The sequence below is a fragment of the Papaver somniferum genome, chromosome 1 (genome assembly GCF_003573695.1).
Source record: "Papaver somniferum cultivar HN1 chromosome 1, ASM357369v1, whole genome shotgun sequence".
NCBI lineage: Eukaryota > Viridiplantae > Streptophyta > Magnoliopsida > Ranunculales > Papaveraceae > Papaver > Papaver somniferum.
Window position 1 is genome coordinate 165,461,672 of NC_039358.1, and position 72,089 is coordinate 165,533,760.

The 72,089-nt window shown below is 36.5% G+C and overlaps 1 protein-coding gene across 2 annotated transcripts; it reads right to left on the reverse strand.

The window, feature by feature from the left end:
- Window positions 1-14,052: 14,052 nt before the first annotated feature.
- LOC113306868 (probable ubiquitin-conjugating enzyme E2 24) lies at window positions 14,053-20,825 on the reverse strand. Of its 2 annotated transcripts, none has more exons than XM_026555791.1 (8): window positions 20,453-20,825; window positions 18,364-19,447; window positions 16,634-18,054; window positions 15,822-16,427; window positions 15,675-15,738; window positions 15,410-15,549; window positions 14,753-15,064; window positions 14,053-14,662 (listed from the first exon to the last, which is right to left on the reverse strand). In XM_026555791.1, the coding sequence occupies exons 3-8, from the start codon at window positions 18,041-18,043 to the stop codon at window positions 14,411-14,413; spliced, it is 2,784 nt and encodes a 927-aa protein (XP_026411576.1). In that variant the 5' UTR covers window positions 18,044-18,054; window positions 18,364-19,447; window positions 20,453-20,825; the 3' UTR covers window positions 14,053-14,410. The 2 variants fall into 2 exon arrangements, with proteins under 2 accessions (XP_026411576.1, XP_026411584.1); XM_026555799.1 differs by lacking the exon at window positions 20,453-20,825 and adding an exon at window positions 19,643-19,777.
- Between the last annotated feature and the right edge of the window lie 51,264 nt (window positions 20,826-72,089).

The window sequence follows — 72,089 nt, forward strand, 5'->3', positions numbered from 1 at the left end:
GAATTTATAATGTTAGCAATTAATTCAATATGTTTTCCATTAATTTGTATTCATTGCTTGGGCTATAAAATCAGTTTTTGGAGCAGAAACAAAAACAAGTTTTAACACCATTTTTTTTCTGAGAATCAATAGACCAGTTTTCTAAGCAAGATTAGAAAGAGTGAAAGTGATCAATCTCTCATTATGTGCGTGGGAGATTGAAGAGAGTTTGTCTTGGCAGTTTTATCCTGGGGACGTTGTGACGAAGAAATAACTGCTTGCACAAAACTCAAGGCAGAGCAACAAAACGTCTTAAAGAGAGCGACATGGTCGTGTGACTCGACCACTTTTTTTTTTTTTTTTTTTAACCTTTGTTTTGCAGGTGTAAAATCTGGAAATTGTTCTAACAACTTTGCATCACAGCAAATATAACCATCAACTAAACCATAGACGTTGAATTTCTATAGTAAAGGAAATAAAGACCTTTCCGAGTCTAGTAATTATAATCTTGAAGCTTGAAAAAAATGATGTTACGAATCATATTGAAAGGAACATGAAAGATGTTTGAATCAAATTGTAAATTAATAGAAGAAAATCTTGTAGTTAAAAAGTTTTAATACCGCACAATATTGAGGCCAAATTTGTGCGTTCCTCCTGGAATGACGAGCGTACCAAGTACACCACAATCTTGTTGACATCAACCTATGTGACAGATACCTTCAGTGACCTAATATAGAAGAGATTGTCAAGAAGATAACAACCACAAGCTATACACTTGGTATATAAAATATGTATCAAAACCGAAGCTAACTATAGGGATCAACCCAAATGTTTTTATTAACGTACAAAGAGTATTTACTTTAATTATAAAGACAAGATAAATAATGTGGAAGTAAAGTAAATAACAAAATACAAGATTTTGTTAACCAGGAAACAACAAATGCAGAAAAACCCTCTGACCTAGTACATTTTTGAATACTCTCATAATTAAGCCGTTATACAAAGATTACTATCAACTTTGTAGTTGAGACCAAGTAAATTACTCCTAGTTACCTAGTTTCCTTAGTATCCCTGCGCGTCCAACCAATATAGCCAGCGCACGTGATTCCTAAGATAGAGTACACTATCTTAAGTTTTTTCACCGGTCGTGAAGACTTCTTGCACTCAACTCCTTTGAATCGTATTCTGAAGCAGTAAACGACTAATATATTTTCGGTAACTGCTCTCTCAATCTCAAGAAGTAAATCATAGATTCAGCTGAGTCAAACAAAGGCTCTTCCGTTTAATCTAATAAACTCCTTTGTTTGGATTAGAACAACCAAGATCTAGATTGTCAAGATTCGGATCCTGAAGAAGACCACCAAATGAATATTGTCAATCTATATGACTAGTAATAAGATGTCTATCAAAAGATAAACAAAGCTAAATCCGTTCCCATAATATGAAGTATGTGCATGAAGTAAATCACAAGGATCAAAAACCAATAAGAAATCTTCTTGTCTTCAAATCACCAATGTCTTCAAAGTACCTGCACAAATAAACTTGATTCCACTTATGATCGATCATGCACAAAATGGAGTCTGTTAGAAATGTATGATCACAAGTCTATTTTCAGGTCTAAAAAAAGATCTGAACTTGATCTAGTTTGAGTGACTTATGTCAGAAGAGAAGACTCTCAAGAATAATAAAACTACGTGCAATCAAGATTTAGCAACTGTTAGTCAATCAAATTAATAATCGAAAGCTGAAAACAGTGCAAATTCTAGTTTCCGACCAACGAAACTATCTAGACTCTTTTTGATCCCATATAAGTCATTTAAACTAGCGGACATAACATATTTCTCCTAATTAGGTTACTCTCCTCTCCAAGATAGTACTATAAGTAATATTATTAGTCGATTTCCACAGTGACTACAAAATAAAGTGTTTGTGTTAGGATAGGTTTGTAAGAAGAAAAAACTTCATTATTTGTAGACCAAGTTAGACTGGACATCAAGGAATTTACATAACCTAAATTATTCTAACGATATGCAATAAACATGAATTTTTGATTTTGTCTAATTCCAACTAATATCTAACTAACCCGAAATCCCTCATGAATGACAACTCAATATTAGCTAGCGTACAAGTATAATTTACTAATATATCTTCCAGAGTTACGTTTTACTTGCTGGAAAAATAAAACATATACATTCGAAAATCTCAATAAATTTTTTTCAAACATTTCGGCTTGGGATCTCACCTTGAGTATCAAGGAATATCTTTGAACAATAAAAGATAAGATTTCAGCACATGTTCAAATTATTCACAATATCGACATCTTGAACTTTCCTTAATAACAACTCATATTTTGATATTTACAAAACCCTAAAGTATATGTAAAACCGAAAATAGGGTCTGGTCCTGCAAGAGATCCCCAATAGGGATCAGTCCTGCTATATATCCCCAAGTATGGATCGGTCTTGCTATAGATCCCCAATAGGAATAGGACCACCAATCCCATTGATTTTTTTCAACTACGAAACAAGTTTCGGAAGTCTGCTTCCTTAAACTCATGTAGTTAGACATAGTTTTCTAGGTATAGAATCAATCTAAAGTTCATTACACAATCTAGTAACAAGTTACAAAGATTATGTCTATGTCGCAATTATGAAGTTCAAAATATAGACGTTATACTTATTAATTCAATATACATAAATGGTGATATAACTTGTATATTCTTCCTTGACACTTTGATCATAATATAATGATCAAGTCTCTAATACTAAAGTTTCATATATATAACTTCGCATGTTATGATTTCAATCTAAACGGCTTGAAAGTAACGTAGATAGAATTGGAAACAAGTCAAGTCTTGTATTATTAAACTCAAACAGAAGGAAATTGTGTTCGTTGAAGTCAATATGTCTTCAGATTATCCAGGTCTTCAGAGTAATACTTGTATGTCTTAATATTTCAAGACATCCTAGTCTAACCTAACAAAGTTGACTCTAGTAATCTAATCAAATGACCTTGAGTTTTGGAACTAAAATATGACAACCAATCTTGACATACCAATGCTTGGCGGGTTCGACCGAGCAATGCTCTAACACCTCTGAAACTTGGGTGCATGTTCCGGTCATCCCTATTGGATAATATTTTTTAGAAAACCAGTTTTAGTTTTCCTATTTTATTTCTAAATTACAAATATTACCTTTAACACCCAAATTTTCATACATCAAATAAATTTCTCTCTTCTTTTAATTATGTTATTCTCAAAATAATAAGTACATCTTCATCATGGTTGAATTCATTAACTTTGATTCTTCAATAATAGTGAGTTTCAGTCACATCAGAATCAGTTTCGATCAAATTGATCATAATCAAGTTTGATTTTGATTCACAAATTTGCAGATTCTTCCCAAAACACGAACCACTAAACCAATCAACAAACACATACAAAATACTCTCCCAACCTTGAATTTGAGTTCTTCTAAATCTAAAACGTATGAAGGAAAATCAGTCTCTCTTCCTTTCTTGACTTCCTAGTCTTTCTCTCTGCAAGGCCTTAGGTTAAAAATAAAAAAAATTGCGTTTCAATTTAATGCATAAATCAAACATTGTATTTTATTATACGCAATCACACATCAAAATCATAAACCATTTTCAAATCAAAAACCCTAGACCTTAATAAAATCCTATCGATGATATTGGGAATTGATGAAATTTTTTATTCTGGTATTGTATGATTTGAATTTGGTATGGTGTTTGAGAAAGAAGAAGACTCTAGTTCTTCTGAAACAAAAAAATCTTGATTAATATTTATAAGAGATGAAATTTTGCGTTATGAAAAATCAAAATTCAAATAATCTTCATCTTTAGTGAAGATTATGTTATTTAAGGAAAATAAACAATCTTAAAATAATAGTTTCCAAGTAACAAATTTATTAAAATAAATATATCAGGGAATACCAGGAATCTAAAACCAGCTAAGGTTTTTAGGCCAACAAAAACGGCTGGAACCTGCAGTCAGGCTTTGAAAGCCTACACAAATATGGACTCCAAAGTCCAAAGTATCGAGCCTTTAAAAAGGTAATGATTATGTGTACTTAAACAAACAAGAGTTTTCACTTAAAACTAAGTTATACAAGAGAAAAAACCTAAAAAGTTCAAAACTAATGCAAAAATTTAAAATTCTTAACAAACGGATGAAAAGAGACTGCACTCTCACATTTCTTGAAGAACCCTGATTTTGGGCATACCAAAATCTTTCTAGGCATACAAAACAATAGTCCTATCTTGGGTGACCTTATAAGGGGTACCCTATGGATAGTTCAATTACATATATACCCTTAATACAAAAATCTAAAATCAGTTTTCTAAAAAATCAAAATCAGTTTCCCTTACCATCTCTTCTTCCTCCTCCTCCTCTAGCCGAACTTTTCCCCCTCCTGCGAAAAAAAAATTCATCATCGTGATTAATTGTCTATTCGTAAAAATTTGATCGTCGATTAGACTCAACCACATAATGATTCGTACAAAGAAAAGCAGGGACTAGGAAAACCAAATCGTCTTCTAATCCATCAATTGAAGAAGAAGAACCAATTGAAGATGAAGGTGTAGAAACTGAAAATCAACCACCAATTGAACCAGAAATTGAACCAACTGCATCTCCAACTCCGGAAATGAGGATAAGAAGGCAAGTTTTATAAACTCAATCTCCTATTTGCTGTTTTTCATCGATTAAATGACGGTTACAGTGTTGGGTTCGGCTCAAAATTGAGTTGCGTTTTTAGCCGAACTGTTCTTCACAAAAGCTTCCTGTAAGTGTATATGAACAGTTCGGCATGAAATTTCAAGCCGAACTTAGTCACAGATAAAGATGCATAGGGGTTCGACGTATTCGATAATCATAATATGTGCCGAACCTAGCACATTAACGAGGTTCGGCTATTACGATATTCTCAATATGTGCCGAACCAATAACAATATTTTAACCCAAAAAATAACAAATTGATGTTCGGCTCATACGATTTTCGAAATATAAGCCGAACCGGTAATTTTTTTTTCCGAGCTATTCAGGATGTTGTTCGGCTTACTATGAAACTTTCATATAAGCCGAACTAGTGTCTAGCAAACAGTTCGGCACATGCAGTAAACAGATTCAGTAAGCCGAACCGTTCATCAATTGGTAGATTCGGCTCATAGATGTGAGCCGAACCTCAACCTGTTTCGCCGAACCATGATTCAAAAAACCTAACTTTTGATAATTGAGAGCTATAGAAGTGAGATTAAGTATAGGATATAAGTGTATCTGTGTATTAGAAGCATTGGGTTCCTCATCAATGTCTTCATCATCAGGATTTGGCTCATAAAAATCATCATCTTGAGTTTGTGTAAACAACTCATCCTCAAATTTTTCATCTAAACAACTCTTATAATTCTGAAAATTATTTTAATCACTAAACAAAATATTTAATCACTAATCAAGGTTATTAATACTAATACGTAAAGGGCAGATTTTCCATTAAAAAAATTTTGGGTTAAGGGGTTATCTGATTCTAGGAATTACTGGTTAATCCAGTTTTAGAAGAACCGCTTAGTGTGTGGTCCAGTACTAAAATAAATTTAATCGCTGGTCCAAAAACATGTTTTTGGACCAGATTCTTTACTCGGTCGTCCATAAAACGTGCGAGACGTTATGCTTCCTTTTCTTAAATGCCGAAAATCACCCTTTGTGCATAATACCGATAGAGATGATATACTTCAGTTCTATACAAACAGAGTTCTCGATCTCTTCTCTGATGATGATGATTTCTCGATCTATTCTGTGTTGATGGCGATTTTCGTTAGGTTTTTCAAATCGTTATTATGGTAAGTTAGGTTTTATCTCATCAAATCTGATTTTTTTGTTCTTAATTTCTATTTTATTTATGAGTTTTAATCGAATTGGATCTGTTTTTTTTCTATCTTTTTGTGATTCATAGATTCATACCATGTTTTAATTGAATTGGATCTACTTGTTTTGAATGAATTTGATACTGAAATCGATAAAAGGTTCTTCCATGGGAGTGATTGTAATGGACTCATTGGGTTCTCTAGGTTAGAAGGACTTGCCGGTAAGCAAAAGAGTTTTGCTGATATCTTTCAGGTGACCTGCTTTTACTATCTTTAATAGTTTTGCTTTTTTAAGTTTTTTGGTTTGTGTTATGTATTATAATTTGGATCAGTTTACATGACCAGGCTCAATATTTGATTTTTATACCATCACTAGACTAGTTTGCTCTGCCTCTTGCGAGGATTGAGTGGAATACCGAAGTAAATTGGAAGTATCATCATATTAGAATACAAGTGGATTCCTTTTTGAGATTTTAATGCGTTCAATAGCCTTTTCCTGTTCGTTTGATGTTTCTTGCAGTGGTATTGTATACCTTAGATATTACCAAGCTCAAAATTTTAATTGTGCGTTGCTTTTAAGGCTAAAGGGTTGAATATGACTTATACCTTAGACATTCGTGTGTATGTTACTCATTACAAGTCTCATATGGTGAATTTGTTATTAGTTTGTTTGGAAAATCACTAGTTAACTCGAGTTAACTTTAATCAACATGTTAGATTAGTGGTGCAAGCCATGGTTTTAAAAAGTCGCCTCGCGCTTTAATACCTATTTTTTGTGTTTTTATGCAGTACATATCGATACGTACTAGGTTTTCACTTAGTACATATTAATGTCTGCTAGATTTTTATGCAGTACATATCAATGCCTATTAGGTTTTTACACAATACATATCAATGCGTTGATTTTCCGGTTTTCAGAACTGAGGCTTCTTTGGAAGACGAATCGAATGGGTTAATGAAGATACGGAACTCAGATGATTTTAATCTTAGTTTCAGCATCTCTTCAGTTGGATGAACCCTTGTAGCTTTGGATTTAAGATGCTAAAAATATGAAACTTTTTTTGCTAGTAAGTATCTAATCGCTACATATCAACATGTATTAGGTTTTCACTCTGTACATGTGAATATGTACTAGGGTTTTCACTTTGTACATGTGAATATGTGGTTATCCAACAATACGGGGGATATTTACTAAGTTTTTAATCGCTACATATCAATATGTACTAGGTTTTCACTCTGTACATGTGAATATGTTCTAGGGTTTCACTATGTACAAATCAATATGTACTGCTGCAAAGGAAACCCGAGACTCGCAAGAGGTACAAATTGATCTTGACATTTTGTATTGTAGGGTAGATTTTTCCGTTTTAAGAGCATCTGAAATTGAGTTTCATAGCATTTTCGTTAATACATATTCGTATTTTTTCACTACAAATTTTGTCATTGAATATGTAACCCCAAACTAGTAGTATTGAAGCATACTTTTGGGAATTATCAGGTCTTTTGGATCAAATAATACATTGATCAATCTACTAGGGTTTGACTCAGTACATATCGGTATATACTTGGTTTCACTTGGTACATATCAATATGTAATGTAGTTGGTTGAGTTACGTTTTTAGTGGGTTTTCACTTGGTACATATAAATATGTATTGTAGTTGGCTGAGTTTCGTTTTAGTACATATCGGTATGTACTGTGGGATCAATCATACACTTTATCCTTCAGTACATATCAATATGTACTGCTGAATCATACATAACTAGATTTGTGGTGCGTATCCAAGAGTAAATATATAATTAAGACTTCTTAACGGGGGTCGAGGGGGCAGCGCCCCCTCGTAAACAAGAAATTTATTTAACTGAATGGATCAAGATCCTATTGGTTACTCAACTACTGGTATAATATGAAGGAAAATCATATTTGCAGCTTTTAGTATGACGGAATATTCATCTCTGTCTCATGTTTGCAGCTTTTAGTATTAAGGAAAATTAGTTTGGTTGAGTTTTATCCTTCGTAATTCTTGAACAACGATGGCTAAATCATAAATTTTATGGTAATGCAGTAGCGCACTCAAGCATATGTACCAAGTTAAAATGAACTTTGTGTACATTCATTCCAATTACGTGAGTACTGTCCACCGTAAGTCAGTTATTTGAACCCTTTGTTTATATTTAACGTATTAGTACTATGTTTACAAGAGCTTCCTGTCAAATCTATTACAGAAATGGATGCGCTCAGTGGTGCAAGCTTGCTAGACTAATTTTAGTCAAAATATTTTTTCACTAGGAATAGTTGAGATACATAATAAAGTACTGAGCGAATTTTCATTTTTCCATTATCCAACAGTACATATGTGATATATAATGAAAGTAATATGTTTGTTGTGCATATACAATAGTATCCATTTTTGTCTAAGATCTCTAAGTTTATAAATCTAATATGCCGTTTTTGTTTTCTCAATTGAGTACATATTTTGATGTATCGGAATGGAAATGAACTATGCGTTTGATGGACTGCAGGGAAATGACTAACAAATATGCATAAGAAGGGGCAAGCATGGAGATAAAGGCACTATCTTTGCAAGGTTTTGGAAGTACATCTCCATATATAGAGTACATATTATGTTTTGACAATTCAGTATATTTTTGTTCACAGTACATATGTATATGTACTCTGATAACTAGTAGGTTTTAGCTAAATATATATCGGTATTTTATAGGTTTTTACTTAATACATATCAATATGTCTTAGTACATATTAATATGTACTAGGCTTTCAGTTCTTATTTTCTTCACATGTATCTATGTACTGCAATTTTCTGTTTCTATTTGAATTTTATGACAAGTTTATTTCAACTAAATCTTCATCAGATTAGGTACTTTGTTGACGACAACATATCACACTCCGGGTTTGCGCAGAGAAAATCACACGACGGGCTTGACAGCTTGCTTACCCGACATACTATTCATATGACACGTGTCATCTTATGGAGAAAGAGGTGTTGCGTGGCGGTGAATTGTGCAACCACATTTTAAGATATAACTCTAGAATATGCTAAACCATAACCTCACACTCCAAAAAAAGGCTCATCCAACGGAATTTCTTATTTTTAATAGAATTAATAATAGACTTGAACTTGTAGTACTTGATAAGTTTCCAGGGACGATGTATATTGTTAGTAAAATCGTCATTTTTGTTTATTTTCTTCCTATTAGTCGTTGTTAAAGGAGATCTTTTGCAGGGTCTGGCTAAGACCTCGTATAAGGGATAATTTTATGCCTTTTTCTCCTCTTCCATGCTGCAGATTATCTGCATTATCTTTTGATTTTGTTAATGAAAAACTGCTGATCATTTTTAATAATACCTAGTTTATGATATTTTTTTGTAGTCCTTTCTGTTCTAAAAAAATTCTGAGTATAAAGTTCCAATTTTCTTATGTGTGTCATTTTTTACATTACATGCAAATATGTATTGTAGGTATTTAATGCTTCTTACTTATTTTTCAGTCTTCATAATGACAGTATAGAACGACAATATAACACTGCAAATAATGGTTAAGAAAAAAAAACACTGCAAATAAAAAGCATGACATTTGCATTGAATCCGAAGAGCGATTACAAGTTTTTTTTTTTTTAAAAAAAATAGATTCTGATAGATGAACATACTTCATCATTTACATTATAAGATTTTAAAATTCCGAACTTATAAGTAATGCCAACTAAAATCTACTTTAGGGAAAGTTTTCATAAAATGGATTCAAATTTTTTCTGGTGACAAAAACAGTGTTGTTGGCATTGTAAGCACACCATAATATTCGATGACTCTGCAGAAAAGTGCTTGATGAGGGGCAATTGCTCTTTTCCTGCAGTGAGTTAGCATAATCCCCCAAGTTAGCAATTCCGAGCGCCTAGTACAAAATCACCAGCTGCAAGATCAATAGGTCTTGGAAGATAAACCTGTGGACTAAACTATGAGTACCTATAGCATCCCACATACGACATGTTTTATCATCTGATGACATGTGCGAAAAAGAGAAACAACGACATATAAATTACAAAGCAATGTAAAATCAAACAAAATACGCACTGCTATTTCATATTATCGTAAACAAAACGGTCGATCTATATAGATAACTAGTTATGCAGTACATGGGAAATATGGCTGACTGCTTTCATGTAGTACATATCATATCTACTGCTTTCAACCAGTACATATCAGTATCTACTGTGGTATCATAATAATGGTACATATTTGTTCATACTAGGGTTTATACAGTATACATTGACATGTAGTGCACAAATTGATGCAATACATATATGTATCTACTGCTCCCATCAAGTACATATCAGCTTATATAGGGGTTTATACAGTACATAATGATATGTATTGTGTCAATCAACAAAAATGATGTGAGTAATAATGATAAACCAGCACGAATTTTCAGGCAATGAATCATAAGAATTAAAAAGAAATATGTACTGCAGTTTTTACCAGTACATATGGATTTTTCTTTCATATTAGTTGTATAATCAACAAGGTTATAACATAAGAAAACGAAGTAACAAGAACATGGTGATATGTACTGACGAATACGTACTTTCAACAATATATATGTAATCTATTTGAGAACACTGCATATTGATTTGCACTAATACATATTCGTATTAATATGTCCTCAAGCTTTTAACTCTAGTACACAGTAACCTATATTTATCAGATATAACATGAACTTAAAATTTAAGAATAAACTACTGCATAAATCATTAAAATCATATGAGTAATAATGATAAACCATCACAAATTTTCAGGCAATGAATCATCAAAATTACGAAGAATCACTGAGAGGAACAAAACAGATTCAATATAAGGATCGAGAGGATGCATTATATACACAACACAACTTAACAACAGGATGCATTACAATTTAAAGTGAAAAAACGTACCACGTTTCAATATTGACCATGTTTCTCATTTCTTTCCATGTGTTGGTCCTCTAGACATAAAATCCACAACTTCTGAACCTAGAAAACAATTGGTAAAGCTTCACATTTTCATTTTCATAAAAGTATCCTTTTCATTTTCATAAACACATATAACATGTTTTTTGTTGGTATATAAGCATCTAGGTACAAGGGTTTATCCAGTACATATAGATATGTAAGCATAAACTAGAATTTTTGCATACATGATGGTATGTACTGCATCTAAAAATTACTCTTTCCCTAAGTACATATCATGATAAACTGGTGCATCTAAAAATCACACTTTTTCAAGCATGAACTAAGGGTTCATATAGTACGTATCAGTACATAATTAAGCTCAAGCATTAAGCATTAAGCATTAAGAAATCACTGCATATTGATATGTATAAACATTAAGAATTAAGAATATATATAAGAGTAATATTGATATGTAATTCAAGTAACACAACAGTGATATGACAGATTTTCTTATACCAATGGTCTGATGCGTAACAAAGATCGTATAGTTATGCCATCAATATGTACTGTTTGATTTAATGGTTCTACTAAAAATCAAAAATCATACATTACACATGTTGGATTGCATTACCTTGTTTTAGCAGAAACACCAGGTTTCTTTGATTTCGCCTTCTTAACAAATTCGTTGTTCTTCCTTGATTTGGTTTCACAAGTAGATTTCTTCTTCTGATTCTTTGACCCTGGTTGAGAATCAGGAGTACTTGTTTCTTTCAATCTTTTTTAACCATTTACTTCGAGAATTTCAGATCACAATACTTCGAGAATTTCAGTAGGAAAACGAATTTATGAGTAACAGGAAAACGAATCATAAAATCAGATCCAAAATGAATCTCCATCAGAACAACTATGTCAATCTTATACGATTTTTCGTTTAGACCTGATTTTTTTCAGTTGATTTTGTGATGGTTTGAACGGATTTTTATAATGATTTCATCAAATCTAGGGTTTTGTCGTTGATTTTTCTTTTGTTTGTTGATGACCGATTAAGAAGATCACTTGAATACGATGAGGTAGAAAAAAAATGAGAGGAAGTAATAGGGAAAAGTTGTTTAATGGAAGAATTGCAGAGAGAGGTTGGTTCTTTAGTATTCACACGTATAATAAAAAGGGTACTCGGGTCTTTTTGCAAAGACCGGAACTTTTTTGGACCTCCTATTAAATGTTTTTTCTGTATGGACTACAGACTAACCCGGGTCGTAGGCTGTCAACGGATAAATATCCGCCGGATATTGGACAATCCGATAAGGTTAAGGTTAAGAATTATCGGATATCCGATATCCGTTAACATCCGGCGGATATCAAAAATACAAACCGATATCGTTAACGTTAATCTATCGGATAACGGATATTTATCCGTTAAAATCCGATAACGCCAAGTGTGTGTTTTAACCAAGTGGCGGAGATTTATCAGAATCGATCAATTTGTTCTTCAATTGTTTTCAAACTACAAAAAGAGATGAAAAAAATCTCTGTCAATTTTGTAAATTTGATCAAACTGAAACTTTTATACTTCAACCCATTGATCTGTATTCTGTAGCTTGAAACATGATTAAAGTCGATCAATTTCAGAAGCAGAGAATGAAATTGCAGAGTTAGAATAGCAGAGAATCCTGCAAAGAAGATGATATTTTCAAACGAGGTATATATCCACAGATTACGTAATGATCAATTTCTTCTTACTGTTGATAAAAAAACCCTCAAACTAACTAGACCGATATTCCAATTCTTTCAAAATCAAAACCTTCATCTCTTCAAGCAATGATCAATTTGTTCTTACTGTTGATAAAAAAAAACCGTTTGTTTTGAAGGAGAATTTGAGAAGAAATTTTTAAACGGGTTTGATAAGGAAGTGAATGGAGGTTGTTATTTTATGACTCAGAATGATTCGAACAGAGGCTTATCAGAGGGAATAGAGAGAGAAGATAAACGAATGAGCAGATGAGGCGAAAAGGTTTAAGATTTTAACGAGATTGGTTATCGTTAAAACACACTATCGGATATTAACCTAACGGAAAGGCCTATTCCAATATCGTTATCGTTAAGAGAAAATATCCGATAAAATATCCGATTCCGATATCCGATATCCGATATGTCGGATAAAATCCTATAGGATGTCGGATTTCGGAAATGGATATCGGATATCGGTTATCCGTTGCCAGCCCTACCGGGTCGGGTTTTATGGACTAAACAGGAAATTTCTCTATCTGATTTTGCTATTTCACAACCTTTTTTATCTTCGTTCAGTATGCCTTGGAAGATTTTGGTATGCCCAAAATTATAGTTCTTCTTGAAATGGTGGGGCTCAAAAGTGGCCCTGCTAATCTCATGAGAGCGAGTTCACTCACACGTGATGAGGCGATTTTTACTCAGTTTTTCTTAGTGGACTGCAAAAATAACGGAAAATAGGAAAAACAATTGTTAACGGACTTGATGGAGATATAACCGACACCTGTCCTGATTAACAAAATAATATCAATCACACTTTTCTTACGCAGCTATCACGACTCAAGGTACACCACTATAAATTAGTAATACCTAGCAAAGCATTCGTTTCGAAAGAATGAAAAACATTAAAATGCTGGGATTAACTGTTATATGATGCATTATGGAACTCTAATCTCCGTCTGGCATTGCTAGGTAAAAATGCAAGTTGTTTCCTTCACCTATGAAGGGTATGACCTATCTTGGATTATTTTAGTTTTTCTTGTACAAAGAGAGTTGCAAAGAAATTAAAGTAAACTCGTCACTCGTCAAAAGACTGGGGAACGGTGAACCCGGAGAAAAAGAACGAAGAAAAGAAAGCTGGCAGTTACAATGTCAGCGTCTAAGAACGTCAGAAGATTCCTTATAATTTTGTAGAAGACCCGAAATGGGCGCCGTTTTCTCCGTTTCACATGGAAATTTGACTGTAGCCCCTAAAGTGTATCACATAAGGAAACTTCCATGCAAGAGCAAGCTGCATGTCGATATCTTGCCACTGTCTGTCAACTACTACTTTGACAATTCAAGGGACTACATATTTAGGTCGTGTAGGAAAGGCCCGAGTTTGGTTGCAAAATAAGAGAAAATCTGACATGAAAATTTCAAAACTATCTAGGGCACACAGCTCAAAATATGGGAATGTGCTCGCAAGTGCTTCCAAACTAGCTCGAACCCAAGTGAGAGTGGTGATCCAATAAGTAGAAGAGAACAAGTATGAATAACAAACCAAACTTTATTTATAGACAATAATAGTGTTATTATACAAGACAGGTACACAACCTGTATTTCACAAAGGAAACAGTGCTCCTTAACAATCAAAGCAGTATGTGATTATCTCAAGCAAGCATAATTATTTTACAAATCCAAACAGAATAAACACATAAATCTAATAGTCATTTTGGGATAATAGTTGAAAATAGATCAAAAACCAGGAAAACCAACCTCTGGTGAAAATCATACAAATTATATTACATATTAATACTTTTTACAGAATATGTTTAAGTTCTTTGGATATGCGGTACCATACTGTATGCTGTAGTGTTTGGTAACTTACTTGTATGTTGTTGCTATTCATTTCTCAGGCTCGAGAAAATGACTGCAATTGATTCCCTTGTCGACAAAGCCTGACACAAGCTTGGGGAATAATTTGGCAAGCATAATCTTGAAACCCATTGAACTGCACCTCTGAGTTTCTTCTTGATCGAATCTCCTTCCGTGGCCAAATGCACAACCAACTGGAGTTCCGCACATGTATTCCTTGCAAGCCTGGAGAATCGAATGGGAGCAACGGCGGAAGTGTTCATCCACAAATGCTTCAAAATGCTGCACCAATATTCAGATAAATTATGTCAGGTAGTTGCATCATCAAATAACATCCTTTAGGATGTTTTAGAAGGTCTCGTGATATCATACCTTGGGTGGATTTCGGAGTATGTATAGCATGGACTTGCAAGAAAGAAGAAAAACGTTCTCGTTATAAGTAATGGAGTTCTTCTCTCCATCAGTCATACCAATCTGTGAATCGTATCCTGCTTCATTAAAATATGGCCTTTCATTCAGCACAAGTGCCTGCAGAGATAGTAGAACTTGAAGAACGGTGGAGCTTCCCGGGTTCCATACTTCACTGCCTGTGCCAGTCCATGTCTTTAAGAGACTGAGACAAACCTTTCCTGACTCATACAGGTTTGGGTTGACACGAAGCCCCCCGGAGTTGTAATACACCAACTGCATAAAGATTGCCACAATCAAGACCTCTTAACCCAAGTATCACAAATACAGGATAAGCAATGTTCCAGTAAAGCAACTTGGACATCAACTCATCAAGTGTGCTAAGATAACGAAATGGGTTGTGATAGTGGTTAAGTTGCTGGACTAGATGGGTTAAGCATGTCTATTCTATGTCATGTGAATATCCACTGCCATGTCCTTCGGCTATTACTTTACTTCTCTGGACCCACATGAAGATGAGCCATGGGTTTATCCTTAAAAGAATCAGCCATGGATCTTCCAGTGAACCCCACATTTTAGACTGTGATGCAAAAATAAATAGAACTGGAAAAGTATACTTACAGGTGGTTCATTAGGATAATCCGGAGGAAGGTAAAAATCAAAGAAGAAGAGACCATCATGATATGGGGTTCCAGGTGCACCGACAATGGCTGCTCTAAGTAAATCAATCCTTCCCTCATAAACACGAACATAGATTGTATCTGTTCATGTGTACAATGTTTGTCATTGTTATTCTTCAAGAAATTTTAGGCACCAGATCTAATGATTAAGATTGGTATCAAAGTATCATCAAGAAAAAAGGTAAAAGTATACGAAAGACATTTACCTGGAAGACCTTTCTCAAGAATGCTCCATTCCTTTTGTACTTTCTTCAACCAACCTCGGTTTACCTAGAGAAACAGAAAAAAATAATGATTATGACTGAACAAACACATAAACATGTCTGGTTAAGAAAGAAGTTACGAATTTATACCGGTGGCGATGTATGAACCTTGCCAGAACCATGAAGAAAATGATGATCGGTGCAGTCATCAACCATTTCAAATTGCTTATATTGTCCTGATTTCTGACAGCTGGGAGAAAACAACAATTTTGTTGTCTCTTCAGTTTCTTCAGGAACACTTGTCTCTAGGGTATCCTCCAACTCCCATGACATAGGTCCTTCTCGGACAAGGTTTCCACATTCAATCACTTCATTCTCGTGGACTGATTCAAGTTCATGTAGATCAACGGCACGTGATCTATTTAAATAATGCTCGCAATTTTCGCTTAAAGAACCAAAACAACTGGTTTCTATTGAGCCTGGAAATGAACTGGAACCAAAGAAGTCAAATATACTTGCAGCAACATTTGTGAAAAACCCGAGAGCTGCCTGAGGTAGGGGAACTAAGCTCGATTTCTGTAAAGCATTCATGTCAGCTTCCCCAGCATTATTAGGAGGGTCTTCTTTTTGGTGCCAAGTGTGTTCATCATTTTTAAGCATATCCTGAGTGAAATTATCCTGAACTTCATTCTGGAAAACTGGAGTTGAAGTTGAATCAACATACTTATCAACGCCAATAATTACGTTCGGCTCAACCTGCAACGATATACAACACAATAGTTTAGTTAAAAAGAGGTAATAAAAACAGTCTTTGGACACACTTAAAGGGCTGACAAGATAATGTTTCAAAATTAATAACTAGAATGCCATACGACAAGGTGTACGGATCTGTAAAAGCAATAATGTCATAGTGAAGAACGTACAGACTTTAACGAAATATACAAACAGATGATGATGGATACCTTTGATGTGAAACCACTAGCCCATTTGACCAAGATGCCTCCATCTTTAAAGCCAATAACATTTCCAATACAACATAGAAAGCCTTGATTAGGATCTTCAGCGATATGCTTGCTTAAATGAATGCCCTCTCCCATTTGTTTGACGGAACCTGATCCTATCTCAGCTTCAACTGCAGATATGCTCTTCTGAACCCTAAAGACTATATCACCGAGACAGTAGGAATAATCTGGGTATTCAATCAATTCATACGCACTTACAATCTCCTCATTGTATTTACCATCTGAATCATCCTTTTGATTCAACACTTGCTTTTCCCATTGCAACTTCACAGTGCGTTCCTTCGCATCCATGCTTTTCACAATTCCCAACTTTTGGCCATTAGAAACGTGTTGATCATCAGATATTGTCTTCTGCAGTACAAATTGATCCGGCCAAAATTCTTGATCACCAACATTGTTTACGGAGAGTATAGATTCTGAATCTAAGCCAACTGAATGTGTCCCATCCTGCCACATGACATCAACTTTAGTGTTCGTCTTCACAATGACAAATACCTCTTTTGAGGCATTAGGATTTTTTGGTGGTGAGCTACCTACGTATCTGCTCCTCTCAACAAGCTTACCATCAGCAGTTTTCCAATCATTTTCTTGAATTATGCACCAATCACCAAGCTGCCAATTGGCATGCGGAAAACATGATAATAAAGTTAAGGCTTGTGAGTCCTGTGTACGAGAGGGAGTGGACATACTCAATGGGCTTCCAAGAACAGCAGAAGCAACCCAGTCGACATAAACTAACCCTGCTTCAACGTGGCACACAGTACCTTTATCTCGATTTCCCTTCCAGGAACCAGACAACCATTTTGCTGATTTGGAAACGTTTGAAGCCCTAACTTGTACACGCTGACCTGGATAATAAGGGAACTGAGAATCTTCCATTATGGTTGGAGAAAGTGGAATGAGAAGATTTTCCGAATTGTCTGCAATCACCTCGCACTTTGCTCCATCATCAAACAAAATGGTGACACGGTCAACAACCCTCATCACCCTCCCAAGCCATGGTCCATGAACAACATAATCCCCTGTAACCATTGAACGGATTTTTCGAAGGTTCTTACAGTGTACTTCTTTCATAACTTTTCCATAAACTGTTTCTAAGTCCACAGTCATATCCACATCAACCACTCTGCCCAACTGTCCGGATGGATCTGACAAATGACACACAATGTCCCCATGTAAGAACCCTCTCTCGAAAGAAAGGAAATCATCGATCTTCCCTATGCTTCTTTCCAAGTTGGATAAGATGCTCTGTGCCTGGCCACCATACATGGAATCAATGTCATCCAGATCCTCACTGCTACTGATTTCACTGAAATTTTCACAATCTGAGTCACTCAGGAACATCTCCATTATCTTGATGCCTATCAAAGGAACAACATTATTAACATCAGAAGCATGATGCATGTCGACATCAAAAAGTAATAAGCACAACTAGGAATCAGTCTTGCTACAAACTGAGATAGCTGAATGAGAACATTTGGTCATAAATAGTAGTAAAATTTAAGAAGAGAAACACTGATACTACCTTCCAAAGGAAATGCTAATAAAATTTAAAAACGAATTAATCTACGATAACATATTCGCAACAGAACATATTCAAGTTTATTTCAAGACACGACAATATATATGTATAAATGTGAAAAGCAGTTGGAAAGAGATTGAAAAGGTACCGTATATATATTCTTCAATGAAGTATATGAGATATCCAACACCTGTACGCTACTCCTGATATTTTCTTGATATAGAAACACAACAAGAAACCCGAAAGAATAACAGTTCCTGAATTTACTTGTTTGATAAAGAACGTAACCTCAAACGCCTAACTGTGTTACACAGAGACCAGGTCACTATCTCCAGAACAAAGTTTTGATTACCCAACAGTAATTCAATGCCAAAGGAGAAATGCCAATCAGTAACCTGAGAATAAAATCCGGAACCGGAACACTATATAAAATATAATACTAATATAATTGCCAAAGGAGATTTGCCCAACAAAGGGTGAGTGTCAACAGGAACTACTGTTTAGAGATGTTCCCGGAGTTATGTGTCCACATAACTGATCGCAAACAGAGTTTTGCGAGCGGTCGGTCCACTATAACTAATTGCCAAAGGAGATTTGCCCAGATATCAAGAGTGGAATTCCACGTCTAGATAAACTGCCAAAAAAGTTAACCAGATATCAGAGTGAAGCTCCGAACGAAAAGTGACTGCCAAAGGAGATTTGCCCAACTACCGGAGTGAATTTTTTCAAGAAAATACTTGAACGAGATTTGACCAGAACTTCGTCAAGTTATTAACAGGTGGACGAACTTTCAAACAAGCTCGGTCAACCAAAGAAATATTCCCTTAGTAGTTACAACCAAACTAGAATTTCCCAACTTAAAGAAATGTTTTCCAAATGTGTGCTGCCAAAGGAGATTTGCCCAAAGAGGATAATCCTTTATAGATATTCAAATTATAGAGGAGACTTCTACCCAATGAAACCAAACTGTGAATAGAGATTTCGACCACCAATTAATGCAAACAAGATCCACTCATACTAAATACCTCTACTTTAGTAGAAATAAGTGCTCCACGACTAAACTATGTACACTTGATAGCTTAAAGAAAACAGACGTAAATCACCCTATCCCAATCAGCAAAAAATATCATGTGGGTTGCTACAAAGAAACTGGGCTGCAACAAGATTATTCAGCAGCAGATTTCCGCACAGTTGAAAGGATATTACACAGCCTACTATCAATTCCACGAAACCTGTTAAAAATTAGCACGGCAAAAATTTCATAATCCTCCTCAAGAGAAAGCATAAGAAAATATCAATCACTTAGGCGGATAATATCTACTAAATGAAATAACTAACGTTCAACAGAATAAATCACAAAGATGGAAATTAAAGAAAAAACACAAAACTGAATTGTATAAATACGACATAGTTAACGGTCACAATACCTTCTTAAGCTCTAAGTATAAAAATTCTCTCAAGTTTTGTTTATCCGCAGGGCGCTAATGTTCTACTTGAGTCACTAATTTTCTGGTCTGGACATATACTTTTAAAACAAGGAGGCTTGAGATTGACAAGCTTCACCAACATTTAAAGGTCTTGATACACTTTTTAGGTCAATCAACTTGAGGTCTACAAAGAGTTGAAAGATTTTGTGATCTTGTCTTCTCTTGGTCTAGAATTGTTTTCAGAGTTCACTTCACATGTGATTGACAGACAGATCTCAAGAATATTCTTTTTGTGCTACTTTTTGTGATACAATCGCTTCACGGATTAAAATCGAGACACGAATAAACACATAATCCCTTCATCATAAAGAAGATACCTTTCTTCGTCCAATCCAAACTAACCCTAAAATGAGACTACAGTGAAAAAGATTACAAAAGCTACAATTACCCAATTTAGAACTTCTGAAAAGCTTAAATTCTACCCAAACAACATCAACTCTAATAGCTAAGGAAGAAGGAAACAACATAAATCATCTCTTTTAGCACCAAGATTGAAACTTTATGTCAAAACAGTGGGTTACATGTAATTCAAACCTATTTTCCTCTAATAACAAGTTAACATTTACTCAACAATGATAATAATTCTCAATTATTTAAATTTTTTCCAAAAGATCACTAAAAGAACTCCAAATGAGTCATGACTCATTATAATTAGTTCCCCATATATCTCACCCATACCCAAAACCAGAAAACTCTAATAATTCTATAAGTTACAGCAACAAAAATTAGCATAGAGAGAAAAAAAAATACCTTTTTTCTCTTCTTTTCTTATGGCGGCTAGCAACTGGAACTAATAGTGAACAGCAACCCAATATTCTCGGAGCTTTACTTAGCGAATCCTGACTGGAAGTGATAAAGATGACCTAAAAACACACTGATAAACTTGGCTAATTTTTTTTTTGAAATAGCGTGAAAGAAGGGCGTGAAAGAAAGGAAGAAAGGAGCAAATTCACAGAAGCTAATTCGCTCCTTATATCCGATCCTTCACGCCATCAACGAAAGCACGAAACATAGCGGAGTTGAGATTGAATTAAATAGAGATTGAGCGCAGAAGAGAGAAGTGAAAGACAAAAGACTGCGGGTAATTGGTGTTGCACATTTAGTTCGTCTGTATCTGTATTCATTTCAACCGGTATTATAGTTTTCCAATTGCTTTCGCATCCCACTGGAGTAAACAGTTGTTTAGTGAATTACCAATGTATCCCTTATTTTCTTGTTTTCTTTTCTTAATCAGAAAAGAAATTTTAATGAAACTTATGGCCCACACATATTATAGTTTCTAGCATCATGGAAAAGATGTCTAGTTAAAGAAAAGAAATGGAGAAGCAGGATGGTTCTGGGTTAACTTTTTCCTTCTCGAGTGGAATGTGCCTGACTCGATCAACATAGTGTCCGAGTAAATGAGTTTATTGTTTTGGTTTTATGTTCTTGGTGGGAATTGAATTTAGGACCTTTGTGTCTGTAAGAGCACTTACTCATTTTTTTTATGAGTGAACGAAATAAAACCTTTAGTTCCACATTGGGCATCTCTAAAGAGGAGTTCCACTATATATCTATTTCTTTATGGATAGTTAGTAAAACAATGTGGGTGGAACGAGTGGGGCGAAATATTTTTGCTTTCACTTAATCGTACGGCTCGGGCTCGTGCCTACGCCGTGGACATGGATCAACCAAGACTTATCACTTTGACAAAATGATTTCAAATTATTTCCTTAAATATTTTACAATCAAATTAAAATTTTGTCTTAAATGTGGGGGGCGTGTGACCTGGGTGAATTTATTTTCTAACCAAAAATAATTTTCTTAACGGCTTTATGTGCATGGATGTCGACATTTTTCTTACCATTTTTTGACTGTTTTATGACAAAATTATGTCGACACCATGCAACATTATTTCGCATGCAGTATTGATTCGCACATTAATGTGCATTGATTTCAAACCTTTCCGTTTGCCTATAAAAAGAATTCGACTTCTACATTTCAATTTGTGTTCAGAAGAGCTACTATCCTCTTCTTTTCGTCTTTCTCCCTCTGTGTGGTTTTTATTCTTTGTGTCATTGTTGTTGAGTTCGTATGAGTGGGAAAGTATTGTAGTACTAACAATATTTGCAACGGGCAGTTTTATCCTGGATACGACTTGACCACAGGGTATAGGCATCAGTCATTCTTGAGGCGTACCGGTCAACTATCGTGTTAAGGACAGCGTGTTGAACACGTGACTCTGTCCTCTGTTTGCTGATTCCATTGAGTGTTTATTTAAGAGTTTCAAAAATTTATTTCTAACATCTTCTTTGAGTATTTTATTGTTACAGTTGCAACAATCTTAACACAATAGTCTTTTCTATCTGTAACAATGGGTAAGAACGATGTTGATGGGTCTGCAAAATTTTCTGGGGAGCTCATCTGGTTTGTCAATCCGATCACTTCCATTATAAATGGGATAAGTATCAATAAATTTTGTTTATTTGATCGTTCCTTGTATTTAATTATAGCACCCAACAATCATGGATGTTATTTGTGGAGTGAAAAAGCAAAAAATGAATTTTTGGGTCAGCTGTAGAGTTTCGAGTTTATCTCTTAACCTAAAAAGAATTTTGATAAACTCTTTTGGCATAATGTAGTAGACATCTTTATAGTTACCCACGTAAAATTTCAGAATTTTTGGAGTTGTAAAAGTATTTTTCGATATTTTACAAAATAGAGAAATGTTCCTGAAAAATTCTGACGAGCAGAAATTTGTTGTTGACAATATTAGTTTTTATGGGGTAACCATGACTTTTTTGAAATGGTGGTTCACACGAAGTTTGTAAATCCAGATGTTATCTTCAAAATTCATATTATACTTTCTTATTCGGAATTGTGTTTTGTGAATAAAGGTGCCATCTACAATGGACATGGCTAATAGGCGCATGTGGCTGAAAATAAATCTTCCAAAGATGGCAAAGGTGAGAACGTCAAATGCAACACTATGCATAGCTCTTGTAAGAAAGGTATGTTTCGTAGACCTAAATCTAGCATTAATTTAATTAAGGGTGATTGTTTTGTTTGTAAAATTCCTGGTCAAATGGAAGTAATTGTAGACAACGTAAAACCTTAATTGGTAGAAAGTTAATGCTAATTTAGTTGAAAACAAACTAGTACGAGTTCATTGGCATGATGTAGGAAGTTATTTTAATAACCAATGTGAGATATGATGGGTGGACTTTGGAGACACTAAGCATGTGTGTTGAAACAGAGACCTGTTCACCTCCTATTAGAGGATAGGGGATATCGAGAAACTCTATATGAGTAACTCATATGCGACAGAGGTTGCATAAAGGAAAGGTCGACCAGAATCTCATATCTGTAATATTCTCACATTGAATAAAGTTTTCATGTTCCGGGCATATGCAAGAATCTTGTATCTTGTTCTGTTGTAGATGGTAAAAGATTGAAGATCTTAATTAAATTTGGAAAACTTGTTATAACTAAGGAAAATGATTTTTCAGGCATCGGTTATATGACTTAGGGTTTATATAAGCTTAAAGAAAAATTGATGAAGTGAACATTTCTAATTTTTTGTCTGTGTTTGAATGTTATGCATGGTAGACTTAGATTAAATTACAAGTCAATGCATAAACTATCTAATGTAGGCTGCATACCCAATTGAGTTTGGAAAAAGAACACAAACGTGAAATTTGCGTAGAATCAAAATATGCTAGAAAAACCTTTTTAGCAAAAATGTTCATAGAAATTATAAACCCTTAGAATTAATTCACTCAGACCTAGTTGACATGAAATCGGTTCAAACCAGAGGTGGTAAGAAATGGTTTGTTACTTTTATAGACGAATGTACGAGGTATTGTCATATATATTTGCTTAGAGGTAAGGATGATGCCTTAGAATCCTTTAAGAGATATAAACTAGAAGTTGAAAACCAAATGAATACTACTATTAAAACCATTAGGTCTGACCGTGGTGGTGAGTACATAGTTCCGATAGGAAATTTTTGTGTAGAACATGGCATTACCCCTCCTTATTCAGCCCAGTCGAATGGTGTAGCTGAACGTAAGAACCGTACCCTTAAGGATATGGTGAATGTCATGTTAATTAGTTCAAGATTACCTTCGAACTTGTGGGGGGAAGCTGTCCTCTCAGCCTGCTATATCTTGAATATAGTACCCTTTAAAGGATCATATAAAACTCCATATGAATTGTGGAAAGGTAGACAACCTTCTTTTGCATACTTCAAAGTGTGGGGGTGTTTGGCTAAGGTTCACATCCCTAAACCTAAAACAACCAAGATAGGACCCAAAACTGTTGACTGCGTCTTTATAGGGTATCATGAGCACTCTATTGCATATAGATTTAAGTTTGTGAGTTCTGAAATTTCTGAAATTGGTGTGAATACTATTATGGAGTCTAGGGATGTTGTGTTTTTTGAAACTGTTTTTCCTTTGAAAACTGATTCTCGTAAGAGAGGTGTTGATCCCCTAGATGTCCCCTCAACCAGTCAGACTTTACCTTTAGAGGAAGATGAAGTAGAAACTGATCCTAGGAGAAGTAAGAGGGCTAGAACCAAAACCTCCTTTGGACCTGACTTCGTAACACTAGCCGAGACAGCTCCTCAAACTCGTAAAGAAGCCATAATATTTAATGAAACCCCATTCTGGTAAGAAGCCTCATTTAGTGAAATGGACTCAGTCCGTCTGAACCAAACTTGGGAGCTTGCTAGTTTACCTCCAGGGAGTAAGACCATAAGATGTAAATGAGTCTTTAAGAGGAAATGTAAGGTAGTTGGAACTGTGAAAATATATATATATATATATATATATATATATATATATATATATATATATATATATATATATAAGGCTACGTTGGTAGCTAAAGTCTATAAACTGAAAGAATGTGTAAATTTCCTTGATTCTTATTCACATGTGACGAGAATTACTTCCGTTGAAATGCTAATTGCTATTGTTGTCATAAACAACTTAGAGATACATCAGATGGATGTTAAGAAAACTTTTCTAGAAACGTGAATTAGATAAAGAAATTTATATAGACCAACCTGAAGACTTTGTAGTGAAAGGTTATGAAGACAAAGTTTGTAAGTTGAACAAATTTTTGTATGTTTTTTAAAACAGTGATATGAAAATTTGATCATATGATGATGATTAGTGGATGCAATAAGTATATTAACAAGTAACTTGTTTAGGATGCCTGTGTGATTGTATGCTTGTATGTTTGTGATATGCTTATACTTGATACAAACATAGATGTGATTAATTCCATTAAAAGCGTGCGCTGAATGAGAAAGTTGACTGGAAAGATTTAGGCCCTTTTGATGTAATCTTAGGGATGAGGATTAGAAGATAATCAAACTTTTATAGTCATTCTCATTATGTTGAATTTGTGCTTGTACTTCATACGATTCTTCTTGTAGACTTGAGAAAAATAAGGGTAATGGAGTATCTTAACTTGAATACTCAAGAGTCGTTGGATGTCTAATGGATTTGATGAACTGTAAGAGTCCATACATTGCCTATATTGTGAGTAAGTTAAGTAGACATACTTTTAGTCCAGAGCAAGAGCATTAGGTTGCACTTAGTAGAGTATTATGGTACATAAAATTCTCTATTACCTTTTGTTTGATTTATGAAAGGTATCTTGTTGTCCTTAATGGATTTTGTGATGGAAACTGGATAGCTGACTCAGAGGAGTCTAGGTATAAGAGTGGATGTACTTTCACTCTAGCATGAGGGTTTGTTTTGAAAGATTTCCAAACATACATATATTTCTCAATTCATTATGAAATCTGAGAGTATTGCGTTAGATAAAGCGTGAGACGGGTCTGAGTGACTAAGATGCTTTTTAGAAGACATTCCTCTCTGGCATAGGCATGTGCCAGCTATATCTATACTTTGTGTTAGCCAAGTTGTAATAGCTAAAGCTAAGAATAACTAATCTCAATTGGCATTATTTCCATTGATTGGATTATGTCCAAGGAGAATATCGCAGACGCTTTGACGAAAGGTTTGTCCAAAGAGATAGTTAATTATGCATCAAAGGGGATAGGGCTTAAGCTCATTAAATAAACTTGCCATGAAGGATACTCAACCTTGCTGACTGGAGATCCCAAGATCAAGTTTTTGAATGAGACAACTAATTTTTGGTGGTTCAAGGTAAACACTATCAGAGAATTTCATTCTCTGCCCCTTCCCTATGGTGTAGACGTGATAGTGTGACTGCATGTGAAGGATGACTTTTAACTAATTCTAATGAGTTCTATAGTTTCAATTTAAGATTGAAGTGGGGTGTAGCAGTAAACACTCTTGATGGAACTCACCTATCTGAATGTGGAAGTGGGTCGCTTCCTATGAGAATAGAGCCGATTCTCTAGAGCATTCTGAGAAACGGGATTTGTCCAGGGCCAAAATGGGCACAACGGCACGAACTTGACAACACCTAGAGAGATACCACGCGTGGTTATTATCGCGGATTACACTAAACGATGGCAGTTCAAGACAGCGCGTTCACTGTCCATCAAGTAGTCCCGAGAATTCCTCACTAAGCAAAGGTTCAAGACCTCATGGACACCTCTTGCCTAAGTGGTATTTCTCGCTTTCCGTTTTATGATTTTTATTGGTATTTCATTCATGTGGGGGATTGTTGGAGAAAATGAGTTTATTATTTTTGTTTTATGGTCTTGGTGGGAATTGAACTTAGGACCTTTGTGTCTCTAAGAGCACTTGCTCATTTTCTTATAAGTGAAAGAAATATAACCTTTAGTCCCACATTATGTATATCTAAAGAGGAGTTCCACTATATACCTATTCCTTTATGGATAGTTAGTAAAACAATGTGGGTGGAACGAGTGGGGCGAAATATTTTTTCTTTCACTTAATCTTAGGGCTCGTGCCTACGCCCTGGACATGGATCAACCAAGACTTATCACTTTCACAAAATGATTTCAAATTATTTCCTTAAATATTTTACAATCAAATTAAAATTATGTCTTAAATGTGGGGGGCGTGTGACCTGGGTGAATTTATTTTCTAACCAAAAATAATTTTCTTAACGGTTTTATGTTCATGGATGTCGACATTTTTCTTACCATTTTTTGACTGTTTTATGATAAAATTATGTCGACACCATGCAACATTATTTCGCATGCAGTATTGATTCGCACATTAATGTGCATTGATTTCACCCTTTCCGTTTGCCTATAAAAAGAATTCGACTTCTACATTTCAATTTGTGTCCAGAAGAGATACTATCCTCTTCTTTTCGTCTTTCTCCCTCTGTGTGGTTTTTATTCTTTATGCCATTGTTGTTGAGTTCGTATGAGTGGGAAAGTATTGTAGTGCTAACAATATTTGCAACGGGCAATTTTATCCTGGATACGACTTGACCACATGGTATAGGCATCAGTCATTCTTGAGGCGTACCGGTCAACTATCGTGTTAAGGACAGCGTGTTGAACACGTGACTTTGTCCTCTGTTTGTTGATTCCATTGAGTATTTATTTAAGCGTTTCAGAAATTTATTTCTAACATCTTCTTTGAGTATTTTATTGTTACAGTTGCAACACATAGTATACACCATAATATTTTATAAAAAAAAATCTCCAACATATTGATTTGAGTATGGGTGATAAAAAAAAGATTAGACTTCTTCTAAGTGAACTTCTAGTTTTAGACAGTCACTTAAGGGACGTCTTCACAATTTTATAAAGAGCTTCTCAATAGAATGTGTGTGAGGATAAATGTCTAAATTCACATAGGATACATATTAACTTTCTCTAAAATCTTTCTGCAACCCTAACTTCTTAAATGACTGCGTAGATGACAAGTAGCAGAGATACCCAAAATCGGTTCTTTTGGGGAGGAAACGGGTTGAGTTGGTCTGAAGCTTCTTTAGAATCAGTCTTCTGTATCCATTTGTTGTTGGAGTCTTTGTTGTTTCTAGTGTCTTTGGTATCTTTGTTGTTACTGTTGACTTTGGTGATGATCTTTCTACTGATTTTGGAGATCCATGGATGCTGTTGTTCTTGATTAACTTCATAAGAAACCGAACTGAAAATACCTAAAAAGAAAACCCAAAATAAAAACAAAGACCGGTATCTTGAGAAGTCTATATCAAAGAAATGAGAACAATTAGATAAGATTTGATCTGTTAGGAAAAAAAAAAAGCAAACCCTAACCAATATATAATATCTAAATACTTAAACCGGTTAAAAAGAAAGATCAGAGCAATAAGAAAAAGATTCTCAGGATTTAGAGGAGGTTACCTGCTCAGATCCACTCAAAAGGAACAGATCTTAGCAGAAAAAAGATCAGTCAGCGGTAGAAGTTTCTCTAATAACTAAGTTTTGGAGAGAGAGAAAGTTTATACTCACTTTTTTTAGGGTGTCTAAGAACCCGGGAGTCCACCCTTGGCTAACTGAGCTAATGCCAGTTGGTTGTTAGAGAAGTTATTAGACACTCTAAAAACTGTATTCTCCAATAGAGAAATGTGAATCCTTTCTAGGAAATGAGTGGGTCCAACTTGTATGTCACGGGATCCACAAAAAACAACATTTTTTGTGTCAGGTGATTTTGGAAGTTTTACTAAACAATCTAATAAAGTTGATTCACAGCTTATAGACATTCCTAGAATGTTGACAATGTGCATCCTACTGCATAGATGAGAGACCGACAGGAAAATCTACTATTATACAACTTTAAATAAGAGATTTAAAGTAAAGTTGCATGTATTCTTATTCGTCGTAAAATTAGGACTTTAAATGGTGGGAAATTTGGAGGCACCTGCACAAATTGGAGGATATATGGTTTTTTAATGCCGACTGGGACAATCAGCATTGAAAAACTATGCCGGCAGCAAAAAGAAACTATCCCTTAAATTGTGGAAGTATCCCTGAAACATGGTTTCCTTCAAATCCTAGTGTTTGATTCAAATAAATTTTATGTCCATAATTGCTTAAATAACTATTAAACAAAATTAAAAAAGATAAGAATAAAGTTGGAAATTTAGAAATAAAACGACATTTCATGTACTCCTAGTTACATACTTGTATTCGTGTATTGGCTCAATTGAAATACATACTCCCTCAGTTCCATAAAAAAGTGAGTGTTTTAGGATTTACATAATTCTTAGGTAAAAAAGAGAGAAAAGAGTTTTCTTTTTTTTTTCTCTTATCTACCTTTATGTGTTAGAATTTCGAATTGACATATCTCACAAACTAAAAGACTAATATTTTAGACCCTTAGTTATTAATTAAAGGAACCTACAAAATGGGTATAGACATGACTATCAAATTGTTTATACTTCTTGGAGAAAATTTCAAAGACACTAGTTATGAGGAAGAATATGTTTGAAGAAATAGTACGTAAAAAAGACTGTTAGAACATAGCTCAGTTGAACCTACCAAGCGTTGGTATGTGAAGTTTGGTTGTCATATTTTAGTAGCAAGACTCATCTAGAGTCGCTTGATTAAATGCTAGATTCAACTTCGTTTAGGTTAAACTAGAAAGTCTAGGAATGTTGAGACGTACAAGTATTACTCCGAAGACCTAAAGAATATGAAGAAGTAGCGACTACAATGAGGACATCATCCTTCCACTTGAGGTTCGTAATATTGACTTGATCTTGTTTCCATTCATAACGTATCTTTCAAGTCGGATTATATTGAAAATATAACATGCGAAGCTGTATATATATAATACTCTAGTGGTTAGACTTGGTCATATCATTATCATCAAAGTGTCAATGAACTTATTAAATTACGAAGTATAAACGCTTGTCTTTTGGAACTTCGTAAATACAACATCAACATAATTTTTGTATTTAGCTACTTGATTATGTGTAAGATATAGATATGATTTCACCCTAGGAAACAATGTTTTATAACATTTGTTTAAAGGAAGTACATAGATGAACTTGTTTCATAATCGAAAGGAAATCATGTTTGGTCAGGTTCTTTATTGAATATCTTTTGAATGACCAAAACAAGATGACAAGGTAGAACCTATCTTAACATGTTGATATTTGAGGTATAACCGGTCATATCCTATATTGTTTAGCATGTTGTAATCGGTCACAATATACTTTGTGAAGCATGGTGTAAATCGGTCACAAGCTACATTGGGAAATTAGTTGTAATCGTTCACAAGCTACCTTTTGGAAGCAAGGTGTAGCGAATCACAAGCTAATTTGGGAAGTTAGTTGTAATCGGTCACAAGATTCTCTGGGAACTTAGGTGTAACCAATCACAAGATAACTCGGGAAGTAAGGTGTAACCGATCACAAGCTACCTCTGGGAAGAAAGGTGTAACCGGTCACAACCTAGTTTGGGAAGCATGGTATAACCGATCACAACTTACATTGTTACTTTGGTACAACCGATCCCAAGGAGAAAAAACGATTCCAATATTCACATATCTTTTTATGTTTTATGTGAAGCTTGGAATTAGGGTTTGCTGAGAAACTTCTAGATGTCGACATATTTGAACATCTACATAACTCTTATCATTAATTTCTCAAATATATTCCTTGATACTCAAGGTGATCCCATACCGAAAAATTGAAAAGGATTTAGTTATGATTTTCATAATATATATTCTAATTACCAGCAATTAAAGCATATCCTCTGGAAAATATTATTAGTTAATGTGCTAGACTAATAGTAGAAGTTTTCTAAGAGAGTTTTCGGAAATATGGTTTGGTAATTAATTGGAAATATGAAAACTGAAATTAGGTACTTTAATGTGAATATCTTGAGAATATTTTCGGTTTTGGAATTTTCTTGTTGTCCAAACAACCTTGGTCTATAAATACTTGAGTTTGCATTTCTTGCAAACTATCCTAAGAGCCAGGAAAACTTCATTCGTGTTGTTTATGGTGGAGACATCTATTTGGAGAGGAAAGTACCCTAATTAGGCGAAATCTCTTACGATCGCTCGTTTAAAGGCTTCCGTGGGATCAAGAAGCTCTACAGGTACCGTTGGTGGGAAACTAGATAATTGCATTGTTATTTTAGTTTTCGATTATTGATTTAATTGACTAACAGTTTTGAAACTTTGATTGCACCTAGTTTGTTAATTCTTGAGAACCTTCTCTTATGATATAAGGCTCACTCAAACTAGATCAAATTATCGACGGGATCTTTAGAACCATTTTCGTATCTAAAGACATCTTGTGATAATCCATTGTTAATAGACTTCGTTTTGTGTGTGATTGATCACAATAAGATTCAATTTGTGTTATGCAGGTTAATATTGAAGACAAACGAAGATCTGAAGGTGATGAAGTTTTTCTTATTAGTTTTCGTATCTTGTGAATTGTGTGCACAAACCTTGATCGGTTAGGATCCAACTAGAACCGTGTTTATCTTTGATAGACTTGATTGTCTAGTTGCTGAGATCGACATCACCTAATAGTTACTCTTTGAGTTATATATTGATTGATTGCGAATCTAGAATTTGGTTATTTCGGTAATCAAAGTTTAGGTTAATCTAACCAGACAAAGGAGTTTATTAGATTAAAAGGAAGAGCCTTCGTCAACGACTCATTAATATCTTATTATCAAGATTGAATAGACTGGTTACCAAACAACTTTATGCTTTACTATTTGGAATATGATCAAAAGGATTGGTGATTCACGTGCGTGACTCTAGAAGTCAAAGGCGCGGGGATATTGAGGAAACTAAGTAGCTAGGGGCATTAAATCCGAGAGTATTCAAAACTGGACTAGGTCCCGAGGTTTTTCTGCATCTGCGGTTTTCTCGTTAACGAAATCTTTTTGTGTCATTTACTTTGTTTTTCGCATTATAATTAAGTAAATAACACACGTACGTTGATCCTAGTCACTTGATATTGATCCTATACTGTTTCGATTTAATACCGTACCTATTATCAAATGATCACTTTGTTGTCATATTATCTCGATTTCGTATCCATAGACGATCACACAAAGTGAATACCGTAATTGTCATATTGTCTCGACTTTGTCCATAGATGGTCACAATTGGTATCATACTTATAGCTTGATATTTAAAAGATTGATGTGTATTTGCGTACCCTCGTCTTTTCAAAGACTATCACTTTTCTTAGGATTAAAATAAAAATAAAACCTTCCATTTTTTTTGTGGGACAGAGGATTTTATAATATGATACAATTAGAAAATAAATTTTCAACTTCACTAATTGTAGTTGCTTTTATAATAAGGTTGTATCACGACTATTTTCACAACGAGACAACTAATAAGGCTGTAAATGCCAAGCGACGTTTAAGTTTCATAATAAGGCTGAAGTCAAAATTGGTGTTGATGTTCTCAACAAGACAACTATTAAGAAAGAACTTCATGACTATTTGCACAATTATTTACAACAACATTAATGAAAAACCTAGACCCTTTGATGAAAGGAGGTGAAAAAGGTAGTTGATAACTTTATCACCAATAAAGCTCTGTGACCAGATGGGTACAACATGGGCTTATCCAAATATTGTTAGAATATTGTGAAGGATGATTTAACACATTTTAACCAAGGAATTATTGGTACTATAGATTCTTTATCAAGCTAATTTCAATAGGGAAAATTATGCAATCCCCAAGGTTTTAGGCCTATAAAATTGATAAGTGTTTACATATTTCTCTCTGAACTTGATAAGAACTAGATTGAATGAATTCGTTAGCTTAAGTGTTAGCATTGATGAATGGTGAGTCACCATATAAAATAAATCCATCAAAGGAGAAAGGAAATATGACCAATTATCCTCATTTATGATATTATTGGTAGTCACATATTGACTGGATTTTTCGAATGACGCATTAGGAAGTCAAAAACTACAAAGGTTTCAAGCAGCAAAAAGAAGCACGATACTCACACATTTGCATATTGCTGACAATATGGTAACCTTCATAAATTCATAGGTTGCATGTATTACTCTTGATATTTGAGATACTTACAGGTTCAAAGCTCAACATTGATATAATCTTTTTTACCAGTATTAGATCAAACGACATAGTAGAGAAAGTTTCTTTAAAGCTAAATCGTAAGATATCCAAACTTTCAATTACCTATATAGGATCACCAACTGGATCAACACAACACAATGTCGTTTTCTAGGGTGAGGTTATAATGAGGATGCTTGAAAGCGCTTGTTTTTCTTTTGAGTGTGTTATATGTCTTTCGCAATTGCATGTTTTATTGAAAATGAGAATGTTTCTTCGGGGTATTAAGGATAATAAATTGAAAATACGATGGGTTTCTTGGATGAAGCCTTGATGGTATGTAAACATATGAGGCAGGGAATTTTGGTATTCCAAACTTGTAAAAGACAATAAAGCTCTAACGACTAAATGGTATGGTGATTTTATAGAGAAAAGGAACAATTGTGACCCAAAATAATATTAAAAAGAAAAAAAAACCACAACTAATACACGATTTATTATTCCGCTTGAAACTAGCATTCACGGTATTGGAATGTGAATTTCATATTAAAGACAATGAAATGCTTGGAATTGGAGGTGCATATCAAAGTTAATAATGCTAAGTTGGTGAAGTTTTGGCATTTGGAAGATCGGAAAGAGGTTTTTGATAGAGAAATACCTAAGGTCATTCAAGATAAGCTGACAAATGATCTTAATGTCCATGACATGTTTGCGGACAATAATGTCTGACAAATGAACTTTAATAGAGTCATGAATCATGCTGAAGTGAATTGATCATCTTGATTTGAAGTATAAAATGAAGAATACTCCAATACAACAAGGTTGTACAAGTGATATTAATCTTTTTTAGGAACAAACTTATCGGCAAACAATCATTAAGATGTTATAATACCAGATTAGTTGTATCATGGATTCTCGCATATATCCTATGGAACACACACTTCCTCCAAACATCTCTTTATTTATATGAGATATTATGTACAACTATGCTTACTCCCTCGAGATTGCAGCATAAAAATATGCTCTTATTTCTTTTATATGTGTTTTGTGTAACAAGGAAGTTGCGATTGTTGCACATTAATATTTTGGGAGTATGCTATAAAAGCTTGGTGTCACTTCAATCATACCTTAATTTGGATTAATGTGGATTGCGGATAAAAACTTTAGAGCTCATTTAGACTCATTGGTGCTGAGTAATTTTTAGAGATACATATGTGAGAAGGTTTGACATGTTGCACCATATATAATAACATGAGATCTTGAGGAGAAGTGTAATAATAGTGCACATGGTGGAAGAAGCTGAAGCTATACAAAATTGATTTTAATGGTTACACACGATTGATCCTTTGGTGTTATTCTAATGATTCTTTTAAGAATTACATGGCTTTTTATTCTTTGTTTAGATGGTTAGACTTTATTAACAAGATGTAGTGTTCTTCCTATGTAATGGGTAGGAGTTAATTTTCTTGTCACTCCTTTGTACATTTTCTTTTTCTAACATAACCATTTATTTTCGATTAAACAACCACGATCATTAACTTTTGAAAATGTCCGCTAGAATTGCAATGTGATACGGTTCCGGAATCAGATTTCTGTTTTTATTTCTAGTGACCACTCCGCTAAAGATACACTGACTTACTTAGCAAATGAAAACACTTATTAACATAATTATAGTTTGCAAAGGATTAAAAAAGAGAGGTAGTTGATGTAAATCAATTAGGATTTTTTTCGAACAACGAAAAATTAGACTGAAGAAAAAAATACATAAAAAATAGAGGAAGTGTTGGAAATTGGGCTTGGGAAGGCCGCTCAATCCCATGTCAAATATGAATGACAATTGTGTTATATTGAAGAATGTTTAGTCTCACGTTGGTTCTTGTATATAAACTACGTGCGTAATATTAGTGCTAAGGTGCTCCCTTGACGTAGTGCTTTTCACCGAAACACTGCACAACACCCGCACCGAGCTTGGCGTTTAGGGCGCAATTGTGCGCTTCTAATGGAGTACAGACACTTGTAGCGAGGAGAACAAGCCTTAAATTTTATAAAATGAGAGTTCAAATATATTGTCAGGATTGCATCTGGAGTGTTAAGTTTAACGGTGAGGATTAGTCTCTATTGGTTAATATAATCTAACAGTCTAGGATGAATCGATTTGAATAAGTGATACTTGGGAATGATTGCGTCGTTCAAACCATGTGACTATTAGTAACCGTCGCATATTTTGAATTGGTAACGGTTAAAAACAGCTACAACCGTCATCGAAGGTGCTTTTTCAATTATGTATATACTCTTAATCGTGTTGAGTTTGAGACATAGAAATTTTGAGAATTTTTCATTGACATCGAAATGTCGTTGAAGAACACCAAAGATATTGTTGAATGTTGGAGACATATACCATTACCCGTATCAGCATCAAAGAAAGAACATTAAATGTCTTAAGTAAAGATATTACTCGTCTTAATAATACACACCGTTTATTTAGTTTAATTATTTCTTCTTGTTCTTGTTCTTCTTCTTTGTTTTTGGTATTTTTGGTGAATCGGTAATAAGATTTCTAATATAGAGATAATCTTTTTTTCCAGAAACAATTAGGATCTTATCCATGATTAAATAAAGAGTTAAATCTATTTGATCAGAAGAAAAAACAATTGTTATTACCAAAATGACACAAAAAGTTCATTAATGAGTAGAGGAAGTTATATTATTTTCCACAAAATTTTGTTTTGAAAAACCGAACTAATGATGAATTTGGAACAAATACTTTGATAATATTTTTTTTTCTACTAACAATCCTCGCATTTTAGGGGCAAATCAAAAAAGAATTAGGGGCGACTTATTTATACCCACCTAGGACAAAGGATAAGGGATGTCAACATATGATAAAAGTACTAAGCTACCCTTAATAGTTCAATTTACTTTCAACCCTATAAACTTTAAACTATTTTTTTTTTCAATTCTTTTTTGTTATCCAAAAATAAATTAAAAATAATAAGAAGAAAATTTAAGTTTTAAAATAATAAATAAATAAATAAAAATGAATAGAGGTTTGGAAAAAGGTATTTCTGGGGCGGTTTTCATAATCGATAGATACCTAAATTGATAAGACTGTCGACTATGAAAAGAAAAACTCGAAATTTTATATGTTTGAGAATTTCTTTTATTTTTCATAATCGGCCGGATAATTAATTTGCCAATACTACCGACTATGAAAGTATAAAAAATCGACAATTTCAAAGGTTGGAAAAAATGAATTTTGAGGTGACTTTCATAATCGCTAGATAACTAATTTGTCAAAACTGCCAATTATGAAAGGAGAAACTCGAAATTTCATATGTTTTAGAAAATTTATTTTTTTCATAATCGGTAGATAATTAATTTTCAATACTACTGTTTTTGAAAGTAGAAAAAATTCGAAATTTTCAAAGTTTGGGAAAATTGAATTCTGGGGCGACTTTAATAATCGGCAGATAATCAATTTGTCAAAACTACAGATTATGAAAGGAAAAATTCGAAATTTATATGTTTGGGATTTTTTTTCATAATCGGTAGATAATTAATTTGATAATACTACCGATTATGAAAATAGAAAATTCGAAAATTTCAAAGTTTGGGAAATTTGAATTCTGGGGGGACTTTCATAATCGGTAGATAACTAGTTTGTCAAAACTACTGACTATAAAAGGAAAGAAATTCAAAATGTGTGAAAATGTATTTTTTTTCATAATCGGTAAATAATTATCTACCGATTATGAAAGTAGAAAAATTCAAAAGTTTCAAAGTTTGCGAAAATGTATTTTGGGACAACTTTCACAATCAGTAGGTAACTAATTTGTCAAAACTATCGATTATGAAAGTAGAAAAAATTCAAAATTTGGAAAAATTTATTTTTGGGGCTACTTGCATAATCGATAGATATATAACTTTGATGAAACTACCGCTTATGAAAGAAGAAAAATTAAATTTATTTAGGATTATTGTATAATCGTTAGTAATTAAATTGTTGAAACTACCGATTATATTAGGAGATAAATAAAAAAGCTAATATAAAAATGAACTTTTTTTTTCTTTTTTTTTTTTTAGAAAAAAATAAAATTAATAAACTAACAATCTATTATTAAGGGTAGATTCGCCACTACGAGATCCTGGAGATAAGGTATGGGTTCATTTATTTTATTTGACACCGATCCTATTTTATTTTATTAATCGCCCATAACTCCTTTTGAGTGTCCCCTGAAATTACCAGGCTTATAAATAAAAAATGACAGCTAATAGACTAGTAGACCTCTTTGTTGGTTGAGGTAACATTGTTGCTAAAATTAGGCATAGAGACGGTGTTTTTGTTCAGCTGCGAACATGATCCTAGGCGCGGCTAAATTCTAGAGCTTCTTTTGTCTAGGGTGCCACATAGCATCTAGCTGCTATGATTGCAAAACCACGCCAAAATCTCTACAATCGAATTGTATAGCCTACTTGAAGATCGCCTCGCTACATTGTAGTGATCTCGGTGAAGATTGACCTTTGGTTTACAATCTATACCTAAAGTCATAAGAGCAACTGCAGTGGACGACTAAACCCAAACTTTTAGTCGAGTGGGCTGGCGTAGTGGGACGGACCATCGATCAAAATTTGATCAAAGAGTAAAACCCATACCAAATTTGGTCGGCGATCAAGACCAAACCCAAATATAGTCGGGCGTTTATATAATGTCCGCCTACACTACGGGCGTTAATATAATCTCCGCCTTTCATCGGGCGTTGGTATACATAACGCCTCTCTTTAGGCGTTCATATAATGTACGCCTCAAGTTTGCAAGTTTTCAAATCTTTCTTTGGGACGTTATCTTTATCAACGCCCCACTTCTTTTTCTTTTTTTTTTTGAATCTCTCCGCCCAAACTCAGGCGGGATCTTTACAAACGCCCCATTTTAGGCGTTATCTTTATCAACGCCTGATTCCAGGCGTAAGCTTTATCAACGCGCGACCAAATTTACTCTTTTCCCACTGCTTCACACGACGGACTAAATCCAAATTTAGTCCTTTTTTTTAGTCTTTGTTCTTTGGTTATACTCGCACCACGGTGGACGCTCTAAGCCAGCCAGAGTAAGTTAGTATAAGCTTTTGACTTTAGAGAAAGAAACTCAAGGGCGAAATCTTGATCCATAGATTCTATCAACTAGGGCAGTTGCTTTTGAAGAAAGCAGAGAGGAAATAAACAAGGAAAAAGTTGATTTTGACATAACAATAATCATAACTATCTTTTCTTCTTCTACTTTTGATAAAAACAAAGTCTTTGCTTAACAAAGATCCTAATAATGCTTAATTCACTATTAAGGTTAAAGAACTCAACTCTATTAGTCCATCAAACAGGTGTAGATTTTCATTCTGTTTACCTAAAAAATGAAGTTAGTAATTAAGTAATATATAATATCGGGCGCAGATTCAAAAAAATAAAGCGAGTGGAACTTGCAATTCCTGATTTTTAACGGTGTTTATGCAAAGTTGTATTCCACATTTAGTGGCGCTGGAATCATGCTTTTGTTAAATGAATTTTGATCTTATTGCTTAATTACGTGTTTTCAAACTTCAAACGCACTTTTTATACACTTTAAAACCAATACCAGACTTGTGCTGATTTTCGAACCACTAAGCACGGTTCTGACTAACTCGCACTCGAGAAGGCGATATATATCCCATCCATCATCGATGTGGTCCAAAAAGATCAACAGCATCAAAATAAAAACTGCATATTCGCTTTGCTCGTTCAATGGTTTACCATTTACGAGCATTAATCTTAATTTTCTTCTTTTCTTTTCTATTTACAAATTCGTTCATCATCAGCCCCATAAGACCCTGAAAGGTTATAATACCTTCACTGAGAGAAACTGTATAGAAGCTTATGAATCAAGTCGCCTGTACTTTTTTTGTTTTTAGGTAGTAGCTGTACTATATATATATATATATATATTTATATTATAAAAAGAAGTGGTGTGTGTAGCCTTACAAATTCGACCATCGATTTCGTCATCCCACGATGGAGCTTGATCGGTTATATGTCCTATATAGACGTGATGGCAACCGCAAGATGAAACTTAGCTTATATAAAGACAACTTTCTTTATTGATGTTTAGAAAATCTCTCAAAACTAAACACAAGCTCTAATCTTGCTCATATGATCAACCACAACTTTGGTGATCATATATATATATAGAACTATGAATTCCTTTTCCTAGTCCTATTACCTTATTACATGTCTTTCCTTTTCTTAGAACTAGATGACTTCTAATTCCCTTAGGATTACATCAATTTCCTAATCTTGTCCTAACCAGCTTGTTAGTGACTTCTATGTTGAAGTTAATCCAACATTCTCCCCGTTAAGCTTCAACTGTGCTTGTGAAAAATCTTGCACGTATGATGGTGCTCTCGTCTCCCATGGCTCGGTGTAGACAAGCTCTGATACCAATTAATGGAAACTGCAAGATGAAACTTAGCTTATATAAAGACAACTCTCTTTATTGATGTTTAGAAAATCTCTCAAAACTAAACACAAGCTCTAATCTTGCTCATATGATCATCCACAACTTTGGTGATCATATATATATAGAACTATGAATTCCTTTTCCTAGTCCTATTACCTTATTACATGTCTTTCCTTTTCTTAGAACTAGATGACTTCTAATTCCCTTAGGATTACATCAATTTCCTAATCTTGTCCTAACCAGCTTGTTAGTGACTTTTATGTTGAAGTTAATCCAACAAGACGTCCGTCCGATCCCTTGGATTCCTAATAAAAATATGATTCTAAAGATTATTTAACGGCGTCGGATACTTTGATTTCTTATTTTGACTGCAGCTTCGGATTTCCTAATTTGACTAAGTTTCCGTTAATATAGGCTAACACTAAGTAGATGTATTTATAGAACAGAAGAGCGTTATTCTTTAACGGTTTCACCAACAAATGGTCTTCTATCTATAGTTCTTCCCCTCCATTAACGACTTCTAATTCTTAAATTCGTCTCTCTATATCATAATAATACTGAGTTATTAATACTAAGTTATTATTATGGATGATTTAAAGGATGGATACGGTGAAATAAAAGAAAACAGAGCTGATGATTTAAAAAAAAATTGGTCTAAAGAGGAAAGGAGAAGAAAGAAAACCAAATAGAGGAAGAGGAGTGAATTGGGTAAGAGGTTTTATGTTTAATGCAACCAAATATCTCCTTACTAATACATCTTCACGGAAAACATATGGCTAAGGGTCTGTTTGGCTTATCTTTGGTGGATGACCCTCCATGAAGATTATTCGTATACACCATATATACTCCGGTCCATCGAACGTTCAATCATCCAATAAGCATAATGATTTGTACCATAACTTTCTCAAGAAAATTTAAGTTAGCCTCAACTAATCTAAAAGCTATTTTTAAAAAACAAATAAAATAAAAAACATGGTAAAGATTTATGTGCGAGATTTAAGTGTCACAACCCCGACCAACAAAACATTAGGGAATGTTTAAGGGCCATGGTCGGGGCTGTAAGCCCCGACTAATTTGACCTGACCAACAAAATACTATAGTATTCTCAAGGGACCACGGCCCCGGATAATTTGACCCGATCAACAAAATACTATGGTATCCTCAATGGACCACGGCCGGGGCTGTAAGCCCCGGATAATTTGACACAACCACAAATACTAGGAACGCAAGTCCAAACTAACTTATAAGCTCGATGTTTGACCGTTATAATCTAATCAATTTTGCGAATGATTAAAAAAGATTTTGGTAGAACACGGACCAGCCAATCAAACAACAAAACGAAAATGAAAAAGGTTGAGCCCCGGCTATAGGCCGGGATGATACCTAGTATATATATCCTTAAAAAGTACTGCATATGTAGTTTGTGACCATTGAAACTGTGTTTTTCGAAGGTGGTTTAGTGGGCACAGACCGAATGGGAATAGTTGATTTGATTATTAAGGTAAGTACAGGATCCGCATTGGATATCCCTAAATTCCTTCTATTTGTGCTCATGCACATCCTTAGTTTTTCTCGCTTTCTTTTGCAGCCAATTAGACTTTCTATTTCAATTGGCAAAAGTAGGTTTATACTTGGTACGTTGTAATTTGTTGTCGTTGTGATCATAATATCAATCGAGGTACCGAGTTTCGAATAAAAGACTGGATCTTTTTACGCGGCAATTCGTGAAGGAAAGGCAGCTAGCTGCATGCATGAAGCACTACAAAAAAACAGTACGTCCGTCCGTACTCCTTGTTGAGAATGATCATATATATGCCAAGTCGAGGACCTACAATCGAAGGTCGCAACTAAAAGCACTAGGTGCCTACCGTGGAATATGTTTCGGATCTAGATACTTGCATAACAAACCGAAATATACCTTTAGAATCCAAGCAGTAACGTGCGGTTTTGCGATTGGAAATGTCCAACCATGCATATGCATTTCATGTTCTTTCTTATTAAATTAATGGAGAAATGGATGAAATGAAATTTTTTATTACCAAAATTTTGATAAACTTTTGAGGATTATATCATCAAAATCAACTCTTATGTTCGTGTGTCCATAGAGATTATTCCAACCAGGCCAAGTAATAATATTCATTAAAAGCTATGCATTCATCATCACTAATATCTGAACCAGACAAAGGTGTTACGTAGTAAGAAATCCACTCGAAGATTGACAAGATCACTTTCGACAACAACTATTTTGGAACTAAAGTAGTGTTCATCATCATCCAATTAACTTCACTTTACAGTTTACACAACCCTATAATAAAATCCAACCCCTATAACAACGCGACACGTAAATTTTACATGAAGCCTAATTGATGCGTAAGTACGTAACTTGGCAAAGACAGACAGTGCTCGCAAATAAGCGGATTTTATCAGTCCCACTCATAGTGACATAGGCAAACAGGAATATAGGCTACGGGAACCAGCCAATTTGGGAGTTCTGGACGCCCCGTCTCAACTTGCAACTTGGGACGAACCGCTCAACATGAGATACACGGTCTCACCTAGATCAAGCCTCGAGAAGTTGAAACGATATAACCCCGATCTGTTGAATAGATATCATGTACCAAAGGAATCACCTTTCCAGACTACAAAATGTTTCTCAAGGGTCTCCTTAATTATTCTTCACCGGAAACAAAATCCAACATTCATCCCAACACTTGAGGATTCCCACATGATAATTCTAATCTTAGTGTCAATGAAACTGCAGAAAGATTTGATGGACCGGTAATAAAAAAGAAAGAAAAAAGAAACATAAAAGACACCTCAAAATGCCGCATAATCATCAACTTCACTATACAACCTTTAAGAAGTTTTTGAAAAACAAGAAAAAATAGATATTGTTAAAATATTATAGTGTAAGAAAATGGTTTCAGAAATGAGAAAGGGTCGTAAGTCGGTTGAACAGAATTTGTTTAATGCACACATGAGAGGCACGGGAATGAACGCGACAAAAATGAATTATGCACAACTACGATTTTGGCAAGAAGAATTTGATGAAGTTCAAGCACAGTAGGAACGATAACGTCCAACAACAGTTGAGAGAATGAAAATGATAATGTCATTACACTTGTTTAGTTTTATTATTTCTAAATACTGGATGTAATAGTTAGTTTTAAATTCAATGTAATCCTTAGTTTTAAATTTAATGTTTGTTTAATCTAAATTACAAAAATCAAATTAAGAAAATGTAACTAAATTAATTGAAATGATATGTATAAAGTAAAAAACACTAAGTCGTGTGAGGATTTATTCTTCCGAATTCAGTCTAATATGCGGTGAGATCTTCCCTTAGTCTTAAATGTAATCCTATGTTTTGAATTCTCTCTTCTACAATTTTATACTTTCTTGCGGTTTCACCATGAAGGGATTGAACTTCTTTCCTCAAATCTTAATTTGATAACTTGTCCAACTGGTATCTCGACGGGTCTCCTCGGTTACTATATTATGAAAAATGATGCAGGTGAACATCTATTACCCAGTTATTTTCTATTGATTTAAACGAACAAATATGGTCAAAAAAATATATGGAACTTCCTCTTCAAAATTCCAAATGCCTGTTCAACATACTTCCTACACGCCATCTGCTTCCTTTTAAAAATGTATTTTGTCATGGTGCTCCTTGGCTTCGGGTATCTCAGTGCAAGCTTGAAATGAAGTTGACCATGATGGATAAATTTCGTCCGCCAAAAATAACCAATGTTATAGTTATTGTCATTGACGGTAACATTTGCAGCTAAGTCATTTCCGTATTTCAGTTTTTCAAATAAAGACGATTTTTATAAGTTGATGTCGTTATTGAAACCCGAGAGTCCAAAAAAAGCATGACATATCCAACAAGCATAAGAAGTCGTCGCTTCCAGAACAACAATTGGTTTTGAGTAATGGTCCTTATACTGACCTTGCCAAGTGTTTTGGGGTAAAAACTAATTCTGCTGGTTTTAGTAAGTTTGGGTGTGTTGATGAAAAACGAATCTAAACCCTAAACAAATGCATTGCACGAGAGTACTTTAGATTCGAGAAATCAATCTGTACAATTCTGGCCTAAACCAAGAAATGGCCATTCTAGCCTTACTTCGGTCACAAAATGAAGGGGAAGGGATGATCTTAAAGAGGGAAGCGAAGAAGGTGTTGAGATCAGAATGTTGAATTATGAAGGTGTGGTTGTTTTATGACTTGTATCAGAATATGGAACTGGCTTGCAGAATGTAAGCTATCAGTTCTTGTGTTTTTCTGGATACTTGTGTTGATAACACTTGTCTTTCGAAATAGGTTGAAAACCTATTTATACAAGTCATGATTGAGCGCACCCTGATCTCGTTGGAAGTGGAGACAATTAAGTAGTGGAGAAGTGGGGTTGTGTAAAAAGTGATGACCATCACGGTTCCATCATGAGGGAAGACCGGTCAGCCTTACATCCATTACCCTCTTACTGCTACCAACCGTCCGCCTTTTCCTGACACTTTCTCGTAAATGGGCGCGTTACACGCCGCACGCTGTAAACCGCCAGACCAATACCCTGATGAACATCCCCCAGTTTGTGACATGATGTCTCGAGTATTTTCGTGGAAAATATGAAACAAGTTGCTAAGTGGGTCTTGTTTGAAAGACCTAGCTATTTTGACCAATCACGCGCAAGTAAGGCGGCAGGCAGTCATATGTTATAAGTTAAGTCATGAGACTTTCTATAAGAAATAGTATGTAATGCTTTTAGGTTAAATAATTAAATTATTTGTGAAAATCGATGTTTGTAAAACATCGTTTGCAATCGATGTATATAAAGCATCGCTTTTAAGCAAGCAACCCAAAATAATCGATGCTCATGAAGCATCATTGTATAAAGCTCGTTTAAGTTAGCCGCAGAGCTTAATGTCTTAAAAGGAGCGTGACCGGCCATTTTCGAGAAGCTTCCAGGAGCCATTCACGCACGCCAAAGGCAGGCCGGTCGGTCCTTATAGGAGAGAGATGGCTGATAGCTATTTTGACATCCTATTGATTGGACCAAGTTAGATCTAGAGCGGTTGTAGGATCAGAATCTCGCAGCAATAATGCCTCAGCGAAATTATTAACAACACAACACGGCAGCGTTGCAGAATAACTTCAGAAACGAAATAATAAACGACGTCAGCTAAATCATGAGAAAAATGTGATGGTCTTGCGAAAATTAGAGAGTTTGCGAGATTAACATTTGTAAGGTCGCGAGAATGTCGCAAGCCATATCCGAAAATAAATGACATATTAGCTGTCATCCGCTATATAATTCCCTATAAATAACCGCTCAGTAGTAAAGGAAAGGAGAGATCTTTTTCTGAATGAGAAACAAGTAAATAGGAGAGAGAAAATCTAGAGCAGTGATTATTCTTGATTCCTTTATATTTTCTTGTAAGATTGTTCAAAGATTGATCAATAAAATTAAGATTGTTAATCTAAAATGAGTTGGATGTTAATGAAATCTTGTGAGGGGTGTAGTGTAGGATTTCTTGCAACTACATAATGACGCTAGAAACAGGGAATGATAGAAGATTGAAGATTATTCTAGAAAAAAATGAAGATTAATATTGAGATTTGTGAAAATTTGGAGTGATTGATTAAGAATTTTACATAATCTCTTGCAATTCATTAATATTGAAGAAATGGCTAGAAGAAGAAATACATCAGAACAACCAACTACTGTTAGAAGAAGCAAGACAATTGTTGGAAGAGAAAGAAGTGAAATGGGAGAATCTAGTAGAATGAGAAATAATGGAGAAAATCAAATTCAACCACCAGTTCAACAAACACTAATACAAGGAAGGAATACAGATTATGATAGGGTGAGTATACACACTTGGCAGTCAAATTCAGCAGAAGAAGTAGAAGAAGAGCAGCAAACCAGAAATCATAGACAGGTAGAGATAAATCAAGAAACAGATGAAGGAATAATTCATGGAGATGAGGAAATTGGAGCGTTAGAAATTTTGAGACGAAGAATACATGAAGAAAGGAGAGCTGAGGCAGAAGAACGTGCGAATCTAACAAGGAAAAATCACGAATTGAGGATGAAAAATATAAGACTACAGAGTAGAAGATCGAGAAGTATTATAAAATCATATTCAAGATCGACTAGAAGAGAGATGAGGCGAAACTCACCCACAACTAATGCCGAAAATAATATTCAAGAAGAAATATCAAATCCTAATGAAGAACATCGCGAATATAAAGAAAGGAATGATGATCGTTACGTTCCACAAAATAAAACTTTTGATAATAGGCAAAATGATAGAAATCAAGAAAATGGACAACGTCAAGGACAAAATAATCAAGATGGCGAAGAGAATCGAGAGGAAGGAAGTAGAATTTTACATGAGAGAGAAGCTCAAAGAAATCAACAAATGATTGAAGAAGAAATTGAAAGACATTATGCTGAACGAGCATGTTTAATTTGCGAACGTGAAAGATTGAGAGCGGAAATGGAAGAACAAGAGATTCAGGAGACAATTCGCCAGAACAATCACGACAATCGAGAAAGAAGGCATACACAAAACCGGAATAACGATAATACCAATGAAAAGTATGATAGAATACAGAGGATGGCTGAAAGACAGCGAATGGAATTGATAAGAAACGAACAAAATCATGGAGGGGAAGATGAGAGACACCATCATATGCGAATTCAAGATAGATATGAGGAAGAGAATCGCAGAAGAAGACGAGATGAAGATGATGTAGAAGGAATGCAAAATTTCGCGAGAGAAGAAAGACATGAACGCATAAGAAGGGAGGCGAAATTAAAAAGACCAATGGATCAAAATTCAAGTGTAAATAAACAAATCTTAAAAGAATTAGAAGAAATGAGAGGAATGCTAAATAATAGAGGAGAAGTGGGCAGAATGCAATTAGATGAAGCTATAGAAGAAGCTGCGAAAACTCCGTTTACAAGGGAAGTACAACTAGGAGGAATACCACCGAAATGCAATTTTCCCGCATTAACCAACATTTTTGATGGAACAACTTGTGCAACACATTAAAGCCTATGTGAGATGCATGTTGCAATGGGAAAATCATGATGTCGTTTTATGCAAGTATTTCGCATCCATCTTAACAGGGGAGGCGTTAAAATGGTTCGAAGGTCTACCAAAGAATACAATAACATCCTTCAATCATTTGCAGGCTACATTCCTGGGGGCATATATAAGTAATAATTCTTCGCGACCTGGTATTGAAGACGTGTTTGGATTAAAACAAAGGATTGGAGAAAGTTTGAAGCACCTAACTAAAAGATGGAGGACTATGTGTAGAGAAATGGTTGGCCGTGTAGATGAGAGATATCTCATCTTATCATTTATCAATGCTATGTTTGCAACCAACCTATTATATATCCAAATTTTCAGAGTCAAGAATACAATCACAATGACTGAATTGCGAGAACTTCAGGAAGAATATATTTCTCTAGAGGAAAAGCAAAACGAAATGGAATCATATCCGGTTGCGAACACCAGTTCACAAATAGCAAATGAAAGCTTATTACCCAAACTAATAAATACAGTGGCGAGCATTTCACAAGTACAACAAGAAAAGGTGACGGGCAACAATCAACAGAAACTGGTGGCTATGGGAAGTCAAGATCAAGAAGAGTATGAAAGAGAAATAAATTTCTACAATCGTGGTGGAAATAACAAAATTCAAAGACTCGATCAGCCACAAGAAACTTATGGAGGTCAAAGACAAAACTATAATAGAGGACAAGGAGGTCACAAAGTGGTATGGGAAGAAATCAAGATGCCACCTCTAAATGCAAGTGTGGAGAAAATATGGGAAGCTATAATTTTGATGGAGAATATACCAACACCATGGAACATGGGAACGGAACCACCTCCAAACCACAGAAGTCATGAATTCTGTTCTTATCATCATTTTCATGGACATACTACAAATGATTGCAGAAATGTAAAAAGAATTATTCTGAGGATGATAGATCAAGGAAAACTAAACCACTTTTTGGTAGAGCACCCGCAATCTCAACCATTACCACCACTACCAGAGCATCACAAAGTAAACACGATGAAAAATAAGGAAACATTCTTCATAGAAGTTGGTGCAAAAGCAAAGAATCTATTATGTCACTCTATCATACATTCATACAAAATAATTGAAGATTTTCATGACAATGTTTTGAGTAGATTGTTCGCAAGAGATAATGATGGAAGAGAAATTATGAATATTGCGAAAATCTCGCCACTAGAGGAATGGCAAAAACAAACTATTTCTTTTACCGCGGAAGAAGTCCCCGAAGGTGGAGAGGTACATGACAATCCATTGGTGGTAAAATTAGAAATTAATCCAAAACCGAAAGAAAATGAGGATGATGAATCTGAAGATTCATGGGCAATTAATAGGATTCTAATCGATACTGGAAGCTCTGTGAACATCTTATTTTATCATACTTATAAAACTATGGGAGGAATAGATGATGATCTTATACCATCAACATATAAGATATATGGTTTTAATGGTACTTCCAACAAGCCTAAAGGGGATATTACTATGCGAATTCCATTGAAGGGAATATCTTCTGAAATCCTGTTCTGTGTCGTTGACGTAGAGTCACCCTACAATGCCTTAATTGGTCGACCTTGGTTACATGGGATTATAGGTGTAGCTTCAACTTTCCATCAGTGCATCAAATTCGCTCACCCCAGTGACGTAGGAATCATTAAGGGAGATTGGGTTGAAGGAAAGAGGTGTTACGAAACTGAGGTGGAATCCTGCGAAGGAGGAGCAAACAAGAAGGCAAGTTGGCGACAAAAAATCAAAGAGACACAAAGAAGTGAGAGGTTGATGGTGGATGCAATCGAAAGAAAAGAAGAAGAGATGTTGCGAAACTAATGCTAGTTCAGAATAAAAAATGGTGAACATACCACTACCAAGGAAACAGTAGCAGAAAATAACAAAGAAGCAGAGGATAACAAAGATAATGTATGAATAATTGATTTGTTGCAGCACTCTCGCAATAAATAAAATTCTCAAAAATACATTTTATTGAATGACAAAATTGAGATTGCGAAATGCAAATACAATATGATGATGTGCAAGAATCTCGCAGAGATAATGAATTATACAAAAGACAATCAGAGAACAATGACAAAAAAGAAAGGGGCGAACCTTTATGGCGTACACCCTAGTTCGCGAATACAATTTAACAAGAGGCAAATGTAAGACCTAAAGTACGTCATATAAGGGGGTACCTGTTGCATGTCTCAGGGAAAGGCTACACCGCCACCGGAACCTGAGTCATGGAGATTTGGGGTCAATAAAGCCCATCCGGGAGAGGCACCTTGGATTCTCAGCTTAAGCATATGACTTAGGTTGAGCGACTAAGGTAATAAGGACTCTCCCAAGGAGTGAAGATCTGATCAAGGCACCGAGGTACACGGTTGAGTCAAGAGTGCCAGAGACGTTTAAAGCGTACTTTTCCATTCTTGACAAGTCTTGGCTTATACTGCACTCGGCCCGAAGAAAACCCCACTTAGGGTGCAGTCTCGTAACCATAAACCCTATAGGTAAAAGGGATAAGAGGCTGCGAAAACAACTGGTTGTTGTTAAGACCGGATGGGAGGAGCCAACCTTGTATGGTAAAGGTACGCCTCCTTGAAGGGGCATCCAGGGGGAAGATAAGGGCGGCACCCTCCATTAGGGAGCTGATAAGTGTCTTAAGACGCAAATGTCATGAGGCTTTTTACTCGCAAGGGTATTAAGGCTTGTCATATTTGTGAAACAATCCTGAAGAGGCAATAATACTAAATAAAAAAATAAGACGAGATCAATGGGTTTTCGCATGAAAGTGCGAAGACGTCCTGCGATTTCGTCGCAAGACGGCAATGTAATGGGGCTTTATTTTCGCAAGAAAATTTAGGCCTTTTATATTTTCGCAACATTCCTGAAGAGGCCATAATACAAAAGAAAAATGTTAAGGCAAGATCAATGGGTTTTTGCATGAAAGTGCAAGGATGTCCTGCGATTTTGTCGCAATGACAAGAGATGGCATAATAAGACCTTTAACTAGGAAGGAAAAATAAGACCACACAGGGATGAGATTTTGAAAAGAATCAAAATTCACTTTGCATTTGATTGCTAAATGATACATAAACAACTGCGAAGTTGAGGCACACAATAAGAAAAATCTGCAAAATCTCTCATTTGGATACAAATAACAGAGGCAAGTATGGGAACGAATGAAATTAGAGAATGTTATTTGTCTCGATATAATAGATTTACGCAAAAATTAAAAAATTAATGATTATATTGATTAACCATATTGCGAGGATGAATTGTTTTAATGAATGCAGTTCAAAATGAAAGAAACTCATATATTAAGGAATATGGAGAACCAAAAGAATTCGCAAATATACAGAAAGGAGGAATAAATGTACAAGTATTACAGAAGATTAAAGAAAGAAACAAAGACTACTTCTTAGTTGATCCATCATCATCTTCATCAGACTTATCCCCTTCTTCATCTGTATCAGAACTTTTATCTCCATCAGAACCTTCATCACTATCAGATTCTTCGTCATCAGCTTCGCTATCAGAAATAGTCAGACTAGGAATGTTCTTTGGGATGTCCTCCAAAAGACAAGGATAATCAGAATGAGGAATACTATGGTCATCACAAACCATTTGAATAGTTTGATTGCGAAAATGCATATCATCGTTCTTAAAGTTCGCAATAGTGATCTTGATTTGATTCTTTAATCTAGAATACTTATAGTTGCGAGAAGAAAGATTCTTTGCGAGTTCCTCTTTTTCAGCTTCAAGTTCTTCAATTTTTTCGCGATATCTACTTTCAGAATCTGCGAGCAAAAGGCAATCAATTAATAACTTGGTGAAAAGTCATAAGAAACAAAAGATTGGTGAAGAAGAACAGTTAATAACCTTCTCTGTCAGAAATCATATCTCTAATCAAGGCTGTATGCTCAACTTGGAGACTAACATTTACACCTAAATCTTTTCTGGCATCGTCTAAGATTTTCGCAGCCCAAGCGAATTCATCCTCATTATTTATAAGGAGACAGGAAGCATTTGGTTTTCTCTTTCGCAGAGATCGGTATTCTTGCGGTTAGATTCATCTCGTTCAAGTTGAACTTCAAGAAGGGTCTCTTGGAATTTCGCCAGAGCCTTAACACCTTGATCAGAGATGCGGTCCTTATCATCTATGAGACCGCTAATTTTGGTTCTTAGCTCATTGATTTTCTCTTTAGAATTAAGAAAGAGACGCTTAAATCGATTGGCTAAGCCTAAACTAGATCTATGGTCAATCTCTAAGAGGCGAAATTTGGATCTCAGTTCATTCAAAGAAAGAGATGAAATTTTATCATTTGAGAAGTTATTTAAAGATTTATTAAGACGCTCAAGAAGAGTATTATTATCCAAGGCATTAGGAAATGAACGAAGAATGGTGGCTTCATCAGAAAGACCATAAATGTCTGCAAAAAGGATCAATTAAATAAGATAAAATAACAGGATGAATGAATGAAGAGAAAGGATAAAAGTAACATACCATAGAGTTGATTATTAGCTTGCTGAAGACTAGAGATTTTATTCTTGTACGAAGAAGAATCAATTTCTAGTTGTTTGTTCTTCTCGCGAAGATCTTTGACTTCAATTTCCAATTCCTCATTCTTTGCACGAAATTGAAAATTCTTCTTTTCAAGAATTTCGCGTCTCCTCTCCAGATCTGAGGCAACAGCGAAAGAAGTTTTTCCAGCCTGCGAGAAAATATAAAAAGTATTAAAATAGAAAGAGGTTTTGAGTTACGGTAATGAAGAAGTAAAAAGACGAAAGCATACCAGACTACTGAGAGAATGCAGGAAGTTGGGAGTAATCGATCTAGAAACTCCGTGAAGAGAATTATCACCATCCAATAAAGGAACATCGCAAATTGTAGCGAGAGCTTTGCAGGTATTAGCGAACTGACTATCTCCCATTCCTTGCAAAGAATCAAAAAAGAGGCCAGAGAGCTTAGCCATAGAATATTCAGATGGAGAATCTTCATTTACAGCAAGATCATCATTATCCTCATCATTCTTATCACTCTCGGAATTCTCACGAGAAGGAATATTTGAAGGAGAGGAAGAACGGATTTTTCTCTTCTTTGAAGGAGGAGCAATTGATTTTTCCCTGCGAAGAGCACCTTTGCCTTTATCACCAGTCTTTGCAACATGGGAAGGCTCTTCTATTTCAGCAATAACCTTCACACACAGATAGAAATAAGAAATAGAGGAAAAGTATACTGTTTAAAATCATAAGAGAATATTTCTTACCTCATTTGTGTATGAGCGAAGAGCTAACAAGGTACTAGCCTTCTCAGTTCTTTGATAGCTATCTTTCAGTTTCTGGATCTGTAGAATTTCGCAAGAATCAGCGAACAAAAAAATAAATATACATAAAGAAATGTAAAGTGGGTGAAATTAGAAGAGACATACCTCTTTCTCCTTCTCGGGCAAAGAGAATACCCAAGGTTGATAGGAAGCGAGATTCCCAGGAAGAACATTTGACCCAGCAATGTAAGGTCCTTTCAACATCAAGGGAAAAACACACCATTTATCATCGTTAGATTGGCGAGGAGTTGTTCTTACCAGAGTGCCAATCAATGTCTTGCATGAGTATTTTAGCTTCATCAATGTTATCTTTCCTTTTCAAGCGAATACCCCAGCGAGTATTCTCTTTCTTCATGGAGATCAATTCGTAATTCTCAAAGAAACTCGCTACTGTATATTTTTCAGCGATTATCTCCAAGTCTGCGAATTTAGGATTCCTGAGTTCTTTGGAATAAAGAGATCCTTTACCAGCACCACGGTTAGCGAACTCCAGCATCAGATGGATGCAATCTCCACTCAATTGGAAGATTGCTCGCGAGAATCCCGAGTGAGCGAGAATTTCATAGAATAGAGGAATATCTGGATCATAAAGAGGAATGGGGAGACCTGCGAGAATCTGACCTAGCAAAATTATGATTGATTGATCATCACAGTATTGATCAGAGAAAAGTTTGATAGAAAGAATTGACTTGGCACTTTCACCAGGAATGGTAGAAAGTGTGAAACCTTTCTCAGCAAGATCTTTTTGGATGTCTTTTAAAATTTTCTCATGTTTATGGCAACTTGGAGGCATATCTGAATATGAAGTATGGGAATGGATAAAAAGTAAGAAGATTGAAGAGGGAATAATTACAGTAGCAGAACTTACGGAAGAACAATAGAGTTGCAGAGATGAGAGAATAAAAAGAGAAGAGAAAGTAAAAAGAAAATGGAAAGAAGAGTAAGAAGAATATACAAAGAAAATTTTTTACTCGAAGAAATAAACACCATTAATGCGAAAAGATGTGAGCGGTTGAAAAGCAGCGGTTACAGAAGACGTGTCAAGAAATAGATGGAAGAAAGAATACGTGTGATAAATACAGAATATGGAGAGATGAACAGCTGCGACATTTCTCACATCATTCTCTACTTCGCAGAGAAGATATGTGAAGACGCAAGATGTAGGATCAGAATCTCGCAGCAATAATGCCTCAGCGAAATTATTAACAAAACAACACGACAATGTCACAGAACAACTTTAGAAACGACATAATAAACGACATCAGCCAAATCATGAGAAAAGTGTGACGATCCCGCAAAAATAAGGAAGTTTGCGAGATTGATATTTATAAAGTTGCGAGAATGTCGCAAGTCATGTTCGAAAATAAAGGACAGATTAGATGTCATCCACTATGTGATTTCCTATATATAGCCGTTCAATTGTAAAGGAAAAGGGAGATATTTTTTGAGTGAAAAACAAGTAAATAGGAGAGATAAAATCTTGAGTAGTGGTTATTCTTGATTCCTTTATCTTTTCTTGTAAGATTGTTCAAAGATTGATCAATAAAATTAAGATTGTTAATCTAAAATGAGTTGAATGTTAATGAAATCTTGTGAGGGGTGTAGTGTAGGATTTCCTGCAACTACAGCGGTTAAATTGGCTATCAAATTGGATGGCTGAGATGATTTTCCGTATTTATTGGTTGCCGCTAATTTATTTAAGACTCCTATAAGAAGCGTGACCAACCATCTTTGGGCGATCGTTTGGAAGCCATATGCACAGGCCGCGGCTTGGCCGGTTGTTCCTTATGAAAGAGGGATGGCCGGTGATCACGTCAACATCTCATTGGTATCCTAAAATTAAATCTAGGCCGGTTGATTCGTCCAGAGAGGTTGGACGTCCGAGATGATTTGCGACAGTTACATACTGCCGTTAATTCAATTTTAGGGTTTAATAGCCGTATGGCCAACCTACTTTGGGCTAACGGTTTTTGGTGTTAGCGCGTGCTGGGAGCTTGTTCGTCCGACCAACACAACAGCCGGGACGCTGGTGAGCGTATCCGCACCTTGCTCGTTGATTGAGATTGAATTTGGGACGGTCCATTTGGCTGGCGAAGTTGGGCGGCCAGGATCGTTTAGCGGCAACAACATGTTGCTGCTAACATAAATTAGGGTTTTATAACTCACGCGGTCAACCCAATTTGGGTAATCGTTTGGTGGCTCTGCTTGTGAGTGGGAAGGATTCCGATTGTCCTAAGCATGAATGGGCCCGCCGGTGTGCATGAAGGTGCTTGTCTGGCCATGTTAAGAAGTGGCTAGACTTGATATATCGACTGGCCAAAACGTACCGCCGTGATCGTTTTAAGAATGACATGGGAAACCTATATTAGATTCCTTAAGGAATTAGGTGCGTCGACCAACCAACCTTATTTAAAAGTGCGTGTGGCGCTTTTGGAGTGATCTGATTGGTCAGTAGGAAAGAAGAGCCAGTGGCCAACAAAATAGGGGAAGGAGCGGCGACAATGGGAGTTCGAGTTAGGGGAAAGTTGGACAGCCAAGGGGCGCGGTCAATATCTTTCCGCTACGGCCCTAGTCAGTCGCGGATCCCTCTTTTTCTTATTTCCAATTTTTGGTAGGATTTGCTCCTATCACTTCCATGTTGGATCAATTTCCTAGTGTACCTAGGATTAGTTTCGACCAATAGGGTTCGAAATATCGCGCAGAGCGCAGAAAACCTAATTTTTGCAAATTAATTAGGTTAAAACTTGAATTTTGTGTGCTGCCTCAAAATTGATCAGATTTGATGAATTCTTTGTGTTGGCACAAAATTATTTAATTTCATTCTCATAGAACCTCTAGCGCGTCTTCTGACTGAGTACTTCCATGCAGATCTTAATCTTGATACTTCAGTAAATTCATGCTATTCAGTTGCGAGTGAACACTAATTGTCGTGTCATATCAATATTAAGAGTTCAACTGGGGAACATCGGAAAATAATCAATAAGCCACACATTAGTGAATAACGCAAGAGGGAGGTTAAAATTTATAGACTATTTGGGATTGTTGCTATATGCACCATTCTGGATAAATTTCATATAAATATACTGATTTGCTCAATACATATGCAAGTAAAGAGGCATGGGCACTCATCACTCTTAAATGGCTCAGTTTCTTAGCAGAATGTTACCGCACTAAATACAGAGTTTTACAATTTTAGCTCTGAACTAAAAACCACCATCAACACCAATTATAAAAGACATTCATGCCACACCCGGTACATGCAATCAAGGCTACCTAGCATTCCGGGACATTCATGTCGATATCATCTTGATTTGGTTGTCGTAAAAACATGGACCAAAATGGTTAACTACACTTTCGCAAAACATATTGATATTTTCGTATGTTTTTTTTTTCATACGAATGTACTCATCACTGACACCCACTGGAAAACCATAACCTAGAATCCTTAAGGTTGTAGTGACCTTTTTTTCAAGACCATGTCCTCGTATATTTTATACCTCAAATTGATAATTGAATTTAGGGTTTACTATACAAAGCTCCGAGATAAGTCTAATAACCAAGTATCGCGGCATACAAAAGCGACGCTAAAAATCTTCATCAGCGTCCACATATACATTGATAAAATAATCACGCATTATTTGTTGATGTCCTTTCTCTCTAAATCTCCTCGTGTATCTTATTGTCAATGACGCTCTTGATTCTGGAGCTCGCGGTATTTTCCCCCTATATAATTGTATCATGGCGTTCATCATAGTTCTCTCTTTGTCCAAATTTTCATCCATTTAATCCAATGATGCATCCATTATTGTTGTTGTTGTTGGAGAAAGAGTAGCGCACACATGTGCGCTTCCTCATTTCTAAATTAGGATCCACAAGAGCAAAGAAGATAATGATTAAAACGAGTAATAACGATGAATATATTGAAGAAATTTGACAAATTTCTGTGATAATATATAGAAGTTGTGTGAGTTTATTGGAGGATATGGAAGAAGATCTGTACATGTATTATGGACATAGAGCCGTTGAGTTAACATTTAAAAATGTAGTCATTGCAAATGAAGACGGTCAACCCTAAGCGAATCGAGGCTCAGATGATGTTGCACCGAGCCTCGGCTCAAGCTGGGACGATTATCCCAATAAAGATGATCGTCTCAATCTTTTTATAGATAATCTCGTTTCTTACCGTGAAAAAATAAATTTGCCCATCCACATGACCATAAAGTAAGCTAATTTATCCATAAAGTAAGTTAATTTATCAGTCTTTAATGCACTTGATCTAAATGTTTCTGATTAATCATATTTTGTGTTCTTACGGGGGAACCAGTAATTTATTTAAAACTCCTATAAGAAGCGCGACCAACCATCTTTGGGCGATCGTTTGGAAGCCATATGGACAGGCCGCGGCTTGGCCGGTTGTTTCTTATGAAAGAGGGATGTCCGGTGATCATGTCAACATCTCATTGGTCCCCTAAAATTAAATCTAGGCCGGTTGATTCGGCTAGAGAGGTTGGACGTCCGAGATGATTTGCAGCAGTTACATACTGTCGTTAATTCAATTTTAGGGTTTAATAGCCGTATGGCCAACCTACTTTGGGCTAACGGTTTTTGGTGTTAGAGCGTGCTGGGAGCTTGTTCGTCCGACCAACACAATAGCCGGGCCGCTCGTGAGCGTATCCGCACCTTGCTCGTTGATTGAGATTGAATTTAGGCTGGTCCATTTGGATGGCGAAGTTGGGCGGTCAGGATCGTTTTGCGGCAGCAATATGCTGCTGCTAACATAAATTAAGGTTTTATAACTCACGTGGCCAACCCACTTTGGGTAATAGTTTGGTGGCTCTGCTTGCGAGTGGGAAGGATTCCGATTGTCTTAAGCATTAATGGGCCCGCCGGTGTGCATGATGGTGCTTGTCTGTCCGTGCTAAGAAGGGCTAGACTTGATATATCGACTGGCCAAAACGTACCACCGTGATCGTTTTAATAATGACATGGGAAACCTATATTAGATTCCTTAAGGAATTAGGTGCGTCGACCAACCAAATTTATTTAAAAGTGTGTGTGGCGCTTTTGGAGTGATCTGATTGGTCAGTAGGAAAGAAGAGCCAGTGGCCAACAAAATAGGGGAAGGGGCGGCGACAAGGGGAGTTCGAGTTAGGGGCAAGTTGGCCGGCCAAGGGGAGCGGTCAATATCTTTCCGCTACAGCCCTAGTCAGTCGCGGTTCCCTCTTTTTCTTATTTACAATTTTTGGTAGGATTTCCTCCTATCACTTCCATGTTGGATCAATTTCCTAGTGTACCTAGGATTAGTTTCGACCAATAGGGTTCGAAATATCGCACAGGGCGCAGAAAACCTAATTTTTGCAAATTAATTAGGTTAAAACTTGAATTTTGTGTGCTGCCTCAAAATTGATCAGATTTGATGAATTCTTTGTGTTGGCACAAAATTCTTTAATTTCATTCTCAGAGAACCTCCAACGCGTCTTCTGACTGAGTACTTCCATGCAGATTTTAATCTTGATACTTCGGGAAATTCATGCTACTCAGTTGTAAGTGAATATTAATTGTCGTGTCATATCAATATTAAGAGTTCAACTGGGGAACATTGCATAGGAAAATAATCAATAAGCCACACATTAGTGAATAATGCAAGAGGGAGGTTAAAATTTATAGACTATTTGAGATTGTTGCTACATGCACCATTCTGGATAAATTTCATATAAATATATTGAGTTGCTCAATACATATGCAAGTAAAGAGGCATGGGCACTCATCACTCTTAAATGGCTCAGTTTCTTTGCAGAATGATAGCGCATTAAATACAGATTTTACAATTTTAGCCCTGAACTAAAAACCACCATCAACACCAAGTATAAAAGACATTCATGCCACACCCGGTACATGCAAACAAGGCTACCTAGCATTCCGGGACATTCATGTCGACATCATCTTGATTTGGTTGTCGTAAAAACATGGACCAAAATGGTTAACTACACTTTCGCAAAACATATTGAGATTTTCGTATGTTTTTTTTTTCATACGAATGTACTCATCACTGTCACCCACTGGCAAACCATAACCTAGAATCCTTAAGGTTGTAGTGACCTTTTGTTCAACACCATGTCCTCGTATATTTTATACCTCAAATTGATAATTGAATTTAGGGTTTACTATACAAAGCTCCGAGATAAGTCTAATAACCAAGTATCGCGGCACACAAAAGCGACGCTAAAAATCTTCATCAGCGTCCACAGATAAATTGATAAAATAATCACGCATCATTTGTTGATGTCATTCCTCTCGAAATCTCCTCGTGTATCTTATTGTCAATGATGCTCTTGATTCTGGAGCTCGCGGTATTTGCCCCCTATATAATGGCATCATGGCGTTCATCATAGTTCTCTCTTCGTCCAAATTTTAATCCATTTGATCCAATGATGCATCCATTATTGTTGTTGTTGTTGTTGGAGAAAGAGTAGCGCACACAGGTGCGCTTCCTCATTTCTAAATTAGGATCCACAAGAGCAAAGAAGATAATGATTAAAACGAGTGATAACAATGAATATATTGAGGAAATTTGACAAATTTCTGTGATAATATATAGAAGTTGTGTGAGTTTATTGGCGGATATGAAAGAAGATCTGTACATGTATGATGGATATAGATCCGTTGAGTTAACATTTAAAAATGTAGTCGTTGCAAATGGAGACGGTCAACCCTAAGCAATCGAGGCTCAGATGATGTTGCACCGAGCCTCGGCTCAAGCTGGGACGATTATCCCAATCAAGATGATCGTCTCAATTTTTTTATAGATAATCTCGTTTCTTACCGTGAAAAAATAAATTTGCCCATCCACATGACCATAAAGTAAGCTAATTTATCCATAAAGTAAGTTAATTTATCAGTGTCTAATGCACTTGATCTAAATGTTTCTGATAAAATAATCACGCATCATTTGTTGATGTCCTTCCTCTCGAAATCTCCTCGTGTATCTTATTGTCAATGATGCTCTTGATTCTGGAGCTCGCGGTATTTGCCCCCTATATAATGGTATCATGGCGTTCATCATAGTTCTCTCTTCGTCCAAATTTTAATCCATTTGATCCAATGATGCATCCAGGTGCGCTTCCTCATTTCTAAATTAGGATCCACAAGAGCAAAGAAGATAATGATTAAAACGAGTGATAACGACGAATATATTGAGGAAATTTGACAAATTTCTGTGATAATATATAGAAGTTGTGTGAGTTTATTGGCGGACGTGGAAGAAGATCTGTACATGTATGATGGACATAGAGCCGTTGAGTTAACATTTAAAAATGTAGTCGTTGCAAATGGAGACGGTCAACCCTAAGCGAATCGAGGCTCAGATGATGTTGTACCGAGCCTCAGCTCAAGCTGGGACGATTTTCCCAATCAAGATGATCGTCTCAATTTTTTTTTATAGATAATCTCGTTTCTTATCGTGAAAAAATAAATTTTCCCATCCACGTGACCATAAAGTAAGCTAATTTATCCATAAAGTAAGTTAATTTATCAGTGTCTAATGCACTTGATCTAAATGTTTCTGATTAATCAGATTTTGTGTTCTTACGGGGGAACCAGTGACTAGCAGGGGGGGAACCAGTGACTAGCAGACCCACCCACCCACCCACACAATTTAAAGAAGTTTGAACCATTCTCGTTACTTTTGTTGAAAAGGTATTTTCAAACTAGCCCATGTGTCATGCACTGTTTTAAGATGTGGAGTCATACAGATCAATACCGATACTGCAACGGTGCAACGGTCCTTTACGATGCTAATGTTATACTTCATTCATTGTGTATCGCCATTATAACAGCATATTGGAACTTTTGGTGGTAGGGATTATAGGGATAGCAGTCGCCCCATTATAACATGTCATCATTCGGGAGGATAAATTTTCATGTACATTATAAGTAAGGGGGTCAAGGGTATCCGCAAGTTGGCCAATTGTAAGTGGAAATAAATGCATAAACTATATATATGTAAAGGAAAAGGAAAAGGAAAAGTAAAAATCATAAAAAGAAAGGCCGAAAAGAAACTTCCCACTTTGGAATACTTCCTCATTTTTATATCGTTAATGGGAAAAATAAAATAAGTTTGTGAATAATGAGAAACAAAACTACTATACTAGTTTTTCAGTGGAGAACATGACTGTTTTTTCTTTTTTCTTTTTGGTAAACGAACATGACTGGTAGGCTAACTGTTTTCATTTGCAGTGCCCGGTGTTATTCCATGAAGATTTACCGGTAGTGGTGTTAGAAGCTGCATTGCCGGGTTTTCAATTCTGACAAGTCCTGTCCTTTTCTATTAAAACTGTGTGCATCATGAGCACAGGTGAGAGGGTTATTATAGTTACGGCAATCATGCTTTTTCCAATCGAAAATGCTTGACACCCTTAATTTTAATTTTTGCCCCCGTTCAAATCCCCTAATAGGTAGCAACAATCCATACCTTAGATTTTGCCTAGAGTCCTGTCCCTGAAAAAAATAGGGAGCCACTAAAATTGGTTGCGAGTGTACGACTTGAAGATTTTATTTGGGATTCATGAAGCCAGATCCAACTGTTTTCTTTGTAGTTGCGTATTCTGATCTTATTTGTTCTATCGTATTGAGTACTATCTTCTTTAGGATTTGCTCGAGATTCATCTCCGATAGGTAAGATATAAAAAGTAATCACAAAGCTCTTCGTTTCATTCTTTGTGATTCCACAATAACTTCTTCTACTACCATATAGTTAAGTTATTGTGAGGTGATTAATATTTCTAGGCTGCTCTTCGGAGGTATAAGACCGGATTATCAATTGGTTCTTGTTCACCTGATTTATCAAAAGATGGAACAAAAACTTCATAGGTACTTCTGTGGGAGACAAATTTATTTATCATAATAGACTTATCCGTGTGAGACAGGTTTGTTTGTAAGTCTTTGACTTTGGGTCGTAGCAACTCTTAGTTGTGGGTAAGATCAGCTAAGGGAATCAAGTGCGCAGAATCCGGCGTGGTTCTAGAGGCGTAAAGAAAGCGATTGTACCTTAATCAGTGTGATACTTGGTTAGGGCTCAACTACATTCCAGTCTGAAGTTAACTTGTAGTAGGATAGTGTCTGTAGCGGCTTAATACAGTGTGGTGTTCAAAACTGGACTAAGTCCCGGGGGTTTTCTGCATTTTCGGTTTCCTCGTTAACAAAATTTCCGATGTCTGTATTATTTCTTTTCCGCATTATATTTTTTATATAATTGTAATATCACAGGTTGTACGTAGTTCAATCAATTGGTAAATCCGACCTTTGTTTGTTGGATAGGAATTGATTGGAACTTGGGCATTTGTCTTTGGTACCGGCCAAGTCATTTCTCATATCAATCGGGCTCACAAATTTCTATCTGTTCGATTGCAGATTGTATTGAGAAATTGAGATACAACTCTTTGATATATTTCTTGGCTGAGCTCGCTTTATTAGCTGGTGGGCTCGGAATTATATTGAAGTTAGTCCATACAGATTGCCGAACGAAATATTGGGTGTGGTTGTTATACCCCCGCTTTTTCACATGGAAAATTGGTTTGAAATTTGCTTCTTAACTGCATCAAAATAAGTAACTGCCAGGGAGTGCATAGAAGGGGGCAGTATCATCGACGCGATACCTAGAAGGTAGTCCACATGCGGTACCTGGATGAATTTCTGAAAAGCCAGGTGATAAGCAAAACCTTTGTCTGAGGAGAATAGGTTGCCAAGTAGTACCTTTTGCACGGAAGTTGTAACACCCTGTGTTTTTAGCATGACGCACGCTAAAAGATGCGTCATTTTCTTGTGATGAAGCTTCATCCAAAGCTTCCTTTGCATAGTGAGATGCATTTGGGCCGGGGCCATATTTGGTGCCAAGGAAGGCACATTGCGTAGGCATATCGGCAAAAGTCCAATGTTGCATCATCATAATGCATTAGGTCAGTTGGGTAGGTGGCCTCGAGATTGCAGCATAATCATTGCGTATTATGGAGGCTATTGGCCTAGAGATAATATCGCATAATCATTGTGCATCAGGCCAGAGAGGGCTGGCCGAACGAGTGTTGCGCAATCATTGCGGATGAACACAATCATTGCGAAGTAACGGAATCATTGCGAATGAAAAAAATCATTGTGGAACGCAATCATTGCGGATGAACAGTGAAGCAGGCATGTCAATTTGGTCCCCTTTCCATATCTGTAGAAATTCCATTAAGACATATATAGGGAGGGGTAGTTGGTTGAAGGTGCATATGCGGACTATGTACCAAGTAAGCTTCATACCTTAGCCAGAAGAGTATAAATGATGCCTAAGGATCATTCATAGTTGCGTAGCCTTTCGAAGAGGGCATTTGATGCTTAGGCATCACTATGCCATATCGCGGACCCGATGATGCATAATCATTGTGCATCTTGAAAGAATGACCTATATGGACCAGGCCATTATCATTATTGTTAGGCCACGGCCTTGCAATCGAGTTGGTTTAAGTTTCTGTCCCTTCGATGATGAACTACGGTCTGTGCTTGATCCCTTTAGAGTAGGGAAGGGTACGTAGGCAGCCGCAATGAGTTGCAGCATTGCCGGTCCAGCACTTTGTCGCTCATATCATCTAATTGTGAGATGATTGCACATTCTGGCCTCTCATATCATATGGGTCGGTAGCTCGACGCAAGAGATAATTGTGGCCAAACTTGATGAGGCAAGTTGCATTCCAGTCAGTGGATGCTCATACTTCCTATCAAGGCGTTCGACATAGGCTAAAAACCCGAGTGTCGTAATTTAGCTCAAGAGGAGTCCATTTTGATGGGAAACGGCCCAGATATCAAGACATGTCGATCTATAGATCCACATGGTCACCAAAATTTAGCCAAATTCCATCGTTTAGGGCCTCAAAAGGCCGTTTTTGCCGTTTTAGGAAAGTTTTTGTTCTCTTATTAAACCGTTCGCGGAACAAGGGTAAGTTGGAACGGTGTGGAAGCTAAGTTAGATGCATCATGCTCCAAGAGCATGTCTGCGAGCACAAATGAGCGTGCATTTTCCTAGCTTTAAGGCCCGGATCATAGATACATCATGGCGCATCGGGGGAGTTACGGCCTGCGAGGCAACGCGCCAAAGGCGTAATTTTCCGTTCCGTCACAGAAGTAGTCTGGTTTTGAGATGCAAGGTAACAATATGCGCTAGTACATCCATAGTATAAATACCCAAACCGCCATCTTTGATAGGCAAGATAGCTAATCTCTGCTGCAAAGGGCCAAAACCCGCACCATCCCCAGTGACTAAAAGTCTTAGATAACGAAACAGGTGATTACGCATTGCAAAACGTAAACGAGACACACCAGTGCAATTGCGAAGTAATAACATCTCACTTTGAGGATCCTTGAGTTTTTTTTATGGGATTCATTAGTTGAACCGTCTTGTTCACCCTGCTCAAAACCATATCACTTATAAAATTCATATTCAAACTCACTGGTCCTCCCAAAAGTTTAATGTCATTAGTAGGTATACCAATATCAGAGGGGGATGCACCTCCAATAGTGCTTCTAGAATCAATAAAAGGCCAAAATACCTCTGTTTTCTTTATATTTAGATGCAAACCCTACTTGGACCTTCACTTTCTATTATGCTCAAAGCCTTGGCCACCTCAAGTATCATCAATAATAGTACCATCATCAAGGTATCAGGCATGTAAATCGAGTTTGCACCGGGAAGCAATAGACTTCACAAGGGGATGAAGAGTCAATGCAAACAACAAAGGACCAAGCGGACCACCTTGCTGGACACCGAGTGCAAACGACAAAGTATATTGGTCATAATAAAGTCTAGAAGGCCTTTTGCATCAAAATTCAACCCAACGAGAAATACCTGGACAATGGAGGCGAACTTCCTTGATGAGATGAGAACGGCTCACCATGTAGAAAGCATTAGAGAAGTCAATAAGCAACATTGACATCTTGTCTGAGTGACCTTTCAACTCTAGAAGCCCATTTACAACATGTAAAATACTCTCACCTCCAACTGGCACACCAACACCGAATTGATAATCCCTCAAATAAGAAGCCATGTCCTTGCCAACTAAAAGATCAGCCACCTTAGAAACAAGCCTTCGCCAAACAGTACCAACCGCAATTGGCCTAATACCACCATTGGGTTTAAGTAATTTTGGTATTTCAAATAAATCTATTATTTTAAATTAAAATTTTAATAATTTATCAACAGTACTAAGAGCAGTTCCTATGGACTCAAGAAAACAAGGATTTGTTGATTTTGATCCCACTATGAACTCAACGAACATGAAAAATGGATGTACAAACCAACAAATTTGTTGGTTTGTTGAGTGAGATGGATCATGTAGCGCGCGCGATGTAAGGCAGGGCGAGCTTGGCACCAATGCTGGCGCGTGAGCCAAAAACGCTGGCGCTTGTCTTTCCATCACTTGTTGTTACTTCAAACGCCAGCGTTTTTGCTAAACGCGTCGCGTTTTTCATAAAAGCTCCAACGACTGAATCTGGACGGCTGAAAACTCTTGTGATCTAACGGCTATAATTTTTGAGTTCTATAAATACTCCTCATTTCAACTCTAAATTTACACATTATACACATTCTTCACTCTCAAATCATCTACAAAAATGCCTCCCATAGTTCATGGTGTTAGATTCACTCAACAAGAGGATTTAGCTATTTGTAGATCTGTTGTTTTTCACATACAATATGTTGTCTTAAGTAATGTAGCCGAACCGATGTTGATTTTCTAGGAGAAAGTTTATATAATTTTCACCGCTAAAACGGGGAACATTAATGAGCGTGATTCTCACTTATTGTCGCATCGTTTTAGTTCAATTAGTAGTCATGTATCAGAGTTCATCGCTTTACTAATGGAGAATCACAAAAATAAGCTCAACGGTGAAGTTGTACATGAAGTGGAACCCAGAACTCTAGCGATGTGGGCAGTATCTCACGACGATCATCCTTTCGACTTCCATGCTTGTTTCAACATTCTTAGAATGCTCAATAAATATAATCTCTACATCTCCCTAGGAATTCCACCACCCGACGAGAATTGACGCCTATATAGTAGTTGTTTTAATCTAATGTATTTCTTTTATTCTCATTGAAAAAGCGGGGGTCTAACAACACCACCCAATATTACGCTTAGCAATCTATATGGACTAACTCCGAAATACTTTGCTAGAGAATCAACTAGACAGTCAGACTCAATCTAGATTAAAGTATCTCAAGGAGTCAATATCTCTCACTTGTTTTGATTTACTCAAGCTAAAACAATAGCGAGTCTTTAATCAAACATAAGGAATAACTTGGACGGTACCAAAGACCAATATCCAACGATCAATCAATATCAATCAACAACCAAAGGTTGGATTTCCAATTGATGATCTTAAACGCACAACCTGTATTATTTCAATTATATAAAAATATAGTGCGGAAAAGAAATAACACAGACACCAGAAGTTTTGTTAACGAGGAAACCGCAAATGCAGAAAAACCCCGGGACCTAGTCCAGATTGAAGACACACTGTATTAAGCCGCTACAAACACTATCCTACTACAAGCTAACTTCGGACTGGACTATAGTTGAACCCCAATAAGTCTCCCACTAATTCAAGGTATACTTGTACTCCTACGCCTCTGATCCCAGCAAGATACTGCGCACTTGATTCCCTTAGCTGATCTCACCCACAACTAAGAGTTGCTGCAACCCAAAATCACAGACTTGATAATAAACAAATCTATCTCACAGAGAAAAGTATATCAAAGGATAAATCTGTCTCCCAAAGAAAAACCCTAGGTTTTTGTTCCGTCTTAAGATATAAAACAAGATGAACATGAACCAATTGATAATCCGGTCATATATTCCCGAAGAACAACCTAGATTAATCAATCACCTCTCAAAAATCCTTCTTGACTACACAAGCGGTTTGTCGAGGAATCATAAACAGTGAGACGAAGATGTTTGTGACTTCTTTATCTTTCCTATCAGAGAACTCTCACGATCTCAATCCAATCAATAGATTGTACTCGTACGATAGAAGATGCAAGATCAGATCACACAACTACGATAAAAGTAGTATCGGCCTGGCTTCATAATCCCAATGAAGTCTTTAAGTCGTTAACCTGGTTTTAGAGAAAAAAACCAAAGGTTAAAGGAGAATCGACTCTAGCGAGCGCACTAGTATCACACAGACGTGTGGGTATTAGTTTTGCACAATGCTAGATGTCTCCTTTATATAGCCTTCAAATCAGGGTTTTTCCTTAGTTACAAAGCAATCCATATTTACCGTTAGATGAAAACCTGATTTAGATTCAAGCTAATATTTCTCAACCGTTAGATCGAAAACTTAGCTTGTCACACACACTTGGGTATACGTTTACTGGGTTTGTGAAAAACATGCCCAAATGTGTACGTGTATGTTGGTTCAACATAGTAACCCAAAAGGTTAACCGTATGAGCAATTCATATTAACCTAGTTCTTCTTCACCATAACTAGTTCAATTAACTCAAATGAACTAGTTAGAGAGTTGTTCAATTGCTATGAGATCTTATGTAACTACACAAGACACAATTGAAACAAAGATGATTCGATTCGATTGAATCGGCTCATGAATTTTATATCCAAGGTTTGCATAAAGCATTCCTTAGTAATTTAAGTTTCATGTTCAGATCTCATCTTTAGATCATAACCACTTAAGCTCACAAACAAGTTCACGGACTTAAGGCAACCGGCAGAGTTTTCCAAACTCAGCAGAAAATCTCGGCAAAGAGACTTCCGCCATTTCGAAGACTAGGTTCGCGGACTTGAACTTCACGAACGAATTTGTAATCCTAGCAGAAATTCTCGGTACAAGAACTTCCGACAGTTCGCGGACTGAGTTCGCAAACTGAGTTCGCAAACTTGGCAAAGCCAATTCCTCCGGTTTCTCTCAATCAACAAAGTTCGAAAACTTCGGATTAAGGAATATATGGTTATGTAATCTAAACTCTCATTCCAATCATTGAGACATTCTCAGAGGATGTTATATAGCCGTTATCCACAGACCGTTTCACGTCAGAGCAATTCTCAAAGTAATTGAAACTTTTCATGACTTTCGTCACTAGGTGAAGATAAACTTGATCAAAGCGAAACGCTTTACCAACACACGATTTCGAGAAAAAGATAAGTAGTGAATACTCAGCTCGAAATGTCAAATGTGTATGATCCAGTCTATATAACATACGACTTTTTGTCTCATAAGAAGTAGGAGATAGAATAGATAGACTTTTGAGTGATAGATAAGTTCAAGTCTCCACATACCTTTTTGTTGATGAAGTTCCACGATTCCTTGAGTAGATCTTCGTCGTTGTATGATGAATCTCCATGAAGTCCTTGAGCTCAACTACACTTTTCTATCCTAGTCCGAGACTTAGCTATAATAGACTAGAAATCAAGACTCATAGTTTTGATCACTAACATTGACAAACATGCTTGATATAGCAACGCAAGCGAGGTCGACTGATCTATATGCTCTAACAATCCCCCCCTTTGTCAATTTTAGTGACAAAACTATTAATACATATGGAATACAAAAAAGATAAACTTTAGTGGCTCATATTCCATAGTCTAACCTTCAACGTTCCTTGAAATCTTCGTCCTTCCAAGTACTCCAATGATCCCAATGAGAGAAATCGAGATTCTCGATCATTATTATACAGTGTCATAGTATCATTATGTAACATCAAAGTCTAATTGCATCACGACTTTAACAACAATACTATGGTGATATGTATCACTACCCCTTAGTCAATACTCCATCTCGATCAAGGAAACCACTCCCCCTTACAAAATGATCCGAAAACCATATGTATTTGTAATGTGAACTACATTATTTCTCCCCCTTTTTGTCAATAAAATTGGCAAAGGTAAAAGACCGGAATCATAATGAAATTTCCACAAGAGACATTTCATAGACTAAAAGAAAAAATACATACCAACTTTATTTATATGCAATCATAAAGCCGAAGCTAGATGCATTCATCAAGGAGTTTTAAGATACAAGATAACCCCTTGTTTATGGGTGAAAATCGTTTCTGCTGATTTTGGTAATTTCGGTGAGTGGGTGAGAAACAAATCTAAACCCTAAACAAATGTACTACACGGGAGTACTTTAGATTTGAGAGATCAATCTGTACAAATTTGGCCTAAACCAAGAAATGGCCGTTCCGGATTTGCTTCGGTCACAAAGAGGAGGAGAAGGGCTGGTTTAGGGAGGGAAGCGAAGAGAGTGTTGAGACCAGAGCAGTTCTGGAAGAGTAGTACTTTACTTGTATCAGAAGATGAAAGCTTTAAGAAATCTAGCAAGAGTTGCTTTTCTGAGTGTTGTATTTCTCCCTGACCAAAAACTTGTCTTTTGGTGGAAATAGGTAAAACCTATTTATACAAGTCTAAGTGAAACGTACTCTGGCTTCGTAAGAAAAAAAACGGATGAGTTAAATGGGAAGAGGTGGTAACGCCTGGTATTAATGGAATTTGATGGAATTGATGTTCCATAATGAAAGAGCGTTTCACCATTACTTCGTACATTTACTAACCGTTTTATTCTTATTACACCTTCTTGAAACGGGCATTTATGTATGCCGCACGTTGTAGACCGCCAAACCAAAACCCTAATGAGCATCCCCCAGTTTGTGACATACGTTTTTGATGTCTCGAGTGTTTTCGTGGAAAACATGTAGCATGTCGCTGGTGTTTGATAAGTTGAGCTTGAGAGACGTGCCGGCTCAGTGGCGACCTTCGACGGTCGAGATTTTGCATCTTAAGAGGGATCGTGGCCTTTGATGTAGGCGCGGCATGCCAAAGTGCAAGGGTTGCACGACATGTGCCAATGACATGTATGGAATGCCTTGGCCTTAGGTTGCACATCGGGTGCAACTGGAAATGCCAAAGTGCAAGTGTTGCACGATATGTGCCAATGACATGTGTGGAATGCCTTGGCCGTAGGTTGCACATCGGGTGCAAGTGGAAATTCCAAAGTGCAAGTGTTGCACGGCATGTGCCAATGGCGCGTGTGGCGGCTTTGGCCTTGGGTTCGCACGTCTTGGCATGCCAGGTTGCAAGAGTTGCTTGGCATGTGCCAATGGCGCGTGTGGCGGCTTTGGCCTTGGTTTGCACGGCTTGGCATGCCAGGTTGCTTGGCATGTGCCAATGGCGCGTGTGGCGGATTTGGCCTTGGTTTGCACGGCTTGGCATGCCAGGTTGAAAGAGTTGCTTGGCATGTGCCAATGGCGCGTGTGGCGGCTTTGGCCTTAGGTTGCACGGCTTGGCATGCCAGGTTGCAAGGGTTGCACGGCATGTGCCAATGGCGCGTGTGGCGGCTTTGTCCCTAGGTTGCAAGGCTTGGCATGCCAGGTTGCAAGGGTTTCACGGCATGCCAGGTTGCAAGGGTTGCATGACATGCCAGGTTGCAAGGGTTGCACGACATATGCCAATAGCACCCGTTTTTTGCATGGTTAGCGTGATGATTGCGCGTTGCTTTGCGGTTTGGCACGGTTGCCATATCCTGCATGTTTATTTGTGGTTTTTCATGGTTGCCATATTTTTCACAATGATTGCATGGTACATGCAATTGCTATGTTTTGTGTGAAGAGTGCACGGTGCGTGCATTTTGGCATGTTTGCCATGCTTTTGCGCAATGATCGCACGGTACGTGCAATTGCTATGTTCTGCGCGATGTTTGCACGGTACGTGCATTTGGCATGTTGCGTGACATGTGTGAGTGGCATGATTGCCATGCTTTTGCGCAGTGATTGCACGGTGCGTGCAATTGCTATGTTCTGCACAATGATTGCACGGTGCGTGCATTTGGCATTCTTGCCATGATTTTTGCGTAATGATTGTGCGCTATGTGTGAACTTAGGGTTTCGCGCATCGAAACCCTAATTTAGTATTTGAAAAAGGGTACCCTAGTAATTTTGACATAAGCGTGTTAAATACTGTAATAAATGTGCTAGTGTCACTGGTGACGTCATGCTATAATGAGGTTTTACGGTTTTACCCCTTGTTCAAAAACCACCATCAACATTAAGTCCCCTGCTTAGCTTGGAACATGGGCCTTGTTGCGAGGTAAGCATAAGATGGTGACAGACGAGGATAAACTGAGATAGTAAGTCGTAAAAGAGGGCCGAGGAGATTTGTCTGACCTTTTTCGAGATGTAAGTAAGAATCTACAATCCTCGCATCTGGTAGCTTTGCACAAATCCCAATATGACTAGGTGTCTTTGGGCCAGGCTTTGGAACGCGCGGTGGAGCTGCTAGCATAGACTTGTCACGAATGGGACTTGTCAGTACAAATGGGCTTAGAATGGGCGTGGGCCGTTTGGCAGAGCATGGCGTTGGCAAGGAAGGCATGGCTAGCGCGGACTGGCTGGCCGGTGCGGATTTTGGCAAGGACGCCATTGAGCACTTGGTAGGGCCGGTGCTAGCAAGGAAGATGCATGCATTTTTGGGAAGTGGCCAACCTTGTTATTACGGGCCCGGATTCCTTTATTCATGCACGTCTTTGAAAGGGAATCCTTCCCTTTTTCGAAGTCTCCGACTATCACGCCTATAAAAGAGGTTATCCACCTCTTTTTTTTTCCCTTTGTTTCTCCATATTTTTGCGTTAGCAACAAAGTGGTAGGGAGAGTTAACATTCCAGGTATGTCTTCCGGCTCTCTTTCTCAAACTAATTCTTCCTTGTTTTTTTTTGTCATGCAAAACTCTAGCTGTATATATGCTTCGCATGAATCCATAGAAAATATTGTTCTTCCATATCTTCGTAGAACTTAGTCATAAATGTGATTCTCGTGAACCTGTGGACTTTCTTCATGAATACTGCGGCAGTGTGTTTGTGAAAACCTAGTTGCTTAGGGTTTTCCCTTATTTTGGTGTAGCCGTGTGTGGGTGATAATTTCTTCTTGTCTTGCCTTTTTAATGTAGATACCTTGTTAGCAAAACAACACAAGAAACTCCGGCAAGATGTCACCCGGGAAAAGTCTTGCTTTACCAAAAGAGGCTAGTAGTTCTAAGCCAAACACGGATGATGACTCTTCACAAAGCCCCTTGCCGCAGCACGAAAAAATCATCCCAATTTCGTGTCGATCCTCTTGACCGGTTCAGAAGATGAAAGGAGGACCCGTTCAGTCCGACCAGAGACTGTAATACGGTTTTGTCTTCATATAGGAGAGTATTCTGCTTCCCATATTGACTTTAGAATGTGTTAAAGCCCGTTGTGCTCCTTCGACAGATGGATTGAGTTTATGGTGAGCAAGGAACACGTAAGTGCTAACTTGACCCGAGCGCAGATCATTGATGTTGTTAGGGCATCTGCAAATCTTCAAATTAGGAAGGATATTCCTAGTTTAGTTAACTTTATCTCCAGATGGTGTCCGGACACTCATACAGTCGTATGTAGGTGGGGTGAAATGACTTTCTCCTTAGAAAGCATGGCTCTTCTGTTGAATCTTCCCGTAACAGGAAACCTAAATATCCAACTGGCAGAAGATGAAGAAAAGATGCGAGCCACTCTTGTTGCAAAGTTGAAGGATTTCGTTCGGAGAGAGAACGAAAAGTGCTTCTACGGCTGGTGGGTGTCCCAATGGTTCCCGGATGAGCTGGACCCGAGTCAAAAGAGTAGTACACTTCATGTTGCGGTATTCTTGGCTCTCTGGTTGTCCAGAGATGTTTTAGATGACGGTCCCAGCAATAAAGAGATAAGACAAGAGCTTCTGATGATTGCCATAAAGTTAGCGAAATGCATAGTTCTCCCCATTGGTAGCTTGTTCCTTGGTTCTATGTATACACATCTGGATCACCTGGTTGCGGACATGCGTGTTTCAAACGGTTATATGAAAGTGGACTCGTATTTCCATGTTGCCTTCCTTCAAGCGTGGTTGTGGGAGCATTTTAAGAAATATGCTCCGAAGACGTTGCCTTCACTTCCCGCGAGTTGGGGTGGCTCCAGAATTCTCCGATGGGTGAACAGGTGTCCAAGAGTCGAATCGAATTTGATTAGGTTCCTTGACAAGTCGCATGAAGCCAATTTTCTCCCGTGGGCCCCGGTGCATGCGTATGTAGTTCAGGTTAACACCTTTGCTTCTGCTCCAAATATGACTTTTCTTTCCGAAGGTACCCTGAGTGTTGGTGTAAACTTGTTTATGCGGAGTTGCACGTCTGGTTGTATGCCGTCTTTCTTTAGGGGGTCTTTCCAAGTGGTTTCTTATAATATTGATTGTGCTGCCCGTCACATGAGTTTCGACCAAGGGATCCCATTTGCTCGTCATCCAGTTGCTTCAGAGAATCCGTTGCCGGTCGTCTTCAATGCCAGCGTTCTTTTACCGGGTACGAGTCTACCCTTATTGCCCTTGGAAAGAGTTTCTTCGACGACCTTCAAGTATAATGAGTTCTGGAAAGATGAGTTCCTTACTATCCGTGGCTTTGTGGATCACATGGTGGCGAACGCCCGTTGTAGACCCTCCCCTGAGGTTTTGACAAAGCATCCAATGTTGAGAGATCCTTCTGCAACT

What these genes read in the sequence shown, in the direction of transcription:
- LOC113306868 (XM_026555791.1), bottom strand. Translation starts at nt 18,043, where the DNA reads ATGGAGATGTTCCTGAGTGACTCAGATTGTGAAAATTTCAGTGAAATC. An exon ending in AGGTTCATACATCGCCACCG is followed by an intron (nt 15,739 to 15,821) that starts GTATAAATTCGT and finishes CTGTTTCTCTAG; the next exon opens with GTAAACCGAGGTTGGTTGAA. An exon ending in ATTATCCTAATGAACCACCT is followed by an intron (nt 15,065 to 15,409) that starts GTAAGTATACTT and finishes ATCTTTATGCAG; the next exon opens with TTGGTGTATTACAACTCCGG.